This window comes from Camellia sinensis, chromosome 12 (genome assembly GCF_055761805.1).
Source record: "Camellia sinensis isolate YWXY chromosome 12, ASM5576180v1, whole genome shotgun sequence".
In the NCBI taxonomy this organism is placed as follows: Eukaryota; Viridiplantae; Streptophyta; class Magnoliopsida; order Ericales; family Theaceae; genus Camellia; species Camellia sinensis.
This window is the reverse complement of record NC_138972.1, coordinates 105,853,971-105,926,059: the sequence shown is the minus strand read 5'-3', so window position 1 is coordinate 105,926,059 and position 72,089 is coordinate 105,853,971. Positions and strand designations below refer to the sequence as shown.

General features: G+C 33.5%; 5 protein-coding genes across 13 annotated transcripts in view; 2 read left to right on the top strand and 3 right to left on the bottom strand.

Annotated features, from left to right (window-relative positions):
• The window catches only part of LOC114322719 (photosystem II reaction center W protein, chloroplastic), a 2,205-nt gene extending 1,848 nt beyond the window's left edge, over positions 1-357 (bottom strand). The window contains exon 1 of the mRNA XM_028270097.2: positions 146-357. Coding sequence (XP_028125898.1) covers positions 146-236 — 91 coding nt within the window. The 5' untranslated portion in view covers positions 237-357. The remainder of the gene's footprint in view (positions 1-145) is intronic.
• Positions 358-12,609: 12,252 nt separating this feature from the next.
• LOC114322718 (magnesium transporter MRS2-I) lies at positions 12,610-18,151 on the top strand. 6 transcript variants are annotated; one of them, XR_014346953.1, is made up of 11 exons: positions 12,631-13,170; positions 13,277-13,306; positions 13,483-13,624; positions 13,869-13,963; positions 15,295-15,369; positions 16,160-16,384; positions 16,475-16,519; positions 16,691-16,773; positions 17,261-17,290; positions 17,496-17,615; positions 17,696-18,151. XR_014346953.1 is itself a non-coding variant. In XM_028270095.2 (11 exons), the coding sequence occupies exons 1-11, from the start codon at positions 12,928-12,930 to the stop codon at positions 17,780-17,782; spliced, it is 1,137 nt and encodes a 378-aa protein (XP_028125896.2). In that variant the 5' UTR covers positions 12,631-12,927; the 3' UTR covers positions 17,783-18,151. The 6 variants fall into 6 exon arrangements, 3 of the variants coding, with proteins under 3 accessions (XP_028125897.2, XP_028125896.2, XP_028125894.2); XR_003650842.2 differs by having other exon boundaries at positions 13,842-13,963; XM_028270095.2 differs by having other exon boundaries at positions 16,729-16,773.
• Positions 18,152-22,786: 4,635 nt separating this feature from the next.
• LOC114322717 (E3 ubiquitin protein ligase DRIP2) lies at positions 22,787-45,044 on the top strand. Of its 3 annotated transcripts, none has more exons than XM_028270092.2 (9): positions 22,817-23,015; positions 23,143-23,373; positions 24,201-24,300; positions 27,939-28,272; positions 28,662-29,110; positions 29,228-29,278; positions 41,776-41,848; positions 42,473-42,497; positions 44,490-45,044. In XM_028270092.2, exons 2-9 carry the CDS (start codon positions 23,259-23,261, stop codon positions 44,492-44,494), a joined length of 1,152 nt encoding a protein of 383 aa, XP_028125893.2. In that variant the 5' UTR covers positions 22,817-23,015; positions 23,143-23,258; the 3' UTR covers positions 44,495-45,044. The 3 variants fall into 3 exon arrangements, with proteins under 3 accessions (XP_028125891.2, XP_028125893.2, XP_082755619.1); XM_082899493.1 differs by having other exon boundaries at positions 42,473-42,549; XM_028270090.2 differs by lacking the exon at positions 42,473-42,497 and having other exon boundaries at positions 22,787-23,015.
• A 1,305-nt stretch (positions 45,045-46,349) lies between these two features.
• Positions 46,350-61,409, bottom strand: LOC114322716 (uncharacterized). The gene is made up of 12 exons (XM_028270088.2): positions 61,171-61,409; positions 60,986-61,048; positions 59,546-59,716; positions 58,423-58,554; positions 57,527-57,666; positions 51,393-51,479; positions 50,402-50,527; positions 49,061-49,213; positions 48,512-48,613; positions 48,135-48,305; positions 47,936-48,015; positions 46,350-46,590 (listed from the first exon to the last, which is right to left on the bottom strand). The coding sequence occupies exons 1-12, from the start codon at positions 61,187-61,189 to the stop codon at positions 46,527-46,529; spliced, it is 1,308 nt and encodes a 435-aa protein (XP_028125889.2). The 5' UTR covers positions 61,190-61,409; the 3' UTR covers positions 46,350-46,526.
• Positions 61,410-71,407: 9,998 nt separating this feature from the next.
• Positions 71,408-72,089, bottom strand: part of LOC114322715 (GABA transporter 1) — a 6,656-nt gene continuing 5,974 nt past the window's right edge. For both annotated transcript variants that reach the window (XM_028270085.2, XM_028270087.2), the window contains one exon: positions 71,408-71,939. In XM_028270085.2, coding sequence (XP_028125886.2) covers positions 71,544-71,939 — 396 coding nt within the window. In that variant the 3' untranslated portion in view covers positions 71,408-71,543. The remainder of the gene's footprint in view (positions 71,940-72,089) is intronic.

Sequence of the window (72,089 nt, the reverse complement as noted above, 5' to 3'; positions counted from 1 at the left end):
CATGAGAATTTATTGAGAACAAAACAAATTCATCTATCTTTACTCAAGTTATAGCATTGAAGAAGAAGATGAGACAAAAAAATTAACTTCTATTTTCATTCAAACAGTCATGGAATGAAAATCATGAGTGATTGATGATTCTTACCAAGAACAGAGAATGAAGGAGCTGCTACTATGCTCTTCGGCACAAGAGCAACTGAAGAGGTTGGGGTGCAGGCAGTGATGGTAGCAGCCATTTTCAGGTTTGATTGGCAAAGAGAGAAGAGATACAGAGTTTTATATATTATTTCATTGAATAAGGGGGGGTACTCTATAGTCTACAATACTAATGAAATGGAATTTTTGTTAATCCAAACACCCCTGTCCAACGCAACCACACATCATAGATATGATATTCCCTCATCTCTAAGAATCCAACCAATTTCCTCCACGTGGCACACAAAATCCATTTCTAGCCATGAATTCTCCAGCCAAGCCAAGAGGTCTGTTTGTGTTTCTTGGGCCCACCATACCACACAACATATGGAAGATGGAAAATGGTTGGGTTTGTTTGGTTTGTTTTTCAGAAAAAATTTTGAGAAGAATTTTTTACAAATAAATTTTTAAGAGTAATTAAATTAAATAAATTTTTTTTTTAAAAATTTCAAAATTTTGTTTGATTACTTACTTTTCAAAATCACTCTCTCTCTCTCATACATATCAAATCAATCACTTTTTTAAAAATTTTCTCTCCAAAACAATTTTTCAAAATCATTTCTAAAAAAAAGGCAAATTAAACAAGTTTTCGTACTTTTTATCTCAAAAATTACTTTACAAATACAAACCAAACACACCCGCTATGTCCTTGTATTTGGAATTTGGGAGAATTACACGTAACCGTCTTTATAGTTTAAAACTTGTGTTATTTTGATTCTTAATTATAATATATTTGATTTTAAATTTTGAATCTTATTCTAAATAAGGACAATTGAATACCATTACTTAATTTCAAAGGTAAAATCGTCAATTTGATAAAATGACAAATTACACTAACAGTCTCTATAGTTTGGAACTCATGTCACTTTGGTCCCTGACTTTTCAATTATGACACATTTGATCTTGAATTTTAAATCTTGTTCCAAATAAGGACAATTGAAGATACCATTGTTTAATTTCAAGGAAAAATCGTCAATTTAATAAAATATAAACTAATTTGACAAAAATAAATGTTAAAAAAATATTTTTTATTTTTTTAAAATTATTTTTATCCGCCAATGATAAAATTATGTAAAATTGATAAAAATTAATAAAAATTACATGATTAATTTTTGAAAAATTAATTTTACATGATTATCATCCAAGCACATAATAGAAATTAATTTGGTAAAAAAAATAAATAAATGTATAAAATATTTATCAATTTTACATAATTTTATTTTTAGTGGGTAGAAATAATTTTAAAAAATTCAAAAATATTTGTTTGACATTTATTTTTGTCAAATTAGTTTATATTTTTATCAAATTGACGATTTTACCCTTGAAAAATCTAATGATATCTTCAATTGTCCTTATTTGGAACAAGATTCAAAATTCAGGATCAAATGTGTCACAATTGAAAAGTCAGGGACGAAAGTGACACAAGCCCCAAACTATAGGGACTATTGTAATTCACCCTTGATAAAATCTAAACATAACTTGACAAAAATAAATGTCAAAAAACATATTTTTGAATTTTAAAAAATTATTTCTACTCACCAAAGATAAAATTATGTAAATTTGATAAATTTTTTACACATTTATTTATTTTACCAAATTAATTTTTATTATGTGTTTGGATGATGATCCTGTAATGGGTGGTTGTAAGCCTTTTAATGTGTAATCGATATATTTAATATATGAAATGTTTTTAATTTTGGATTTTTTGATTTAATGGATTGGTTTAATAATGATATCAAAGTTATCATTATATTTGACTATTGAAAAAATAGAAACTAATTTACTGAAAATAAAAATAATCACATATTACATAATCATCATCCAAATACATAATAAAAATTAATTTAGTAAAATAAATAAATATGTAAAAGATTTATCAATTTTACATAATTTGATTTTTGGTAAGTAGAAATAATTTTTAAAAATTCAAAAATATTTTTTTTGACTTTTATTTTTGTCAAATTAGTTTATATTTTATCAAATTGACAACTTTACTCTTGAAATTGATCAACGATATCTTTCATTATTCTTATTTGGAACAAAATTTAAAATTTAAGATTAAATATGTCACAATTGAAAAGTTAAATATTAGAGCGACACAAATCCCAAACTATAGAAATCATTAATATAATCAGCCCTTTGAATTTTATTTAAAATTAGTGGGGCATGAGTTATATTTAGAATGATTTTAATTTATAAATACATTCGTTTGAATAATTTTTTGAATTTTTAGTATTCATCACAAGCTGCAAAATTTAATAAGATACAACAGACAATTTTTAGTATTCATCACAAGCTCCAAAATTTAATAAGATACAACAGACTTGACACTAACTAACTCGATAATTACAAATACAAGACAAGTCGAGTTTAACACCCAAGTTCAAGTCTTAAAATACGCACTCTCTATATCTTCCAACATCCTATAAAAATAAATAAATAAAAACTATAAAGAAGAATTCTCTGCACTATATTTTATGCACTTTTTTTTTAGGAGTAGAGATAAATTAATAGTTAATTTGATTATTTACTCAATTATCTTTCTTTATCTCCCTCTTTCTTCTTTTAATTTTTCTTTTTTCTACACTTGGCAATTTTGAAATCCTCTTTATTGAGGCAAAAGAACTGTCAATGCAATTGCTTCATAATTGACTTAAAATTAATCTGTAAGGATTTTTCAATTCTTACTGACACGCTCGCATTTATGATATTTTCTTTCGTAGAAAAACTAAGCCAACAACTATAGATTTACTGTACTAGAGTTAACCTCAAAAGTGAATTATCAATATGAAACGGAGTAAGATTTGTTAGTCATACCAATCCAAAGAGTTGATAGAATTTCAAGATTTGTATATGACTATATATGCACGGTACCAGAGTTGAATTTTATAAATTTAAAATGGTGGAGTTGGTAAAATTTCCTGTCTGGTATCTTCGATTCGAGTTTAAGGAAAAAGGAAAAGATTTCAAAATTTGTTTTGTATGGGTGTAGGGCATTTTGTTTTGTTTTGTGATTCATTATTTATTTATTTATTTATTTTTGAATGGTTAAATGTAAATGTACTTAATCTTATAATGCACAATTTGTTATAGGGTTGAAAATGTATAGAATGATATGTTATTCAAATTTAATTTGATAATTTAACTAATTTAAAATTATATTTAGGTTTAGTTTGTTTACATAATGAATAGATTTCAAGCAAGTTTTTAACGAGTCAAATGTGAGTTGAGTAGTTTAGTTTTTCATAGTACATATAAGCTTGTAATAAATGAGTTTAAAATTATGTTTAAACTTAGATTGTTTACATAACGAGTCAGTTTCAAACAAATTTTTAACAAGTCGAATACGAGTCAAACTCAAATAGCTTTGATTCGTTTCACACCTTACTTTATGATAATTATTTTAAATTAATTGAGAAATTTAGACATTATCTTTATTTCGTACAATTCCTTTTCATGTCTCTTTCTCATGAAAATATAAATTAGTGTTCCACCTGTGTTATGCACGGGTTGAGTTTACAATTATTTGTATATATGTGAATTGTGATTTTTAAATGTCTTCCTTTTTTTTCACACAAAAAAAGGAATATAACAAATGCAACATATCTTCAATCAATTATTTTATGTTTGTTTTTATTCAAAACTTAAAAATAATTTACGGGCAAAATTTATAACTAAATTAAGAAAAAAATTATTCCTAACCACATTTTTTTACTTCTATACAAATACTTAAAAAAATAAACTCGAAAAAGGTAGTCAATATAATATTATACATTAAGTAAAAAAATGTGGTTAGCAATTATGCTTACATAAATTTAATATAGTTTTAATTTCAAATAAATAAATAAACTATTTTAAAAGCATTTTATTTAGCTAATACCAAATAGAATTTTCTTAGCAAAAAGGAAAGTTATAAAATTTTGTTACAAATTTTCTAATATCTATTGTTAAACATTATATTCTACTTGTTTGTTTTGGAAGCTTTGATTTTTGATCTTTGCTCCACATCTTTGCTCTACATTCATTGTATTGTTTTATTTATTTTTCTTATTTTTGCTTGATTTTCGCATGATACTTCTTTCATAGTGCATCTCCGAGTGTATTAGTGAAAACATTATACACTTAAAATGAACAAAATTACAATATATATATATATGTATATATATAAATAAATAAATAAGTAATTGCCCAAAATTAAAACTACTTTAAGAAAAAATAAAAAATAAAAAAAATGAATTTTTTTGAAATAGAAAATGATTTATTTATTTATTTATTATTTTTTAAAAATAAACTTTTAAAGAAAACAAAGAAAATCATATAATAAAAAAAATTACAGAAACCAAACATAAAATATAATACAAAAAATAAATGAATCATAGGATTTTCAAGAAGTGAAACTCACAAACAAAATTTGTAAAATCTTGTCTATTCATATGCTTTTAGTGTATATTTTTTGTCCTTCCAATCCTAAGAATGACATTGAAATAGTATGCACTTCTTGCATTAGGTCCATTTAATAGTTTTAGCAAATACAGATGTAATAAATTTCATAACACAAAACACAAATAATTATGAGACGAAGTATCTAAAAAAATGAAAGCAACGTTAAATGATAATGAAGAAACACACATAACGTTTTAATTGAAGGTATAACCAGATAAATCGCTATAGAAGGAAAAAACAACCTTTCTTTTTCATCATAATAATTCCATAATTTCAATGCCTCTTATTCTTCCATACATCCAATTCTCTATCAATATTAAAACGAATGCATGAATTAAAAATAATAATTTGTATATTAATATATTTGTTTTAGATATTTTTTAATATATATATATATATATATATATATTTTTTGATTCATGCATTCATTCTAATATTGATAAAGAATTGAATACGTGAAAAAATGAGACATTAAAATATCTAAAACAATTTGCATATTAAAAAAATAAAAACAAACAAACAAAAATGATAAATTATTTATTTATGAACATTTGGGTCATAAATCCAGTTTTTAGTTTTTTTCTTTTTTTCCTTTCCTTCTCTTTTACTTTTCTTTCTTTTTTTGCAATTTGTCAATGCATAATTTTTTTAAGTTAGGACAACCTATTTTAATATGATTAAAATACCCACTAAGCTTGAAAGTTGCATAAGTCTCTTTCGCTTCGCACCTAGTCCATGCCCTCATTTGTCGTTCCTAATCCATCATTTAAGATAAGTTTGACAAGTTAAAAAAAAAATTAAAAAATTAAAAAATTATTTAAAAAGTTAAAAAATTATTACTATTTATCAAAAATTAAAAATTACGATTGTACAATTTTTAATCCTAATTTTTCCCTACACACTAATTTATACAATTTTTTAATACACATTTTTTCATAAAAAGTCAAAAAGTTAATCAAAACATCCATATTTTTTTCCTCAATTTTTTAGTTCAAAAAGACAAAATATGTACTTATTTAGGACACCTCAATCTCATTTTCAATTAATAAGAAGGACTATGCTAATGACAGTCAAGTATAAAATAATAAAAAAAAATAAATAAATTTTAATACATTTTTTTATACATTGTCTTACACTAATGAATCATTTAGACTATTACTTTTGAATTAACAATCACCTTGCTTGGTTTCTAGTTTTTCAAAACACTTTTCAGAAAATTTTATTTTCTTATTTTTCATATTTTTTTGTTTTTACTGAATTTTTTTAATATTTTAAGCAATTTTTTTACTTTTTAGACACACCTAACATAAATACACCTAAAAAGTAAAAAAATTGTAAAAAAAATCTTTTAAAAATTCACTAAATACCAAAAATATAAAAAAAATACAAGAATTCAGTATATTTTTTGTATTTTTATGTATTTATTAATTTTTTAAAATATTTTTTCATAAATTTTTTACTTTTTAGATACATCTAAGTAAGGTGTATCTAAAAAAGTAAAAAAAATGTTTAAAATTTTAAAAATATTCACTAAAAATAAAAAAATATAAAAATCAAAAAATCAATTTTTAAAAAACTTAATTCAAAAAACTCAAACCAAACACAGTGAATGATATTGGAAGGACACCATTTATCATTCCAGCTGGTGTACCAAGAAAACCAGGCATGACTTGTGATGATCTCCAGGCTACTGTCTGATGTGCATTGATATATTTAATATTTTTATGTTAAAAATGTTATTTTATTTACCAAAATAAAATATTATATGTAATTATATTGTCCAATGTGATTTAAATGAAAAAAATATATATAATTGTCATAGATTTAATTATTTATTTGCGAAATTATTTATAAAAAAAAACTAAAATTTGACCATTGTAACAAAATAAATCCTATATTTTTAATTTTATTAATTTAAATTCAATTTTTTTATATTTATTTTCAATTTAAACCAATCATATATTTTTATTAAGTAAAATCGATAGAAGAAAAGTTATTTTAAACATTTTATGTACATTAAAATTGAAAAGGGCAAAAGCCAAAAGAATCTACTATTTTTTGCTTATTTTTGTTTTTTTTTTAAGAATTTTCTACTTTTTCGTTTCATCTCGAGTAGAATCTAGTAACCTATAACTTTTTGAAATTGAAATTAAAAAAAAATTACTAAAGAATAAAATAAATCAACAAAAAAACAAGAGAACTACTATTTACCTCTACTTTTTTTACTTTGACCTCCCACTTCTTTGAACCCTCGTCAAAGCAAAATGAGTCCTCTCTATTTTCTCTTTGAACCTCCACTTTAATACCAACTACACCCATGTTATTCGGACCCCCAACTCTTCTTCTTCTTCTAACAACCCGTTCCACTGCCAACAGCCTTTCATTATCGGCAACCTCCCTCTCGACACTTATTGTGAAAACCTTCAAAACCCATCAACCGTCACCCTCACAACCGACATCTAGCACTACCCTCGCCCTTTTCTTTTTCTCTCCCGATCTCAATCTTACCACCAACCAGCAGTCACCATTGTCGGTCACAACGATCTTCTACAACCCATCTCCTCATTTTGCCACCGTTGTGAGACTCCTTTCTCAATTACTCTTCTTCACCACTGCAAAACCTAGTGCGATCTAAAACCCTAGTCGTCGCCGCAGGTGATGTTAAAGAAGAGGAAGATGAAAAGGAAGAGGAAGAATGAGGGGTTTGAAACAGTGATATTGCGGGGTTGAAAAGTGGCGTCTGAGAGTGGTGGTTGCAGTGGGACAAGCTAGGAAATGATAGTTGCGGCGGCGAGGGGCTCTGGATGTGGTGGTAGTCATGATGGTGAGACATCAGAAGAAGTGGTGACTGCGGTGAGTAGGGGCTACTAGATGGTGGTCAGAAATGGTGGTGCCTGCCAATGATGATGGGGATGAGATTAGGGTTAGGATTAAGGATAAAAATAAGGATAAAAATAAAATTTTGAATAATGTTTGAGAGCCACAATTTGTGTGGCTCAAATGGCTCAAAACTGCCAAAACGACGTCGTTTTGGCATGTTTTGTGCTTAAAACAAACGTCGTTTTGGCAGTTTTGAGCCATTTGAGCCACAAAAATTGTAGCCCTCTACCATTGCCCTAAAATTTTATATTTAGAAAAAATTGAAACAAAAAAAAAAATAAAAATGAAGAAAGTGGGTTTCTAAGAAAAAAAAAAAAAGAATAAATAACCGCCCTCAATTACAACACCAAGGATCCTCTAGAGTGAAATTTTCCTAAAGTTTCCTAGAGTGCTACATTGTGTGGTTGAGATTTACTGACAAGTCACATCAGAAAAATTGATGTGACTTGCCAGTAAATCTCAACCACACAGTGTAGCACTCTAGGAAACTTTAGAGAAAAATCACTCTAGAGGATCCTTGCTCCAATTACAAACCCCAAACGCCCAATTTAATAATATAGGATAAATTATACTTTGTCCCATTTATGTTTGGCTATTTTCTCATTGTTGATCTTTAAATTTTTTTCTCCTCTGCTTTGACCTTTTATGTTTCAAATTTTGTTTTCAACTTATTCCAAAAGTTAACTCATGTTTAAAATTAAACACAAAATTATACATTGACAATTACTTGACATACAAATATTTTATATATAACTCACATACTCAAATTGAAATATTAATTGAATAATATATATTTTTATGTCATGTGTCAGCTAAAGTAATATTTTTTCTTAAATATTGAACATTAATTTTAAGAATAAATTTAAAAAATAAAATATGAAAAATTAAAGTAAGAAAAAAGAATTTTAGAGCCAATTTGATGAAATGATCAAATGTAGAAGAAATAGCCTAATTTATCCTAATAAAATATAAAGAAATAATACATTTCTTTAATTTGGGAGTTTTAAAAGAATACTATGATGTGAAAAATAAAATAGAAAAAAATCAAAGTTAAAATATCACATCATATAGAATCTACACATTAATTAAAACTATTAAAACTCTTAATTTAGACCTTTCAATCATTTTTCTAAAAGAATAATTATATATATATCAATTAGTGTACTAACTGATATACCAATTGATGATATAATATAATTTAAAAAAAATTTCAAATTTATAATGTGATTAATAAATAAAATCAATAACAATAACATAACTAATATTAATATACTAACGTTGCACTCCGTTTCTAAAATATATGAATGTATTTATAATGGGATGGTTGTGTCGGTGTGTACGGCTTGTGTACAGTACCTAGGGATGGCAATGGATAACCTACCCTATGGGTATCCATGGAGACCCAACCCATATGTATGGATTTTTCCCTTTTTTCTTATCCGTTAGGTAGGGTAAGTGATATTCTTTAAATATCCACAGGAGATGGGGAGGGGATAGGTACCCACTAATTTCCCCATATGTTTTTTTTTTTTTTTTTTTTTTTTTTTTTTTTTTTTTTTTTTAAGGTTCACAACCAATTTTTATTTATTTTTTAAAGATTCACAACCAAAGTTAAATATGTATTTAATCTTATTTTATTTTATTTTATTTAGATGAACAACAAAATCAAATACACATTAACTAATATTGTCACATTATTCTTGTCAAATTTTATGTATATCTAAATTTTTTAAAATTTATTTAAAAAAATTCTATTTCTATAAAAAAAATTGATTCGAATCGTGAATCGAAATTGTCTCGAATCGAATCAAATTATGAATCATAAAAATTTGATTCGATCACTTTTCAGCATTAATCAAAAGATGCAAAGGTAGTAAAGACGATAATTTTTTTCTTTTAAATACAAGACCCATCATGCAATTCACTAGTGTATGCATCATTGCCAAGCACGGTTTTATGAAGTCAGGTAAGAACAAAAGCAGAGAAACAGTGTGACTGTTATCCATTGGTTGTGAATCTTTTTTTAAAAAAAAAAATATGGTTGTGAATCTTAAAAAAAATAAAAATAAAAGATAAAAAGAGATTGAATGTATATTTAGTTTTAGTTATGAATCTTTAAAAAAAATAAAATAAAATAAAATAAATTGTGAACCTTAAAAAAAAAATTAAAAAAAAAAGAAAAAGATTGAATGTTTATTTAGTTTTGGTTATGAATCTTAAAAAAAAAAAAATGGTCAAGTTGGATTGGGGAATATCCAAACCCATTAGGAGATGGGGAGGGTGGTTGGAGAATATCCAAACCCATTAGGAGATGGGTAGGGTAGTACCCATGGAAAATGGGGAATGAAAAACGGAGAAAAATAATTATAAAAAAATGGAGATGGAGAATTAATACCCACCCCATTAACCCCATTGCCATCACTAACAGTACCTCGTAATAAAAGAATTTACAACTCAGATATGGAGAGCAGACTCTAGAAAGATTATCTACGCGCATCATCGCCGCGCGTAAGAACGGCTCGCCAATAATGAACTAACAATTGCGCTTTTACAAAGCCACTTGATTTGAATAACCTAAAAGAGTCAAAATATATATATATATATATATTAAAAAATTAAAAAAAATCATATTATTTAAAAAAAGCTTGTGAAAAAAGTTTAAAGGACAAAATTATTATTTTATCATTTAAATTTAATTATTCAAAAGTCAATAAGGACAAAATGATCATTTTATTATAATATTTTATTACACATATTTTTATAAAAAGTCAAAAAATTATTCCAAACATACATATTTTTTCTCTACTTTTTTAGTTACAAAGTTAAAAGTATACTTATATAGCACATTAGGCACTATGTGACCATGCCCTATGTCAATCACAAATTTTTTATGTCTTTTTGTATTTTCTAATCACTTAATATAAAATTATAGATTTTATTCTCTCTACCAATCACATTGTAGATGGAGCACTATGTGACGCTAGTGCTGCAAATGAGTCAAGTTTTGCTGAGTTTGAGCTCGGTTTATTTGCTTATCAAGCTCGTTCATTAAGCTCAAACTCAGCTTGATAATTAGCTGGCCTTGAGCTCAGCTCGACTCGACTCGACTCGACTCTATAAGATTTTTTAAATATTATTTAAATAAAAAATATTTATTTATATTATTTAATATATAAATGATATATTTATTATATAATTTAAATAAAGATAAACATGCTGAGTTTATTCGAATTCAAACTCGACTCGTTTACTAAATAAACTTAATATTCGAACTCGAGTACAACTCGTTTACTAAACGAGTCGAGCCGAACCGAACGTAACCTATTCGTAAACAGTTTGGTTTATTTGTAACCTTACGTGGTGCTAGCCCTGAATTAATCAATACCTTTTCCATGATTTACATTTTGGGAAATTACTTGTCATTCTATGGGTTAAAAAATATTTTCAAATAAGTGACATTCTTTATAAATATTAATATGTAAAATTATAATTTTTTTATGATTTTATAATTAAGTTTTGAAAATATCACTGACAAGTAATTTGAGAAAATTACAATTTAGGTTGTACGACCATAAAAGATTAATAAATTATGAGTTGCAACTTCTTTTGTTATAGGATGTAACCTAGGACCATAAAAGATTAATAAATTATGGGTTACAACTTGTTTTGTTATGGGATGTAACTCAAACATTATGGGGTTGTAATTTATAATTTTAGCATTAGTAAAGTAATATTATTAAAATTTGTCATTTTTGTATTGTATTATGTCAAATTATAACTTTTGCATTGTCAAAATATCAATTAAAAATGTCAAATATTGTTTGTTTTTTAATTATCAACTAAAATTTAACATGATTGGAGATATCTTAGAAGGGAAAAAAAAGAAGCAATTTAGGAAATAGAATATTTAAAATAAATAAAACTGTTTTGTTTCTTGAAAGTGATTGAGGTAAAAAAAGGGGGCTAGAGGTGGGCAAAATGATTAGGGGAAGGAATGTAAAGGTAGTAGAAGGGGTTAAAAAAGGGCATGAAATGATAGAGAAAGAAGTTGGTAGAATGAGAGGTGTAGAGTTGGAGAAGAGGTGGCTAGTGTCTGGTGGTGAGATAGAGAAAGATAAGACATTTTAACAATTGTAACAGAAGATTCCACCTATTTGTAATTATTGTTGAGGTAATTAGTGATAAGTCTATTTTTAAGGGATATACTTTCAGTCTAAGGATTAATTTTTATGAAAATAAAAATATACTTAATAAAATTATTTAATGAGAAGGATAAATTATTATATATATATATATTTTAAAATTTTATTTCATTTTTGCTAAATCACTGTTGAATAGTAGTAAAAAAAGTTGTTAGTTGTGGCCAAAGACTGCGACTAGTGGTGGTGGTGATATGAATTATGTGAGCAAATATATGACACGTGAATAAATATAAAGATGACGTATTAATAAATAAGTGATGTGAACAGATAGATAGGTGAATAGAATAGTAGCGATAATATGATGTTTTAAAATTATTTTGTTCTTTTAACAAGTGGTGTTTTGGAAAATTAGTAAAAAAATTAACTTTTTTGACTTTTTGTAATTTTTTTAGTTTTTTTATATAAAAAAATAAAGAGATGATAGATTTAAAAAAATTAAAAAGTCAAAAAATTAACTTTTTATCAACGTGTCAAAACGCCTCTAAAATTTTTGATATGACTTGCCCTTATTTTTAATTACCCATTATTTTGTAATGATTACCCCATTTTCCATTTTTAAGTAATACTCCGACCTGTCTTATTTTTGAAAGAATATTTAAAAAAGTAAAGAGCAAAAAAATAATTACAAAATAATAAAGGTACAAGTGATTTATTCATTAGAAAATATTGATGTGCATCATATGTATTTTATAATGGTATGTCATATGTACTCTTAATTATGTCATATGTATATAAGACATTTGGTGATTCATTTAATAAAAAATTTGGAATCTATAATATTTTTCTTTTTTAAATTATCTTTTTCTTTTTTTTCTCTACAAACGTGCAAACACGCGCTCATAATCGAGGGTGGTGGAGATAAATAAGATTATTTGTCTTTATTTGAAACATCTTTTTGCCCTCCAATATTTGTAACTTCACTCCAAAACCATGTAATGTAACCAATGCAAGCAACTTGTCACAGACAAGAGCTCGTAAAGTTCCCCATCAATGGCCCCCTCCTCTCCAAACCCTAATCCCTCTTCCCCCCTCAATATTCACCTCCCCTGAATTCAACCCCAAACCCATCTCATTCCTTGCTTTTTTCACCATAATCCACCAAATACTCTGTTTTTCTCTCCCATATATATATAAACTTGCATGCACAATTGTCTATGCATAGACGATTCAATTTCTTGATTTGAGATGTGATTTTGTGCGCTCTGTAATGGCTCGAGAAGGGTTCATTGTGCCTGTGGAGACTCAAGCTTCTCTGAAGAAGAAAACTGCTGTTTCATGGAGATGGATGTTGCTAGACCACACTGGGCAAGGCACGATTTTGGATTTGGACAAGTATGAGATCATGCAACGCGTACCTATTCATGCCAGAGACCTTCGAATTCTCGATCCTCTTCTTTCTTATCCTTCCATCATTCTCGGCCGAGAAAGAGCCATCGTTCTCAATTTGGAGGTAGCTTAATTTAATTGATTTCAATTCTGTTCTGATTCAATTTTTTTTCTTTTCTTAGTCATGTTCACTTAAATTCGTTCTGATTTTGCTTGATTTTGTTTTTCAGCACATCAAAGCAATCGTCACGAGTGAAGAGGTAATGCAGTCTCTGTGTTTGTGTGTTTGTTCAATTTTCATGTTTTGCAAATTGATTTTTTTTTTTTTTTTTTTTTCTGGTAATGAAATGAAATTTGAGGTTGGAGTCAATTGTATGTACTGAGGGCTGGTTTTTTTTTTTTTTGCTGCAAATTTGTGATTTTTGTGTTTGGGAAGGTATTGCTTCGAGACCCCCTAGATGATAATGTAATCCCTGTTGTGGAAGAACTACAAAGAAGATTGCCTCCGGTGATTGCTATCAGTCAAGACCAAGGAGAGGATGAAGAGCAGCAGGGGGCAAAAGACGATGTTGAATCCGGTGAGCAAAATGGGAAATCCATTATCAACAAGAGAGTGTTTCTAATAATTTTTTCTGGTGACCTTAAGAATGAAAAAGTTACTGAAAATGAGTGAAAGCCTTGCTAGCATATTCTAATCAATTTGTTCTATATTTTTATACACATTAATTGTTGGTTGTTTCTGGTTTTGGGCTGTGGTTTGATATTCTGATTGACGGTTTGAGCAATATAATGTAGAATTCCCATTTGAATTCCGGGCTCTAGAGGTAGCTCTAGAAGGCATTTGTAGTTTTCTTGACGCACGTACAGGAGAATTGGAGACAGCTGCATACCCAGCTTTAGATGAGCTGACCTCAAAGGTAAGGCTTCTTTCACAAATTGTTAGTTTTCATTTTCTTTTGTTAAATACTTTGAAGAAGGAAAAAAAAGAAGATGTTTTGCTGACATAACAGTGCTATTTCTTTGTATCTAGTGCAGCCGAGCTTCTTCTTCACATAGGCTTGCAAACAATAAACTGGAACTTGCATGTTTTCTTCATTGCTTTTGTTGATTAGAATTTACATATGTTATGTTGTCTGGGCCCATGGGGCCCACTACGGCTCTCGTTTTGATAATTTGAACCGTTCATTTTGTAGGGTCCTTTGTGTATATCATCTACACAAAAAATTAGGTTGATCCAATAATCGATTGTGTTTGTCACAAAAAAATAAATAAATAAATTGGATGGTTTATTTTTAAGAACACATTTGTTGTCCATTTTTTTGGAGACAAATGCGATAAATTGAATAGGCTGCGATTATTGAATTGATCAAATTTTTTGTTTGCATGATATACATAAAGTGTCTAACAAAATGAATGGTTTTGATCATTGAAACCGGACCCGTGGTGAGCCCCATGGGCCCGGACAGCACCTCCCAGTCCAGGTCAGCTTCGATACACATCATGCCTAACAGTTGGATGTTCTTCTGCAAAACTTGAGTTATATTTTAATTTGATGCTGTTTTGGTAAAACAAAATATTTCTAGAGTTCATTATTGATATTAGTACAGTTCTTAAGCAGAATGGCTGCTCAGTGTTCTGAATTTGTCAATTATATTGACATCGTCAAAGATATATGATAAATATTGATGTTATGTTGACAGACATTTGGACATTCAATATTCACCATATCTTTAATAGTACTTGTATTGTAGGGTTGCTATTGAAGATTTAAATAGAGAAACAACATTTAATCATATTTAATGTGTTCTAATTACATCCCAAGAAAGAGGAGTATCAGGGTATCATCTATCTATTTTCCTTGTAACTGTTACCTTGTGGTGTGACCTGTGCATTTCCGATAAAGTGTAAACACACATGAAAATGAAAAGTAACATTTGTTAGAAAAAGGCTCTATTTTATATTGGAATGGAATTCATTTGCTGTGCGGGGTGGTTGCAACATAATTTAACAGTTTTAGCTTCAATAAACTCCTTTTTATTCTCAAATTGGAACATATATAACTTTCAGGACTGGGCTTCCTAGTCTTCTGCAGTATAAAAGTTTATAAATTATCATCTTCAAATAATCTCTAGGGTTCTTGTATCATTGTTACATTTGTAATAATCTCTAGGACATTTGTCTTTTCCTTTTCCTTATTAATTTGTTTAATTATATATTTTGAATTTGATGCAATTACAATTATGTGCAGATTAGCAGCCGTAATTTGGATCGGGTGCGTAAATTGAAGAGTGCAATGACAAGGCTGACTAGTCGGGTTCAGAAAGTATGTCTCTGGTTCCACTTCTTGCCATTTACTCATCTACCCTAAATAAAAAAGATTGTAAAAGCATATGGTGGTCTATCCACATTCGATTATCCCTGAAGATGAAGATGGCCTATAGGCCCTCTAGACAGAAGACAACAGAGGGTCCCATTATGTCCCTTCTTAATATTTGCAACTTAATTGAAAATTTGATATTTGGGTGATTTTCAATGTCATATTCTGGCCTACCCTGCCAATGCTAATTAATGTGCTATCCTGTAACTGCAATTTTGAGCCCACAAAGGCATTTTCTATGATTATATTGCATCAAAGCATTTATGATATCTTTTTCTAGAGGATACAGAGCATCACCATTTAATGGTTTTCTCTTATGCAGAATTGATGCATTCCCCAACTTATACTGCTTCCATAATATAGCTTATAGATGACATTTCTATTTAAACCTTTTCATTTAATAACTAGAACAAGTATGAAAAGTATAACAAGTATGCAGAATTGACATTGAAAGTTACCACATGCACTATAATGCTTCTATTGAAACTACAAGTTTTCATTAATTAAATTTGATCTTCTTTAGTGAATTTTCCTTTGTCCAATTAATGACACGAGATCTGGGACAAAAATTTTGAGCCAACCCATTAACACTGCATATTTTAGGCCTGCAAATACAGCTTGCCTACAGAATTCAATTTCAGTTGTAGCATTATCAGCCATCTCAATATTCCCAAAATTTTCGAACTAGTCCCCTGTTTATTTAGACTTACTGTCTAAAAAGAATGATAATTTCCAGGTAAGGGATGAACTTGAACAACTTCTCGACGACGATGATGACATGGCAGACCTTTACTTATCAAGGAAAATGGCCGGTGCTGCTTCCCCTTTGAGTGGTTTTGGCAATCCTATTTGGTTCCCTGCATCTCCTACTATAAACTCAAAGATATCCCGAACAAGCAGGGCAAGTTTGGCAGCTAGCCATGTGGAAAATGATGTAGACGAACTTGAAATGTTGCTCGAGGTTGTGATGTGATTTTGGTGGTAATTGATTTTTTTCTTTGGATTAAACTAAATTCTAAGCTGAAGTGCAGAACTGTAAAATATTTTGCAGGCATATTTTATGCAAATTGAAGGTACCTTGAACAAACTGACCACGGTATGCACTACCATGCTGATCTAGTCCAGAATTTTCTGCTCTTACGTTGTTTAATAATATGCAAGCATGAGAACGAAGAATCCATGCTAGGAAGTTCAATTACCCAGTATAATTCAGAATTAGGTGGATTGTTGGAATATATTATTTATCTCTCATATTATCTTGTGCCAGAATATTGATGTGTATATTGAAAATTCTTTTCGCTCTAGTTGCGTGAATACATTGATGACACGGAGGATTACATCAATATCCAGGTAAGCTGCTGGATAACCTCATATTGAACTGAGAATGAATGGAATGTGACAATATTGTTGAAAGTGAAATTTGATAATTTTAAGATATCCTTCACCTGTCAAGGGAATGTTTGGTTTTCACTAGCTTTCCCTTGAATGCTTCATTTCTTTTGGTGGAAAATATTTTCCTCGGGCAATGATGGTGTTGGTGTTAAGACTGGTATGTCTCATTAAGTTCAGAAAATGTTTTCCGCCTTAAAAAACAGAAAACATTTTTTGCCCAAATCAGCTCATTTTGGGTTGATCATGGAAAATGTGTTCTGTTGACTATCATTTTTTTCCGTATTAAAAGTCAAAAAATAGAGAACTTTTTCCGCTGAAACAAATGGAGCAACAATGTCGAAGTTTATTTGCTTGGTTATCATCTTTTTAACCAATAAAGTAGCTATCAAGTATTTAGATGTAATACTTAAACTAGTTTCTTGTGATCATTCTTCCCCTGCTGCAGCTGGACAATCACCGAAATCAGCTGATTCAGGTGCTGCACTTAAGATCTAAATAAATCAACTTTTTACCCATTAGTTTCAGCTTGCATTTCTTTATTATGCCTCTGAGTTTAAATTCTCTTGGCAAGAATATTTCTTTTCTATAAAAGTTATGCACGTCCAACCCCTTTTCTGAGCTTACCATCCATATTTTTCCTTTTTCTTTTTTCTTTTTTTTGTGTGTTATTGTATATGCAGCTGGAGCTCTTCCTAAGTTCTGGGACTGTCTGTGTGTCGATATATTCTTTGGTGGCTGCTATATTTGGCATGAATATCCCTTATACATGGAAGGAAGGCCATGGCTACATGTTTAAATGGGTACGTAGATCACCCAATACACTTTGTTTCCGCATTTGGCAAGGTCTTCCCTATAGCTTCATAATTTTCACTCTCTCTAGGTGGTCATCCTCACGGGAATTCTCTGTGGATCCATTTTCTTGTCAATAATGACCTATGCTAGGCACAAAGGTCTTGTCGGCTCTTGATTTCATGGAATTAGTTTGGAGGAAGATCCATGATAAAAGCTCTGATTACAAGAAAAGCCGGTACATTTCTCTCTCTCTCTCTCTGGATTTCATTCTTGGAGTATGTATGAAGCAGCGATGATTGCTTGAAGCATCGGTTGGCTTTAGAAGATGGTGAATGACTTGATTGGTAAAACCAATTCAGATGTCAAGATCTTTTGAACTAATAAAATGTTTGTAGGTATTGTGTATTATACAATCATGTTATTTGGGTGATTTGTACCACGGCTTGTGCTCTTGTATGATGGACTGTTGGAGGATTTTACATGTAAGAAGGCAATGAAATCTTTGGCTTCTGCTTTTAATAAAATGTAAGAAATTTTGGTGTCATTGTCACTGCCGGTTTTCCTTCACACTGTGTTTGGATTGAGTGATTTGGAGAGAAAAGAAAAGAAATAGAGAGAAATATATTTCTCTTTCTTGTTTGGTTATCTTAAGTGGAGAGAAATGGGGAGAAATAGAGAGAAATTGAGAGAAACTCATTTCTCTCATAACCCTTATTTTCAATCTTTCCAAAAGTGGAGAGATTGGGAGAGAAAAGAAATCCACAAATGTTTATATTTTCATAATACCAATTTTACCCCTATAAAAATAAAAGAAATAAAATGATTGAAAATATAAAAAGGTTATTTTGGTAATATAACATAAAATAATTTCTTTTCTTTTCTCTTAATGAAATCTAACCAAACAAGAAGGAGAGAAATCACAATCATTTCTTTTCTTTTATTTCTTACTTATCCAAACAAAAATGAGAGAAATTACAATCATGTCTTTTCTTTTCTTTTCTCTTATTACTTAAGTAATCATTTCTTTTCTTTTCTCTCCTAAGTTACCAAACATATGTCTAATTGTAATTTCAAGAGAGACATGTTCAAACCACAAACAAATAGTATGTCAAGGAATCACGGAGAACATAGATAGATAGTACTATGCTTAAACTGACAAAAGTGGATTCCACAAACACAGTTTGTCACACATGTATAGCATGAGTCCAATTTTGTTGACCTATTTTTTTCTTTCATTCAATTGTTTTGGAAAAATCAATTAATGAGGACTATTTCACCCAACCATTGATACAATAAGTAAACAAAATTATTTTTGTATTGACATTGCTTTTATATGAGATCTTTGGTCTTACCTTCCTATCTACTTGCCATTTGGCATGCCCCCTCCCTTTTCACTTTCCCAAAGAGTAATAGATTATTTGAACATAATCTTTTTAATAATAATTTTTTGCAACTTAAAATTATTTTTGTATCATCTGTTATAAAAAAAAACTGCATCAAATAAACTAATACAAATTCAAATTCTATATATATATAAATCTATTTAACAAAGTCTCTTGCAACTTTAATTCTAGTAATAAATTTAGTTTAGGTTTGTGACTTTGTGGTATATGGGAAAAACTGTGTACCATATGTACCTTATAACTATAGAAGAAAATTACATAGCTTCATCATTTCTGAGTCATAACTATAAAAAAAAAAAAGAAGGTTACAACCAAACACAAAAAAGTCATAATCAAATATCTAAAAATAATGTCATAACTAAAGAAGAAAATTGGTCATAACTTTTAAAAAAAAATGGTGTAACTAATGGTTCATATGGTATGGAGTATGTATAATAGAATTTTCCGTGATATATATATATATATATATATATATAATATCAATCAATAAGAGTGTTTAGAATATCCAGATAATTACAGTTAAATAATCGTAGTCCAACACATGTATAAGCCTAACAACCCTTTAAACAAATAATCTTATATGGAAAAAAAAATTAATCAGCCCACCAACCAACAATCAATCTAAGAAGAAGTCCCAAAATAGAAGAACATGAATGATTTATTTATTTTAAATGAAATGTTTGGTATCGTATAAGATTTCATTTAAATACTTATCCATAATTATATAAGATATACTACTATTTATATAGTTGATTTAACATATTTTTGAGAGATAATAATTCGAGGAGGAGGTGTGCAGTTCATAAATAGTTTTGGAGAGTTTCGAGAATGGGGTTATGGAGTAGACATGCAATGTACCTTTATAATATTTGTAAATCTACTTTGTACAAGTTTAACTCCATTTTGTAAACATTGCCTATTTGGTTAATGTTATATATATATATATATATAAATAGAAGCTCAAACGCATATTTTGGTGCATTTAAATAATTACTTATTTTTGTGTTTATTAATTTGTTTAGTCTTAAAGTCAACCTTGAGTAACAAATATTATTGATCGGTCACGACACTTGACCTTTTGCTACCAGGAGCTGGTAGTGATAGTTAAAGCTACAATTTGACCGAATTCAATCAAGCTAATTGTCTTTCCAAGTAAAATTCAAATTTTAAAGAGTTTTTTCTAAACTTGACGAGAGTCTAATCTCCTCTGAACTTGTTTGCATTAGCCCAAGCTTGAGTTTATCTAAAAAATTGTAGTTGAGTTGAGTTGTCAAAATTCAATATAAAAAATTATATCCAATTGTCTTAAATCAATGAATTGCACTTTTTTTACAATATATATATATATATATATATATATATATATATATATAAATTACCACATAAAAGAAAATTGATTTGAATTATATGTTCCAAAAGAATACAGTAATAAATATACTACTTTGCAATATTATTTATACTATTGAAATTGTAATATTAAAAAATTTGAATTTGTTTTCTACGGCTTACCCAAGTATTACTTTGACTACATATATGTTTATCTCTCAAGGCAAATATAGTGGGCACCCATATGTTAAGCCAAACTAGTTCAAACAAATACTATGAGCATGACTTCATGATGGTCACCCTAATTCTACTTCTACTTATCCATCCTTCCTTCCTTCCTTCCTTCTCTCATATTTTTTTTTTTTTAAATCAAAAAATTACGAGACTTAATAAATTATAAATTTGACAATAAATCAACTAATAAAATATATTGAAATACAAAATGAATCCTAAAAAAAAAAAATTAAAGAGAGCCTTTATGTAGAGAGAAAAACAAACATACATATAAAGAGAGAAAAAAAAAATCTAAAGACATTGGGAGTATTTAGTGCAGCTGCTAAAACAGATTATAAATTATAACTTAACAAATTATAAATTAAAACTTTAGCCTTCGTTTGGTAAATACATTGGGACTATATATAAGCACATAAGGACAAAAAAGAAAGTCATATACAAACAAAAAGTAAAAAAAACATCATTTCCAAGTGGAGGGCATATTCGTCATTATAATGCAAAAAAAGTCAAACAAGAAAACCAGACGAACAAAAAAGTCCCAGGCTAAAAAAAGTCAAAAAAATCAAAAAGTCAAGTTTACCAAACGACACCTTAATCAGAAGTTGCAACTATTGGATTATAGATTTAAGTTGCTGACTAGTATTTGGTAAATAAGTTGTGAAATAATTTTTTGATGTGTAAATGTCATTTTTACCCCTATCGTTTGGTAATAGGCTATTTCAATAACTTTTTAGTTTTTTACGAAAAGATGTACAGAAAAGTAGAGAGAGTGATGTGACAATTTATAATGACTTTTTGACTTTTTAACTAAATACTTAGTCCGTAAATGAATTAACTTTTATTTTTTTTATTCACTATTAGTTCACATTTTCCATAAAAAAAAATTAATTCACAGTTTATTTGAGTCTTTTTCTATTTTCACAAAAAAAAAATAATGTTTAAGGTTATAATTATAAATTAATATGCACATAGCAGAAGTTGATAATCAGAAACAAGAACGGACAGCTTCTCAAAATTAGTTTTTTTTTTATATTAAAATAAGTTACAATCAGAAACTGTTTGAAATAAGTTTAATCAAACAGTCCAAAATAATTTTTCAAAAACTAAAATCTTTAAGTTGGTCAAAAAAAGCCACACCAAACACATTATTACAATACCAAAAAAAAATCAAAAAACACTTTCACAATAACCATCGGGGTGGTGATAACTTGGATAACGCACTTGCTATTCACATGGAATAGTAGGGTTCGACACTTGGAGGGTGCACTCTTCAAAGCTAACACTATACTCCTGTCGCTATACTCTGCTTTTAGTTATGGGGAGGGTGAGATCCATTGTTGTTGGGTGGTGAGTCTCTTTCTATAAGTTGAGTTAAATTTGACCATCAATCGACTATCCCAAGGTTAGAGTTTACGAATGCTATGATACCCCTATGGTACTAATGCTATAATACCAGACGGAACGTTCATTTTCATCGTTCAAAAAACAAAAAACACTTTCACGATATATCCATACAGTAATTCCTATCTCACCCTACTTATATAGCACATTTTTGTAATTTTATCGGGAAATTCTAATATACACTTCTTTAAAAATGACAAATCATATGCACCTCTAATTATACTGTTTTTTTAATTATAACTAATTTTATTTTTTAGTTATGCCATTATTTTAATTATGTCTTATATAATGTTTAGTTATGACTAATTTTTTTTTTAGTTATGACTCAAAAAATTAAAATTGTATTATTTTTTTAATTATAAAATGCATATGATGCATCATTTGAAGAGTATGCATCATAGTGTTTTCCAATTTTGTAAAGAGTAATGATTCATAACTCTAAATTTGGAGCTCTAACAATGGCTCTAATGATGTGACATAAAGTTAAAAAAAAAACAAAAAATATACATCAAAGCATTCATAAGTAAGACCTACTGCCATATAAATAGAACTCTACTTTTAATACTCTTAAACATTTTTGTTTTGTAAATATAAATTTAGTACAATATGTGTAACACACAAACATATACAAATTACAATTGCTAATATTCCAAAAAAAAGAAAAAAAAAGGAATCTCGCGTGCAGCTACGGCTAATATGCGCCAGAAGACGCGATAAATTCCCAATGTCCCAAAAACACGCCATCGCACACGAACGCACGGTGCGCAGGCTCTTCCCCAGTACACTACCGGCGCAGTTTATCACAGCTCATTATTATTATTATTATTTGTGTATTTATTTGGAATTGAAAATAATATAAAAACAACTGTTTGGTTCATGCTATTTCTGAAAGCCTCTCTCGATTTCGTCTCCCAAACAGATCATCGACGAAGCAAAACCTCTCTCTCCAAATCCATCACCAACCCACGTCGGTTCTTCACAAATCACCCTTACCCATCTCTCAATCTCACCCCATATCTCAATCTTTCTTTCTCAGATTCACAGGTCTCTCTCTCTATCTCTCTCTCACAGCTCTACACACACATACAATTATATGAATATATATTAATTCTATGTTGTTGGTGTAGTTTTCTCTGTGATTGTTGTAGAGTTTGTGTTGTGTTGAATGCAGGTAAATACAGGGGAATGAACGTAAATTTCACGTGTTGCGGAGTGTTGCTAACATGCACCATGTGGGTACGTGTGTAAAGGTTTGGACAAGGGTTGGGAGGTGAGAGAGTGAGTGGGATGTCGAATCAGGTGGTGAATGTGAGGAGAGAGACGATTGCGGCATGCATGACATGCCCACTCTGCAACAAGCTCTTCAGAGACGCAACGACTATCTCTGAATGTCTTCATACGTGTGAGTCTCTCTCTCTCTCTCTCTCTCTCAACTCTCAAAAAACTCATCCCTCATCGCACGAATTTTCGTCATTCGAATTTTGTTTCAATGTCAATTCTTCAAATTCTGAAACTTGTTCCATTTTTGTGATCTGGGTTCGTTTTAGTTTGGCTTGTGTTGATCTGGGTATGTTTACATTTGTGCCCATATGAATGTTTAGATAATCTTGGGAATTGTGTTTCTCTCTTTCCAAAGAGAAGAAAATTAGCTGACATTTTGAATGGATGAGATATCATTCGTGTGAGTTCAGGTGACTATAATTAGAACGAGCTTCGTATTTCACTGTTCACTTGTTGGATCATACAAGACTTTGATGTCGTTTAGTAGAAATATAGCTATGTCATCAACAAAATCAAGTATTTCAGCCATTCTTCATTTGTTTTTAGTAGAATTTTGAAACATAGCGATAATTAAGCGCGGATTGTGGGAGAATATTTAGAAATTTAGCTTACTATTGTACCCTATTACTCCCATTATAGTCGCTTAAGTTTTGTTAGTATAGTCTTTACCTACAAACTGCTAGTGGGTAGTGTTGGTATGTGTTGATCTTTAGTTTGTGCCTAAAAAATGTAATTGTTTTTGTAAACATCTAATTTACCCTCCATTGCTTAATTGTCAAAAAAATACCCTTCTTGTTTTGTTGTCTCTTTCTATTTCAGTTTCTTATTATGTTCACCTAGATTTGCTACACATGGATATAGTTTTATTATAATCTTTTACATTGAGGGCTCTCAACTCGATGGTTGTTTGATTTTGATAGTATTTTGTCTTTTGAACTTTACATCCAGTTTGCAGGAAATGCATATATAAGAAGATTTCGGATGAGGAATTAGAATGCTGTCCAATATGCAATGTTGATTTAGGTTCTGTCCCATTGGAGAAGCTAAGGTCAGATATTCTTCCAACTTGTTAGTTTTCCCCCTCTTTTCCTCCTTTCTGATTGTTATAAGTAGTTTATCATGCAAAGGCGGGCTTTATACTTTAAAATTAGTTACTGCCCAAGGCGAAACCTTCAATTAGAAGTTTTTTAAATTTAAATAACATTTATAATTTTTTTATATTGTAAATTATTTTATGTGAAATTCACTTTCCTCTTTGATTCTTGTAGCTAAAAATCTGGGGGTTTATAACAGGCTTTATTATTAGAAGCCTTTAGTTAATGGGTTTTTTTAGCTGGGCATTTGAATAAATATTTTTAAATTTTTTTTTTTTTTTTGTGTTTTTTTGTGTTTTAAAGGCCTCGTTTGGGAACAGGCTAATTTAGTAACTTTTTGGCTATTTGGCTAAAAAGGTAAGTAAAAAAAACTTGTATGTTTAGGATGACTTTTTGGCTAATTACGAAAAGATATGCAAAAAGTAGAGAGAAAAGAGAATCTTTGACTTTTTGGTATGGGTTGTTGGCTTTTTGGCTAATTTAGTAACTTTTTGGCTAATTGGCTAAAATAGCCTCTTGCCAAACGAGGCCTTTGTAGAGGTTTTCTTTGGTTGGGTCTTGGCATAAGGTATTTTTTGTAGGCCTTTGGACAATAAATTATTTTTTGGCTCAGCCTATTAAAAAGGAGTTTTTTTTTTTTGTGTGTGCGTGCGTGTGTTGGTTATTAGGCTTTATTTTTAGATAGAATTGTACTGTGCATTTGGACAAAGGAAAGTATGGGGCCTCTTTCAAATTGGGGCCTAAAGCCATTGCTTCAATGGCTTAGGCCTTGAGGCCTAAAGTTTTTTAGCATTGTCATTCATGATGAGAGCGTGTAATGAAGTAAATACATTATAAATCCGATAGTTCTTAAATCACCAACCATAGTTTCATTGCTTCCAATGGATTAATAGTTTCTAAATACTTGATCTTCAAGCAAGAATTTACTCATGTGCACAGTATAGGATTATGGAATGGGATTGTAATGGTATAATTTTGTGTGATGGATCACACCATGACAACCAATCTAATTAGTCTTTGTGAAACCATGGATATCAGATCCATGTGCTCTCATATGCACATGAATTTTTAAATTTTTTTTTGGTTTTAAGGATTTCCTGAAAAATAGGGATACATTAAATTCTTATTTATATATGGTAAGGATTAAGTAAATGTTTTTTGTGATGTCGGAATCCTAATATTAATAACTTTTTAATGAATCTTTTGATTAAGGTAAATTAGGAGACAGTGAGTTCAAAATTTAAGATGTACCAGCCAAACACATTGGTTTTCTGAGAAATTGTAGCACTATTTTACTTATTTATTTACATTTTAGCCTTCCCTTGACTGCATAACATGGATTTTTTGCCTTGGATGATGTTTGAGTGATCAACCACTTTTGATAATATCCTGGAGAGTTTGGTATATTATCTTTTTCAAGTTGGTTTTTTTTGTTTTATTAATATATATATATATATATATATATATATATATATTTGGTTAAAAAAAGGGTTGACCATTGGTTTACTGGTTAAGACTTGGCCTAATAACCTTGAGGTTATGGATTCAAGTCTTGGGGCCACTACTTTTTACATTATGCTAAAGGTTAAGTGTGTACTTAATCTTTCCCCTCCCAAACACACGTTAATGTGTACTAATTGGGCATTGTTTTTTTATATATATTTGGTTCCTCTCTTCTCTCTGTCTTAGTCAAAATGCCATAATTTATGCCACCAATACTCTCATATTAGTTTCATTGACAAAGCACCATGCAAATGAGTTAGGTTTATAATAGTATCATTCTTAAAATTAGTAGGGTTGGCTTTTTAAGAACTGGCTGATGGATGATGTATTTAATTCATTATTTGCATTTTGGTGAGTGAGGTTGTTGATTTGTCGTGTCTGTCATAAAATTTAGTATTTTCTCATTGGTGTTCAATGTTTTCTTGACCTGGAGACTCTAAATTGTTTAATTTTTCCTAATGACTAGTTGGCCTATTAGGTAGTGGAATTATCATAATATCCAGCTTGAAGATTTTGTTTTGCTTTCTATCAAAATATTTTCATTACTAGTCTAGGTTTACTGCTTTAAAGTGGCATATAAAGGAGTTTGTAAGGCTCCTTTCTTATGCTTTGAGCTGTTAAGTGATGACTTATTTTGATTGTTGGTCACGGTCATCATTGAATCCTCTTATACTATCTCCTGTGCATCTGTGTGCTACTGATAGAATATTAGGATGGTGAAACCCGTAACTTTTTATTTGGCCAAATTGATGCTATTAGTTTGTTTTAAGCTATTTTCTTGGTTTGCAATGTTATAATAGCCAGTGGTTATACTTGATTAAAACAAGGGTAAATTACACCATCCGAATTTCATTTTGATTCCTCATCGTTTAATTGCAACAATTAAGTCTATAGATTTCAACTTGTGTTTCAATATGGTCCTCCCGTCACTTATTGTTAAAAAATTAGATGGAAAGTGCTCACGCGAGCACATTTTAGGGGCATTTTGTATGAAAAATTACACTTTTCACCCTCCAACTTTCACTAAATTCCATTTTGGTTCCTTATGTTTCAATTTTTACTCAAATTTCAAATGATGGAGTGATGGGAGCACCACATTGAAACACGGGTTGAAGTCTAAGGACTTAATTGTTGCAATTAAAAGATGCGGGGATCAAAGTGAAATTTGGGTGAAAATTGTAATTTACCCTTAAAAGAAAAAAAAAAAAAAAAAAAATTGAAAAAGTTAGCGGCTGTTGGTTATAAGCTATGTTAGGTGGATTTGGGTATAGGTGTGTGTGGGACCTGTTTGATCCAATTCCCATGTCTAAATACACAACAAGTGAGACATGGCAAAATATTCTTATTTTTTCTATTATAATTTAATTTTTTTTGGGTAAGATGGTGTTTAGAAGATGTCATAGAACATTTCATGCATAAGATGTGGTTTTATGCATAATTTTAAAATAATAATATAGTGATACTGTTATTTCAACAAAAGAATATATTAGATACATGGAATTTTACAATTGCTTTTGACAAGTCATACAACTCATATCTAGAATTGATGGAGCTTGAAGTCATATGTATTACCTATTCTTATACAAAGAAGAAAAAATTAGGGTATTCATTTGAATACCTTGTCTTACAAGTGCTGCCACCCCTGCCTTTACGCAAGTGTAGAGTGACCAACACGGGTACTTCATAAATTTAGAAGAGTTCATGTAACATAGGTTATAAGATTTTGAGGGCTCATCTCTGTCGCACTTCAAATTTTTTGAACTTAGCTTTTCCTTTTTGTTTTTCCCTTCTTCTTTTCAATTTCTTGCGGTGATCACTGTAGAACTTTGAAGAATATCGTTTCCCAAGTCTGTGCACATCTGCCCTTATGTGTGTGTGCATATGTATGGGCCTTCAGTCATCTCTAAACTCTGCAATCCACCTCCCTTTGGAGTTCATTCATTTGAAAATCTTTATGTGGCATGTGCTACAATTCCTTCCTTAGTTTACTGCTCAATTTGTTTACACACCACTAGTGCATATATACCATGGATCTGGAAATACATGGAACTCTGTTCTTGAATCACATCCATTGAATTTTGTTTATCAGGCCAGACCACAACTTGCAAGATGTAAGAGCCAAGATCTTCCCTTTCAAAAGAAGAAACATGAAGGCACCTGAAGCTGCACCTTCTGTTACATTACCAGTGAGAAGAAAGGAGAGATCACTATCATCATTAGTGGTCAGTACTCCGAGAGTATCAACACAGACTGCTATGACAGGAAGAAGATCTAAAGCTGTATCAAGAAAGGCATCTGCTTTACGAGGTTCCAGTTTTCCAATTGAGAAACCTGTTAAGAAAGAGGAAGATTCCGTGGAAGATCGCCCAGAAAGCTCTAGCTCACCTGAGACTCTAAACAAATTTACTCAGAATATAAGGCAGGTAAAGAGGCCACGTGTGTTCTGGATGCCTGCAGTGAGCACTCTTTATTTATGCTACCAGTTCTTTTTGTTAGCAACTGGCCTTAGGATAGTGGAGCATATGATTACATTTATGTTATGTTTGGTTCATTGGAATGCATTGAAATGGAATGATCATTACATCAAAATGTCCATTCTGATGTTTGGTTCAATATAAAAGACTCACGTTTGGTTCAATAAACAAATTATGAAAAAATACATTGCAAATGGAATCATCATTATCATTGTAAGGGAATAATCATTTTATAAGAAGCCCAAACAATGACCCTTCCATTCTAATCTACTTTCATTCCAGTGAACCAAACACTACCTTACAACTTCTTTTGATGATAAAGTGTATAATTATTGCAGAATTCTTCTAATGCTGAGACGTCCAGCCGCCCTAAGCCTGAAAAAGAAGCAGAAAATGGTGCTGAAACATGGGAAGGGAAAGTTGATCTCTGGAAACCTTTAAATTTTTTGGTGGAAGTTGCAAATAGGAGTAAGTCTTCAAAGTATACTTCACAAGGGTCTGCTGCTAAATTGGAGCCTCTACATGCCCCTGACAGTGAAGGTCACATTCGCAAAACAAAAGTTAAGGAACATGGAACCAAACATAGAGTACAAGACAAAAAGGATAGCACTGATCCTGTCCCTCTGGATTCAGTCAAACCTAAAAAGTTGCGGAGGTTTCGTCCTAAAAAGGCAGCCACTTCTGGGGAATTAGGTGTTTCACCCCAAGCTGTGCTAGATGCTCCTAGTGCTAGAAGCGAAAAAAGAATTGGTCCAATTTGGTTCTCACTAGTGGCTTCTGAAGAGCAGTAAGAATCTACTTGTGCTCTAGATTATGTGATTTGGCTTATTTAGGAAGACTAAATTTTTTTTGTTTTTTTGTTTTTTTGGCCTTCTTCATTTTGTGATTTCTATACTTGGTTCAGGGAAGGCCATGCACCCCTGCCTCAAATATCTGCAAGTTACTTGAGAATAAAGTGAGTTCCTTTTAGCTCATTCACTTTTTTATTTATATTTATATATTTTTATTATTATTAATATTATTATTTTTAATTATTTAGTAGCTACTCTTCATTATTTTGCTTAGCAAGTTTATTTTCCTTCTCATTTTTTGGTTGAAATGATATATGACACCTAGCGTTATAATAAATTCGTGCTTGAATTTATATGTTTAAGGTTGATTAGTATTTTTTTATGACTCCTGGTCTGTTACTAAGCTGTGCTTAGTTGTTAGCTATATACTACCTTTGTCTAAATAAGATTTTGTATGTAGACTTAGACTTGAGGGGAACGATTGACACACCATTTTATGCATGCATCTGTTCAATAAGTTGCAATGCTACTTCTCAAAAGAATGTTTGTTATTTATCTGTATTTATTAGGGGTGGGCGTGGGTCAGTTGCGGCTACGGAACCTCCAATCCGCCATCAGTCTGCCAGATTGGCGGTGATGGCGGATTGAGAAAAATCAATCCGCATCCGTCTGCCAATCCGGCGGATGTGGATTAGGCAGATTAGCGGTTTGGCGGATGGATGCGAATCGATTTAGCGGTTTAAAAGTTATAAATTTTCAACATAATTCAACTTGTGCACTTCTTCAAAAAAAAAAAGAAGAAGAAAGTATTACAGTCAATGACTTAAAAAAATATTACAATCACTGCATGCCTCTTCCAAAGTAAGAAAGTTTGAAACTTTAGAATATCACAATCACAGCATGCCTCATCCACATAAAATATTACAATATGTGGTTCTTAAAACATAAAAATAATTCAAACCACCAAAACCATAAACAGAGCAATAGTAGAGATTGTATGGCTCTGTGTTGTTACATCTACATCTGTTTTTGAAAACAAAAACTAACCAACATATATCATATTTTCTATTTATTATTTTTAGAGATAGATTTAAAAACAAAAAAATATAGATAAATAATACGTTCATTTTTTTCAATTCAAAAAAGATATTCAAGTTGAAAACTTTTTTTCAGCAGAATATTTCGACTCTTTTTTAATTGAAAACACAAACAAAATATTTAAACAAACTGAAAACAAAAAATCTTATAAATTATTAGAGGTGCTCGCGGTTTGGCGGTTCGGTTGTGGCCAAAGGAATCTCAAATCCGCCATCAGTCCGCCAGATTGGCGGATTGGAGAAAATCAATCCGCAACCGTTCGCTCGTCATCACGCATCCGTCCAAAATGCGGCGGATCGGTTTGGTTTTGTCGGTTTTGGCGGATCGGTATATCCGCTGGTCACCCCTAGTATTTATCATGTCCTCGTAATTGATAAATGATCATTTATTTGACAATACACAATAGTTACTGGTTGTTATGGTTCATTGATGGCATGATTGACACTTTGGAGGAAATATTGTAGAAGAAATGATGTGCTGTCCTTGATATCTTTTGGCTGTGCTATTGCTGCCTCTTTGGATTTGTGATAAGGGACCAAATCTTAATGAATCATTGTGGCATTTGAAACATGCTAAGCATTGTTGGACAAATTCGGGGTTAATTTCTCTCTCCTCAAGTCCATAAATCGTTTAGTTCATGTATTCAGTATGATATACTCTATCAAGATGTGTCATGTGTATATTACCTGCCTCTATCATAACGTTGTAGAGGACACTGTATGGTGGTGTCATAACGGTGTAGAGGACACTGGATGGCAGTGTCAGACCGATGTAGAAGACAGTTTATGGGGTCATGTCGGACCGTTGTAGAAGACAGTTTATGGGGTCATGTCGGACCGTTGTAGAAGACAGTTTACGGAGTCTTGTCGGACCCTTGTAGAAACTAACCGGAATCTATGTCGGGACAGTTTACAGAGTCTTGTCGGACCCATAAAGGAGCTAACCGGAATCAATGTCGGGACAGTTTACAGAGTCTTGTCGGACCCTTGTAAAAGCTAACCGGAATCAACGTCGGGACAGTTTACAGAGTCTTGTCGGACCCAGAAAGGAGCTAACCGGAATCAATGTCGGGACAGTTTACAGAGTCTTGTCGGACCCTTGTAAAAGTCGCACCCTCAAAAGGTGTGCCCAATTTTTCAAAAGGCGTGCCATCAAAAAGCGCGCCCACTTCATCAAAAAACGTGCCCGACAGAAAGCGTCGAGCCATCAAAAGGGGCGCCTGACACGCGGCGATGCACGTGATTGACAGAGCGCGTGTCGGCCTCGTCGTCTCTGTCTTTATAAACCAAAGCGAAGTCTGAGGCTTGGAAGCATAACAAACCAGTTGAAACCTCTTCGTTCTCTGTAACATTCTGTAACCAACCCTGCTCTGAAACACTCAGCAACCCAAAAAACATGGCTTCTTCTTCCCGTTCAGCTACCCAGAACATAGCCTCTTCTTCCCGTGGTCTGCTCACTCTCTTTCCCGACCTCAACGAGTCAACAAGAGAGATAACTGGTGCGGTGGCCTGTGAACCTCAACCAAACACCTCTGGTTTTGCTCCGTTGAACTTTCCGATGCGGTCGGTGGAGCAAAAAATGGCAGTACAAACGGATATTGAAGCTAATCAGTATACATTGAAGTCCTGTGTTGAAACCATGACTGCGGTCACAAACTTGTCGAACCGGCTGCAGAGTAGGACAAATGAGGTGCAGCATGTAAATGCCCAACTGGCTCTGCTCCAACGCATGTATAAGGATGCGCGAGCAGAGATAAGTGTGCTGAAAGCAGAAAATAAGGAGCTGAAGCGGAAGGCCACTGTGATGTTCCGATTTGGAGGTCCGCCATATGCTGCAGTGGAGGAGTATGGGGGAGTGATCGTGCCCAGTGGAATGGGAAACACGGAGGCAACACCGGCAAGGACCGCCCAGGACGGAGGTAAGAAGAAAAGACCGGCGGCAGAGTAGAGAAGAAAAATCCCACTGTGGGTGTGGTTGTTGTGTTTGTGGTTTTTTTTTTTTTTTTTTTTTTTTTTTTTTTTTTTTATGTAAAATGGTGAATGGGGTGTGCCCCGATATGAATAAAAGAAGTTTGGTGTGCAAATTTGTAAAGTTTTTTTATTTTTTTTATTTTTTTTTTATTTAATTTTTTTTTTTATTTTTATTTTGATGTGATGTTATTTTAGTATTTTTGGTAGAAAGAGGGGAACACTCCCATGTGATAATAATAAAAATAAGAAAGAGAATGTGCACATTAGTGAGCATGGATGGTGTGACAACAATATTATCCTCCTGACCAGAGCCATTCCTTGTGAGGTCAGATGGGCTAGGATAGTGGAGGTTAAAATATTAAAATAGGAGGTTAAAATATTAAAAGAGGTTGGTACAGTGCAAGTGTCTTCGGGTTTTTTTTTTTTTTTTTTTTTTTTTGTTTTAACTAATCAATTATCAGTCCAAAAAAAAAAAAAACACAGAGCCGACCAAAACAAAAAAGCACTGAGCAATCACCACGTGAGAGAGAGAAAGCCTCTGAGTAGTGGAATACTCAAACAATTCACAATGGGGTGGTATGGCATAGGATAATATATTATAATGGTGCTACAGCTGAGTTTGCATAAAGGGGAAGGAAAAGGTGGGAAAGTTGACAAAGAGAAGAGAGAGATGGAAAGAGAGTGAGAAGTGTGACCTTCTTGGCGATGAAGTCTCAGCGGTTCGAGAGAGTGCCTGATCATTAATTTGTTGGCTCACAGCGCACCAGTGCCTGATCATTAATTTGTTGGCTCCTATTTTGGACCTCTCTAGGACCATACACAGCAGCAATGACCTTGGTGTTACCCATCTCAAACACAGCAGAACCATCAGCATTGGCAACGGCACCGATTTCAGCTCGAATCTGTCTCATCTCCATGGGACGACGACCATCTAAGCGAAACCCTTCGGGGCTCACGAACTCCATCTCTGTGAGACTCTAGAGAGAGAGAGAGACCACGGTTTGGTGTGGTGTCGTGGCCGTGGACAACGGCGAGATCGATGGCTGATGAATCAGACAAGAACAGCCGATTAGGCGACGATTTATCGGCTTTGAACATCAACAAGAACAAAGAGGAGGCGGAGGAGCAGCCGGACAAATTGCCGCCGCAGCCGGAGAAGCCGTTGCTGGGGGACTGTTGCGGCAGCGGATGCGTCCGATGCGTGTGGGATGTGTATTACGCAGAGCTCGAAGATTACAACAAATTAGTTTCTGAAAACGAAAGCAAAAGCAAAAAACAAAGACCAATCCTGATTGTGTATTTACGAGAGCCATTACAACTTAGTGAAGGTATGTATAGAAAATAAACGGAATAGATGGAGGTCCGGCGGACGGCTAAGGTGAGGTTGCCGCCCGCCGGTGAAGCGAAAAATAGTAGGTTTTAAACCTGCTCTGATACCAAGTTAAAAATCATGTATTATTGATTGATTAATTTTGATGTGTTATATTACAAATCAGAGTGGCTCATTATATAGGAGAGGGTTTGGGTAGTAGGTGAGGAGTAGGTGAGGGTAAATTGGTGGTAGGTGTAGTAGGTGTGGTAGTAGGTGGTGGTAGGTGTAGGTAAATTCTAACAAAACGCAACATAAGATTTATTCCTAAAGTCTAAAAGGACGAGGGATTAATAAGAGCTGCATCAACATGATGCACAGATCATATAACACATTTGAACTTGGTGCACCAATCATGCCACATGACAAACAGTGCCAACATACATTTTATGGTCATCGTAGAGTTTGACAATAACAAAACTATTCTGGCCTGCGGGACCTCGACCTAATAAACGTCAACAAGTGCTATATGTCTGTGTATAGATTGAGTATCATAAAATTTTAGCCAAAATTTGAGCTGCACCGCAACAAATGCATGACGAAAGAGGAAAGCAATGCCTGCGAATGCGAGCATGATGTCGCATGAGGAGCACACTCCAATGGGAGGAGATTGCATGCTAGGTTGCGAATAAGACTAAAACGTACTTCTCATGATGGGCTGGGTTGTGTGCTTATGCAGGAGGGCAGGGTAGTCGCTTATGGGTCTAAACAGTTAAGGTTCAGCAGCAGAATTACTTGACACGTGACTTAGTGTTTGACATAGACATGTTTAGAAGTGTCTATACTTCTTAGTCATCATCAACTCATCCTTATGGTGATTACTTGCAAACATGTTTTTCGCAATTTATAAAGGATCATATTTTATTTGGTAACGATTATGTTCATAATTTTCAATTTATATTTACAAAAAAATTGAAAACTGTAAACAAAAACTCGTTTGGTATTTATTTTTGTTTTCAAAAACTTGTAAACAATTTATCAAATTCTTGTAACCTCAAAAAAGTTGGTTTCACTTGTTCAGAAAAAATAGTCATTCGTTCCTCCTCCCACCCCCTCCCACCACTCATCACCACCATCGGCCACCACATCTAACCACCCCCACATTCAGTAACACCGCCGACAACCATCTACGGCTGCCGCCAACCACCTTCGATCAGTGGCAACCACCTTCAACGACCACCTCTTGTCGTAAACCATCTTCGGCCACCACCTCCCGCAGCCAACAACCACCTCTAACTACCACCAACCACTCCCATTGGCGGCAACCACCTCTTACCGAAAACCACCTCCAACCATCACCTACAGCGATTGCCAACCACCTCCGGCCATCATCTCGTCCCTTTGACAACCACCTTCTGCCAGTCATCCCTATCACTTGTTTTTAAAACTACTATTTAAAATACATGTGTACCAAATATGTTTTTTGTGTTCTTTTTTACCAAAAATGAACATAATCATGTTCAATGTTTATTGCAACAAAAATAGTAAATTGCAAACATTACCAAACGGCACCAATTTTTATTTTTTTTTTTAATTTTGTGTAAATCATCCAAGTGTCTGAGCCTTCAAGCTGGGAAAGAAAACTTAAAATTTATGAGTATGTTGTGCATAAAATTCATTCATGGAGGCAATGACTGTTGGAGGAACAGTTGGAGAAGTGATAGTTGTTAGCTAGTTCAACATGGACATAGCCTCTTCATGATTTTGTTTTTGTTATTGTACAGACATAGCTTCTTCATGAAAATGGTTGCGCTGCTTAAGTTTTATTTATTTTTCTATTTGTGATAACTTTTTTTCTTGGATTTATTATGCATTGCTTTTGTGCATCACAACACGCCCACTTGCGCAAACTAAAGTTAATTCTTAATTCTATTATTTCATGTATTGCAACACATCCATCTGAAAATCAGTAGTATGGTGACATTCATTTCATGGACATAATGTTCTATAATTGGCAAGCGTTATTTCCTACATAGCATGGATGGTTTGACACTTTATAGCTGCCTTACATAGATCCTCTTTAATTTTATAGTAATGTACATTGATCTCAAAACATTGCAAAAGCATTCCTTCACTGCATCATGCTTAAATTTCGTAGCCTAAATCCTCTGTGGTATGTCTCCCCTCATGGATTATCGGAAGATTAGTTGCAGAATATGACCACTCTTTGGTATGTTTTGGCTTTTTTTTTTTTTTTTTTTTTTTGGGATAAATAAACACACTTTATTAGAAACGCATCTAGGCGATGCAAAGAATACAAAAAGACAAATCCACAAAGGGAATAAAAACTAACAAATCTTGGTGTCTTTTGGCTTTCAATCTTTGTGCTTTCTCATTTTTACTTTTATTTTTGTGGAAGTCAAATTCTTTTGCATTTTATATAAATATACTTTCTATATATTCACTCTTAGTTTTATTTTAGTTTCAAGGGCCAAGACATTAGGTAGAACAAAATTCAGGTCAAACTCATGCTTTCCCATGCCCTGGCAATTATACTTCATGGAAAAATTACAAGAAAATATATTCATTCTTAGCCTTATGTTAGTTGCCTTGCCTTTGTTCTTTTCTATTGCTTGGGTGATTTGGGATAATAGGAATAACAAGGTAGCACATGCTTTGGAAGTACATGTTCTTACAATAGATGAGTTCTTGGTATGGATGGAAGAAGTTCCTGATTTTACCCATCGTTCAACAAGACTAATATTTCTATATCAAATATAATTTTATCACCTATGTTGGGTGAGTGTATGTCCTATGCAAGGTTTCCTGTTTTAGTATCCCTCCTCCATTGACCTTTACAGATGCCTTTATTAGTGTGCTATGATGGCATTTGCTAAGAAGAGCAGCAAATAATACCACAGCCCATTGTGTTCATACCCATTGTGCTCACAGTAATTTGGGACATTTTGGGAAGTAATTTTTACTTGGTGTGAGCCTAAGAAGCACAAGAATGGACACGGGACACAGTGATTTTGAAAAAATTAGGATACGGACATGGCGAGAATACGACAAAGAATTTTATATATATATATATATATATTTTTATTTGTTATTGTAGAAATTTAATGTATAAAGAGAAATAGAGAATTATATTATTGATTGATATATTGATATATATTACGATGATTCATGATTCCTATATATAGAAGAGGGTGAGTGTGAGTAGGTGAGGAGTAGGTGAGGAGTTGGTGGAGAGTAGGTGAGTGTGTAGTAGGTGGTAGTGGTAGGTGTGTAGTAGGTGAATTTTAACAGCCCCCCGCAAACTCAAGGGGGATAGAAACTAACCAACTTGAGTTTGGAGAGTGTAACAAAACAGGAAAGTAAACTGATAAATAAAATAAAACAGGATATGAGACACTGTATGGTCGTGTCAGACCGTTGTAGAAGACTGTATGGTTATGGCAGACCGATGTAGACGACAGTTTATGGGGTCATGTCGGACCGTTGTAGCAGACAATGTTGTGACAGGTGTTGTGACAGTTTAAGGAGTCTTGCTGGACCCTTGTAGAAACTAACCGGAATCAATGTCGGGACAGTTTACAGAGTCTTGTCGGACCCATAAAGGAGCTAACCGGAATCAATGTCGGGACAGTTTACAGAGTCTTGTCGGACCCATGAAGGAGCTAACCGGAATCAATGTCGGGACAGTTTACAGAGTCTTGTCGGACCCTTAAAAAGTCACACCCTCAAAAGGTGTGCCCAATCTTTCAAAAGGCGTGCCATCAAAATGCGTGCCCAATCCATAAAAAGGCGTGCCATCAAAAGTTGCGCCCTCAAAAGGCGCGCCCACTTCATCAAAAGTCGTGCCCGACAGAAAGCGTCGAGCCATCAAAAGGTGAGCCGGAGACGCGGCGAGGCACGTGAGCGACAGAGCGGCGTGTCGGCCGCGTCGTCAGTGTCAATATAAACCAATGCGGAGGCGGAGGAAACCAAACCAGACTGAAACCTCTGAACTGGTCATTCTGAAACAATCTGTAAATACTCTGTATCCAACCCTTCTCGGAAACACTCAGCAACCCAAAAAACATGGCCTCTTCTTCCCGTTCAGCTACCCAGAACATGGCCTCATCTTCCCGTGGTCTGCTCACTCTCTTTCCCGACCTCAATGAGTCAACAGGAGAGATAACAGGTGCGGTGGCCCGTGAACCTCAACCAAACACCTCTGGTTTTGCTCCGTTGAACTTTCCGATGCGGTCGGTGGAGCAAAAAATGGCAGTGCAAACGGATATTGAGGCCAATCAGTATACATTGAAGTCATGTGTGAAAACCATGACTGCGGTCACAAACTTGTCGCACCGGCTGCAAAGTAGAACAAATGAGGTGCAGCAGCTAAACGCCCAACTGGCTCTGCTCCAACGCATGTATAAGGATGCGCGAGCAGAGATAAGTGTGCTAAAGGCAGAAAACAAGGAGCTGAAGCGGAAGGCCACCGTGATGTTCCGATTTGGAGGTCCGCCATATGCTGCAGTGGAGGAGCAGGGAGTAGTGATCGTGCCCAGTGGAGTGGGAAACACGGAGGCAACACCGTCAAGGACCGCCCAGGACGGAGGCAAGAAGAAGAGACCTGCAATAGAGTAGAGAAGAAAAATCCCACTGTGGGTGTGGTTGGTTTTGGTGTGTTTTGTTTTTTTTTTTTTTTTTTTGGTGTAAAATGCTGATCGGGGTTGATCCCCGGCATGAAGAAATGATAAGATTGTAGAATGTTTGTGGTGTTATTTTGATGATGTTGTTTTGTTGAATAATAAAAAGAAAAGAAAAAAAAAAAAAAGAGATAAAAAAACAAATATTTTTTTTTTTTAAATAGATATATATTCTAGAATGGGTGCTAGCAACAACACATGGTGGGGGGAGAGGAGTCTGACAAAAGAAAGAGTGAGAATCAAGAGTGAGGCAACAGCACATGGAGAGGAATAAAGTGAGTCTAGTGGAGAGAAAGGGACCAGAGAGAGAGAAATCGGTCAAATGATGGAATCGAAGAGAGAGATTGGTTAAAAATGGCAGTTCTTTTGGATAATCCTGTATTCAGATCAGTAGTCATCCTTTCGGTGTCAAAATACCTCTCTGAGACACAATTGACAAGAACAGCCTTTAGATGCCAGATCTCACAAAACCCATTACCATACCCTCTCTACAGACATTGAAGAAGCCATCAATCAGATCTCTGAAAACAAGATCACATATCAAGACACCCAAATCAACCCAAGTTCAGAAAACCAGTTATATATCCAATTTGGTTGGATTTACTATCTGGGTCTCTCTGTAGGAGCAAATGTGAGTCTAAATCTAAGTTGAAAATGTACTTTCGGCTTAAAAGCCCTAACCCAGAAACAAGAACCAGAAATGCTGTACTGGCAGAGAGAGATCAGAGGCTTTAGGGTTAGGGTTTGACAATGGAGGGTTGGTATCCTAACACCAAGTCGACTCTAACGCAGATACCTCTTCTATCAACGAAAGCCGGCCCACACGATGGTGCTGCATGGACGCAGAGGCTGAAGGAGGAGTACAAGTCATTGATCGCCTATACTTCCATGAACAAGTCCAAAGATAACGACTGGTTTCGCATCTCCGCTGCAAATCCCGAGGGCACCAGGTGGATCGGCAAGTGCTGGTACATCCACAACCTTCTCAAGTACGAAGTCGATCTCCAAGTCGACATTCCCGTCAAGCTAGAGGCGGAGTGGTCGGGTGACTGAGACATTGCGGCGGTTTGAAATGGTGGAGGTGCTTAACGGCGGTGTTACGGCGGCGACGGCATTGATAGAACCGGGAATCGGGTGTGGCGAGGTAGTGAAGAAGAGTGAAGGTATGTGTAGAAATAAGCGGAATAGATTGAGGTCCGGCGGGCGGCTAAGGTGAGGTTGCCGCCCGCCGGGGAAGCGAAAATATTAGGCTCTAAACCTGCTCTGATACCATGTAGAAATTTAATGTATAAAGAGAAATAGAGAATTATATTATTGATTGATATATTGATATATATTACAATGATTCATGATTCCTATATATAGAAGAGGGTGAGTGTGAGTAGGTGAGGAGTAGGTGGAGAGTAGGTGAGTGTGTAGTAGGTGGTAGTGGTAGGTGTGTAGTAGGTGAATTTTAACAGTTATGTATATGATTATAAATTTAGAGCACAAAGATATATGAGGCATCAATGCATATGTGGGTGTATTTTTTTATTTTTTTTTCCCTTCTCTATTTTTTATATATTTTAGTTGGACTCCAAATCAGTTTTCTAAAATTATAGGGGAAAAAAACTTATAAAGGCGTCTTGAGGCATGTCCAAACACATGACACGCATGTCCGTGAAGTGTCCCCAAAGTGTTCTACAAAAAAAATTAAAAGTTAAAAATATTGACACATCACGTGATGTGGCGGACACGCATGTCTCCGGTATGTTGGTGTCCCATATGTGTCCGACACGGACACGACATCCATTTTGAAGTGTTGGTGCTTCATAGGCGTGAGCTTTAGTCTTCTGCTTGTCGCTACAGAACAGTATGTAATCTTTTCTACTACCAGGTCTTCCATGCAGGACTAGTTATTCTGGGTATGCTTGTCTTAGGTGCATTTTATAAGCATTCTGGTTGCATCATTAGTGGTGGATTATGGAGAATGAAATTATGGAAGTTGAATACTGATGTTGTTACACTGCTTCATTGTATTTTGTTTGACATAATATGAAATCAATTTGATGTATTAAGTTTTTTGGTCTGGCCTGTCTGTCTGTGAAATGCTAGAAGAGGAATGCAATTATGATGTTCAATGGTGCCATTAGTTCCCTAACATCAGAACATTGTGTTATTGTATTACATGGATATGAGTTTCTTGCTTACACACTCTAGTTTTTAGTATTCACATTATTACCAGTTAGTGCATGATGTGATACTGTCTGGGACTGGCAGATCATTTGTTTTGATGGATGAAAGAAGTCAGTTACTAAATTACCTTTGACCCAAACTGAACAATCCCTATGATCATGGAATTGGGTCTTTCCCTCTGATTGGCAATAGCATGTATTGTATGCTGGGGATTCACTATTTCCCCCTCAATACATGCCCTCATCATTCAAATTACAATTTCCTGTTGGTGTGGTCATCCATCAGAAGCTAAACCATTCCTGTCAAGTCTCTTTCTAAATAGTTACCTCCTCAAAAGTCTCTCCCCGTTCGCTTGTCCGGATTGGATATAAGAGTTTGAGGAGGATATGTAATACCTAAGGAAAAAAATGGGATTTAATATATTGTAGGATATGAGATGAATTATATATACTGTGGGATCACTTATACTATGTTTGGTTAAGATAGAATATAGGATGAGATGAAGGGAAAGTGATTATTTTTTACCTTTGGATAAAAGATTCCCTATATCCAATGGTGGGGGATATACAATACCATTTGGGAGTATTGCATATCCCTCTTTTGCATCATATACTATCTGGACTCCCTATATCCGGAGCAAACAAACACGGGATATAGGGAGACAAGAAAATATGTGGGACCCACCTCGTATTATATCCGGCCCCACCCTCATGTCCGCCCCTTATTGATTTTCTTTCTGGGAATCATACATTCTAGATCAGCTTAATGTGAGACCATTTAGTCAGAAGAGAAAGAGCTGTTTCACCTTGCTTACTGGTATTTAGGAGTTTTGACAGGCATTCTGAACTTTACTTGTATACTATAAGCAAGAAGCTAGGAAACAATTTCATGAAGAGTAAAAAATCAGTTGGCTTGATTTTTCAATTTCTCAAACCTTACTTATCATTTTATGTTTGCTTGCACTATTTGATCACTTTGCTTTGGAGGTAAAACAGTTACAGGAGCACTAAATATGTCAAATGCAACTAAGGCCTCATTTGGGAACTTGGCTTTTAGGCTAAAAAAGGCAAAAAGCTATTAAAAAATTTATAAAAAAAAAAAGTCACTAAAAAGCAAGTCATACACACCAGTCATTCATGTTTTCCTATACATCTAAAAAAAAAAAAAAATCATTCCCTAACATGTTAACTTTTTTCACTTCATAAAAAGTCAAAAAGTCACTAAAAAAAGGCCAAACCCCAAATGGGGTGTAATAGTTGCAATAAATGTCAAACTAGTTGGCCTGAAACTAAGTGTTTCTGCCAGTACTTTTACAAAAATTATCTATTCAAGAACTTTAACGGGTCGCTTTTGTTACCGAGGTTGGACACTAATTAGCTGAAGATATTCATGCATTTGTTCTGTAACAGGGATGGGAATGTACCTGTTTCTTTTATCCAAAAGTACCTGATGAGGAAACTAGATCTTACAAGCGAAGATGAGGTAAGTGAATCATCTTACCTATTTTGCAAATATTATAATTTTGTTTATTAATCTAGTAAGATCTTGTACAAAAGAAAATGAATCAGAGTCGGAGGTTGTAGAGTTCTGTTTAATTGCTGAGATGTGTAAAAATCTTTCTTTACCTTAGAAGCATTTGGTTTGGCTATTGTGAATGGCAAGCAGATTATATTTTAATGTGAATAGTTAGTTTGTGTTTGTGTTTGTGTGCGTGTGTAAACAACATAAAGAATTAGAGACAAAGGAAAATTTACGGTTAGAAAACATAATTTACATTATTCTACTTTAGATCTTAAATTACGATTATTATAATTGTTTGACATATACAATCTTAATATTAATAACTGGATTCAGACAGATTTAGACTTGTCAATTTAGCTAGAAGACAATCTTTTTTTTCTTCTTTTTTCAAGTGACTAGAGGGCATTGCTATTTGCGTGGAGGCAATTCTAGCACTCAGACAATAGGGTGTTGTTTCGTTTTCTCCCAATGTAGCAAACTTTACATATGTGTTTATTTTTTTGTCCCAGATGGTTTCTGAGTAAATAAGTTATGGCACTTAGGCCTGTTTATCATAGTTTTCTGACACCAACATTTTTTCTGCAGCAACAGTACTTACCATCGATGCACAGTTATGACACTCTTGTTTTGCTCCTAGTTCAAGCGTCTTAGATCACAAGATAGTAATGAAGCCTTCAACTATATATACCATGATGTGCTAAGCAAGGATTTGGACACGTGACACGATACGACACAAACATGCCGACACGCCAATTTAATAAAAATGCAAGACACGACAAATGGGGGACACACAGAATTTATAGGGTTTTATATATTTGTTATATATATCATATGCATTAATATTTCATTCAAAGACAATAAAAAATGCAATATAAAACTAATTCCTAAAATTTAGAGGATGATTAGGTATAAATCTATATTGTTTCTTCTTTTACCGTTGTATCTTTTAATTATTTTGTTTAAACTTGTAATATGTTCTCATATGTGCCTAAGCGATGGACGTGTCCCCCAAGTGTCCAAAGTGTGTCTGTCTAGAATATTTTTAAAAAAAAAATAGTATAACACATTTGGATGTGTGTCCAACAATTGTTCGGAAGTGTCTAATGAGTGTCAGTGTCAAACATTGACGCGGACATGTTTCTTAGAATTGTCCGTGCTTCTTAGATGATGTGGAAAACTTATTCCATGTCAACTAAGATATTTCCCTCCTTCCCATGCCCTGTTAAAACTAACTTTTTGGCAACTGGTGTTGAAATTGCTAGTTCTCTTTAGAATAGCATTGTGCTAGCTGTATCCTTGTTACTTAATAATTTCTCACTTGTTGCTTACTCAAGGCTCCTGTGGTGGGAGAGTAGTAATAGTAAATGGTATTGGTGATTAGCTAGTTACGCTTATTTGGTGCTTTGGACAACAATTAAATCCTAGAACTTGTTCCACTCATTGCTCTTTGGTGCTGAAATGATGACAATGTGGTTAGAATTTTAGACAGTAACTTATATGAGCTCACCTGATAGAGCTTTGTGATTAGTTATTTTGGTTCTCTTGAAATCCATTTTCTCACAAGGTAAATAAGGCCAGTATGGATGGTACCTCTCTTTACTTCATATATTAATCTTTAGTAGCTGTCAGTATTTTGAACTTTCGTATGTCTCTCACTAGGATTTGAATGGATCCACACCCCCAGTTTGGAGTTGTTTTCACTAACAGAGTTTATCAACATAAATCACTTATATTGTTATTTGTTAGATGTTAGCTTAGACTTCATACTTTGATATGCTAACTAGGGGATCAATCAAATAAGCTCTTCAAAGTTCAAGGAGTTTATGTGTGCCTTTATATATCTCTAATTGAAGTCCAAAACCTTCTTTCCATTATTATTCGGCAGTGGAAGCTTTATATTTCAAGCTACTTGCATTCCTTATATACCTCTTATCACTGTTCCTTTTGAGCCTTTCTAAAACCCTTCCACTGAAATTTTTAATTTGATCTTGTGAGAACACATTGCACCCTTCTCTCTGGTAGGTAAAATTCCATCCTCTTAAGACTTATTTATCTTTGTTCAACTGTTTTAATTGCACTCGAGAGGTGGCACTTACAACGTGTGTGTGTGTGTGTGTATGTGAGAGAGAGAGAGAGAGAATAACTATCTAGTTTATGGGCTTGTGTGAACAATTAAGTCAAGTTCATGGCCTTATGCGTGATAAGAGAAAAGATTAATTACGTAGCTCAATATAGAAGCTCAAGTTGGACTGAAAAACCTTTCTGAGTTAGAATCATTGTATAGTTAACGAGTAAGCTTTGAACAAACTACAATTTTCAGTTGACAATAATGGCAAAGATAATGTGGAAGACCCTAGAAACCTAGAATTCTTCCCAAAGAGAAATATGTCTTGCTGGAAAAAAATGACATCCAAACTTGCAAAACAACTCTGGCCTTCCACAAATTGAAAATAAAAAATATCCAAACCAAAAAAGGACACCGATTCTTTTAACTGAATTTTTTGGGAACACTTTAAGAACAACAAACCAAATGAACTTGATCCCTGTTTTCTATAACTATGATTCCTCATTTACCTGATTGTACAGTTGATTTTTGTTGCAGGTTGAGATCAAATGTATGGGTCAATCAGTACTCCCCACATTGCAACTGAATAATTTGGTCGATTTGTGGATACAAACTAATTCAACATCACAAAGGGTGCCAGCATCAATTGGCTCCTCTGCAAAGGATTTTGTGATGGTGTTGGCTTATGCTCGCAAAGTTCCAGCTTCATAAAACATGCTTTCCTCCATTCTTTTATGCTTCAAATTCCTCAATAACCCATATCGTATGATCTCATGAGCATGCATTTGCATTGTGCAACAGTTTCTTACTACTGTTGCGATCACCTACAGTAGGGTACGTTTATGAACTACCAGTGTACCCTCCTGATGAATTGAAATGACAGCAAGTGTTTTCAATACCTTATTGCGATGTGCTAGGATTGGCAATTGATTGGTTGTTACAATTATTGTCGAGATGTCAAAGCTCTTGTATCTATAGATGTGTTTGGTAGTTCATCTGTAAGTGAATTTTGACAATGTTTCACTTCTTTTTTTTATGTCACCTTCAACTTGTAACAATGTATTTTTATTGAAACAAATAGGATTTTATTTCTGTGGTTCTGTGCTTATTAATCTTACACAAATGAGTACATTTTTTTCCCCCTTCACTTTAGGCATTTTTTGTGCCTCGTGATGTCTCCCATTGATTATCTTATTATTTTTTTTATACAACATTGAAGTACCAATCTAAATGCTCTAAATGCATTGGAACAATTGTGGTCAAGCTGCTCTGGGGAACTTGTTGCCCATCATTGATGCCTAAGCTTTAGATGGTCTGGGCAGATCACAAAACATCTGTATCTTGGGACAAAACATTATGTTGAAATTACACACTCCAATAATATATTTATTTTTTCATTTTGATGATGGAGAACTTTAATTGGTTCTACAAATTGTGCAGATTGGTAGCTGGGTATTATGTGTTGCATTAGAGTAGTGGTAACGGTTTGTCTTCTCTTTTTTCTTTTTCCCCCGTTATATGCCCTCTTAAATTATTGATTCAAACACAAACACAATCTATATATATATATTAGTAAACATATATCGCATTGCATTTGCCCTTTTCTTATATGAAATATTCTTATTTGCCCTTTTTCCCCCTACGCAATGTATGGCCCCGTTTGGTTTGTTTCTTGAGGTAAAAATATTCAAAAATTTGTTTGGTTAAAAAATTTTAAAAAACAAATCCAAAATCACTTTTTTCTGTATTACACATTAATCAATCACTTTTTCCTTCGTATCCATCTATTCAATTACAAAATATATATATATATATATATATATATATATATATATTAAATCATTCAAAATTTTAAAACTATTTTTAAAATATACAATCAAATAAAATTTTAAATTTTACTCTTTTTAAAAAATTATTTTTCAAAATTATTTCACAAATGTACAATTTATCCAACTGCACAGTGTTAGTCCCCAAACCTCAAATGCCATCCAAATTATCTTCACCAAGCTCATGCAAACCGAGAAATTATAATTTGCTCTACAAGTAAAATCCAAATGCAGCTCCAACATGCATTTCACTGGTTAAAATAGTATATCTTATTATTTTTGGTCTCTTATGAGGAAATAACACGACAAGTGTCATAATTTGTGTGATGTGAAATGTGAAACCAAAGACTTCTTACCACATCCAACGCACACCTCCCATTGGGAGTTGTATTCATGGAAGGAATATATATAATTTTCCTCACCACAATGTGTTCTAGTATGAGATAAAGAATAACCCACAGCCCCTCAATTTTGCCTTGGCATAAATTCATAAATTATCCTATTTTGATTGCAAATTTCCTCTTTCTTGTTTTTTCAGGTGCAATTTAATGCCAAATATTGTAAGAACTAGTAGTCTCAAAAAACATAAGATTTACTAATAAATATGTCTTCGTTCCTATAGCGTGGCAAGGAGAGCAACCAAAAAACCAAAAAAAAAATACACTACTACACTACTATTGACAAAAGGAAAAGAAACTAGGCTGGTCAAAAACTAGCTTCCCATACACCAAACCATGATATATTGTCACTAGATGCGCATGATTTTAACATCCTTTCCCACTGGAATTCCAAACTCAGCTCCAACAGCTTCCCTGGCATAACAATAGCCGACAAATCACCAACAGAACCATATAAATATTACAGTTGTTTGTACTTGAAGAGGCAGAAATGGGGCACAAGATTAACTAGTAAATAAATTCACACAAGATAAATGACATGTCCACAACAAAAGTGCATTAAAAGCATGGTTTCGAGCACCATAAAACAGTAGCCCCATCCACGGTTTTTGTAGTGTAAAAAAAAATAGAAAATATTTTGAAATTCATAAAAAGTACATTAAAAATTTAAGTGCCTTGGAATTTATGTACTTTTTGTCATTTTCTTGTGCATAGGGGCACTTGTTAGCAATACTAATAAAAATATTCCACATTTTATAGTGCACACTGAGAGGGTAATTTATGTGAATACACTGGGCCGAGCTAAGTCAAATCATTTTAATCATTGGACCGGGCTGTAGGCCGAGGTACGAGCATGGGTAGCTTGGTCTTGGGCCAAGCAAACATTGAGCCAGTCAGATATGTCGCTAGGGCCTGGACCAAGCTGTCTAGACGTAGCGGACCGAGGTATCACTGGTGCAAAGGGCCAAACTAAGCTTAGCTCGGTAGAGTGTCATCTTGGTTCGGTCAAGCGCAAAACAGAGCCAAGTTAGCTTGGTTGACCGTATTGACAGCCGAGATAAAGGATTTGAACCATCTCATTTGGTTGGCAATGAGTAGGGTGTTATCATAATAGGCATTATCCTTGGAAATGTGATTTCTAGGAGTACGAAGAGTTAAGAGTCCTATTAGGATTGTGCCAGACGGAATTTATAAAAGCTCATGACAAGACCTATGCACAGATATTGCAATTCTTACTCTTGAATACACAAAACTTTTGTGTCTATTGTCTATTTTGCTAACTTCGGCATCAGAGAAGTTTCCGACACACACCCGCCAGCTGACTCACGTTTGTGTTTCAAATAGCAAAGCGACAATGTTTGGAGGTACGCAAACTTAGTCAACAAGATTATATGAGAAGATTTTTCTGTGCTTGTACACACACGAACAATAAAAATAGGGGAAACTCTACATAAAAGTCTTGCAAAAACAAACACACAACTTCTTTAAATAAACTCATCTCCATGGATTTATGTTTTCAAGTGAAAGATCTACATTGAACCACAAAATTCTGCATGAAAATTAATTATGTTCGTATATCGTACTCTAAAAATAAAATGTACATAATTTCTGTGCAATTTCTGGTATCATTCAACCAACATGAAGCACACAACCAAACTGATTTCCACCATGGTCAACAAGAGTGCAACTGAATACCAAATACTGCAAATTATATCTTGAATAAGCCCATTGTTAACTAAGATTTGCAAAAGGAGCTAACCTGAAAGCAATTTGAAGCTCCTCGTTGTCAGGATCCAGCTTCAAAGCATCACAAAATGCCTCCGCCGCTCTAGGAAAATTCTGAACCAACATAAAACGACACCACTATCAGAATAGAAAAATTTTAAAAGTTTTAATGACTGAACAAAACTAAGATTTAAAAAAACAAGCAAACAAATAACAAATTACAATTTGCATACTTTGAGCAGTCTCCATGCTACACCTTCCCGGTAGTGTGCCTTCGCCCAATCAGGCCTCAGCATAATGCAGGCCTCAGCATCAGATAAAGCAGGACTTCCCTCATTCAAGCGAGCCCAGCACAAGCTCCTGTTGGATAATACAGTTGCATCCAATGGATCTACAGTGATTGCCTATACCCTCATCCAAAAATGTAAATTAAATGTGGGCAACCAAAAAACCTATGTAAAACTAAAACACTTGGAAGTGACGAGATTAACAAAAACAAGCATCATTAGAACATACCAAAAGTAAAGCACAAATCACTACTCATGCAAATTTAATAGAAATAGCAAGACAACCAATAAAGCCAGTACAGAATACACAACAATCAGCTTACCTGTGTGTACCAAAATATTGCATCCATATAATCCTTTCTCTTGAATGCTTCTTCTCCCTTAGATTTTGACAACAGAAAACTCTCTTTCCTATTTTGTTCCCTCTGCGAGAATGTTTTGAACAACAAAAGTTTGAGATGAGAAAAACTGCTGTGCTGGTACTTTATCAAATGAATGAACAGGTTTCGAACGATTAATGATATCAAGTAGAACAAATCAAACTAAGCCAAAAAAAAAAAAAAATTGAGTACAAAATAAAAACTTACTACAAAAAGAATGGTGATGAGAACTTAAGAATGTCATAAATGAAACTATCCAGGATACAACCATAGAAACTTAACAAAAGAAGAGAATTAGCAAAATCAATATCATTTAATTTATTACTAAAAGTTGAATCAGAATGTGTAGGAAACTTATCAGCTTCATAAATGCAAATTTCAAGGATACACCCATATGAACTCACAGTATAAAAAAACTAAAAATTAAAAAAAAAAAACACATACAAACTACCAAACAAAAGATGCGAAAATCATCAAAATCACCATCATCACCTGTCTTCTAAATTCTTCCGAGTGGACATACTTTATTATCCCAGCAAAGCTCCAATCCAGAATAGTTGGAATTTGAGAAGTCCTTGGTAAGAGCATCATCACTAATTCGTGATTACCATGCAAGGCCGCAAGTTCCAATGCTGTCAAACCATCCTGTCATAAACAATAACAATGATTAAAATTCAAAAAAACTAAATAAAAAGTTACAAAAATGATTTTGAATAAAAACACAGGAGAGGCGTAGAATCACATTATGAATGAATGATTACATACAACTCCCTTTAATGATAATTTTATTTTATTTTATTTTTAAAACTCCACTTCAAACAATTTCTTCGTCATTTCAAAAGATAGAGTTTGTTCTTAGATAAAAAGTTTTTATCCTGTTCATTTCACCAAATTGAAGAGTGTTTTTATTGATCCAAGTGAGATGAGTGCCAAATGAGAAATGATAAATTGAATCCAAATAAGTTGTAATACAGCTCATTTTGCTAAATTGAATCACATGTTTTTATTTATCCAAGATGCAGAAATTTATTTTGAATTTATTTGGATTTCTTTGGTATTTCAATAATTCAAAAAAAGGGTTATTACATAATGTAGATTGGGAACAAACAGAAAATTTGGCAAGCAGCTCCTTTGTGCTTGGTACGGGTGCTCAAAGGTCAGGATCAGGGTTGGGGTCAAGGTGCATGTCACCCCGAAGAGGATAGTGTTGCCAAAATCCCATATGCTTTTCACTACACATGGTTTTGAAATCAACTGAGCAAGTTGGGTAGATTGGAATATAGATGCAGACAGGGTTGGCAGATTGGACCTTACTGTTTGGTTCTTTTTGGACATTTTTTTTCAATTATTTTCCATTCTAGTTGGGCTTTCTTTGCCCTTTTTCTCAGTAACTTTATTATTTTTGTTTAAAAAAAATAAAATAGGGCTTATGTTTGGGTCTAATTTGTCGTCCTTTTCAATACTTCAACAAATAAATATTAAAATAGATATATCAATATTTTAATTGGAAGTCTAATTGCATGCTGTGGTACTGGGTTCCGCAGATGGAATCCTGTATATCCCAAAACCCAACTTTTTGAGAATTCAACAGCCCGTCCATCTCGGGTTGGGAGAGTCAGTTGGATGTCTGCTCAGCGCTAGTGCTGAGTGTCGTACAGAGGTAAAAAGGCAGTCTTTCCTTTGAAGATACTCAAAATTCAGTGTAAATAACAGGCTTTTGAACCCACTTACATAGTTGGGTGGTGTGCTAAGGTAAAACCATAACTTAATGGTTTTCTGAATTTTGTGAACGTTGTAGAATATTAACAATGTGAAAAAAAGTCAAAAACTCACTAAGTTAGTGACATTAAGATTTGCTCCTGCCTTCAACAAGCATTTAATAACTTCTGTTTCCCCTTCACAAACTGCAATTGTTAATGGCGTCTGTCCACGCGAACCAAGGTTTGGATTAGCTCCTGCCTACACATAGTAGTTAAGTTCAGGAGATTTAAAAAACCCACCTAACTGCATGCATTAATGTAAAAACACAAATTCCTACACATCAGAGCTAAATCGGGAAAAATTAACAGATCAAGCAATTTTTTTTCTGAGGCATTGATATGTGCGAGTATACTTCAGTGGAATGGTTCAGTGCTGTAGCATCCCCATGGGTGACATTACTGACAATAATAACAGTAATGCAATTTGTTTCCAAGGCAAGGACAGCAGTCATTCTATTATAAAATAATAAAATAAGGAGGCAATAGGCAACGTAGTACACAAGGCTCCAGCCAATGCAGGACCTACAAACACATGAATAAGCTCTTGCTGCCACAAAGATAAATGGGTTAATTACATAGATACCCCATCAACTATCACTTTATCCCTCCACTTCAAAACCTATATTCAAACCCCTCAACCATAAAAAATTATACAAGTGCCTCAATTTCTGGAGAGATAAAAGTGATGCAATTATATAGTTGGGAGTCCAAATGTATTTTGAAGTTGGAGGGTGAAGTGATATTCTGTGATAGTTGAAGGGATGTCTATATAAACAACCCAAGATGAAAACTAAAAAGGTAGGAAAAAATACCAGCAGCCCTTACAAAGTTCCACACTAACCAAATTTCATAGATTGACCCCTTCATATTGTTTGAAAGAAAACAAAAATAAAAAAGACAAACATTTATTATGTTATTATTGTAAAATTGTAAATCAGAATGGGAAGCTAAACCACACCCAACAAAAAATCATTAATCAGTATGCCCAACCTCTTGCATAAATGTAAAAGTAGAAATAATATCATTCAAGAAAAAAAAAATATCACAACATTGAAACACAGTACCTTGAGCAATAAACTTGTGCATTCGAATGACCCAGCAAGGATGGATACCACCAACGGTGTAAAAATATGATGACAAACCGAATTGGGCTGGATAACAGTAATGCAAATAATAGATTCAGACTTCATTATATAATAATTACTAAACGTAACAACAAATAGATGAAAACAGTGGAAATCCCGAGGTTGCTCATTAGATTCCAGATGTCTCTTCCCGAACAATTAATTCATAATAATAATCCATGTCTTTAAGGAAAGATACTATTTAATGAACAAACTATGACGGGCTAGCAAATATGACAGATATTTTTAAAAAGCAAAAATGAAAGCACAACAACCAAAAAATACACACAATAATACAGATGTGGCCATGCCATTTTGGTAAATAAATGCAATCTTTGTGGGTGTGTTGTCTTAAAGTAAATGGTTTATATTGAGCCACATCATTATGTATAGAAATTATGTATGAATTTTTTGTTTGTATATCATTACTCATATATATATATATATATATAGAATAAGGTGAATAGAACAACAAGAACCAGAACATCACGTATAAATCATGTTGTTTCCTGCCAACACAAGTTCTCAACAGAGTACCTTCATAAATTTATTTATTTCTCATTTTTCACAAACTAGAATAAAATTGATAAAATCGAAAATAACATCTGATTTCAGTGAAATACTTGCCTATTTAAGAGTTAATTCCCAAGTATGGAGATATGTGATCCAAAACATGTGCATACCAATTTTGGCATAAAGATTCAACATACAAGTCACAACTTTACAATTTTATATCTTTAATATTGATATTAATTTGTTCTTAATTATAGATTTATGAAGAGTCTCATTAAAATTTGATTTCAATTTACTAGTGATTCTAGTTTCCTTTTTTTATTAGGGTTTAATTTTCTATTTTAATTAGGATTGACGACCTATAAATTTTGTGCCATCCCTCCTCAGGAGAAGACAAGAAGCAAAGAAAACTGGTAATGAAGCAAGGGAATATGGGTACTGTAAGATTTCTGAATAGCTTTCTGTATCTCGTATATTAAATGTGTATCAATACAATGTGTACATCTGATATATATAGCAATTCCAGACCTAATCCTAAATAGGAAACAAGAATAAATCCTAAACCAATCCTAAATAGGAAACAATATTCACAATATTAATATTATTCTCACACCCCCGCTCAAACTCAAGGTGTTTGGGCAGGAAACACTGAGAGTTTGCCAAGAAGAAACTGAAATCGAACAGTAGTGTGAGTCTTGGTAAAGAAGTCAGCAAGCTGTAGAGCTAAAGAGACAAAAGGAAGCGAGATAGAACCAGACTGCAGATGTTAACAAACAAAATGACAATCAATCTCAATGTGCTTGGTCTGCTCATGGAAGACGGTGTTATGTGCAATCTGAATAGCACTGCGGTTGTCACAATAGAGGGAGGTTGGAGAAAACTGAAGGACGCCCAAGTCAGAGAGAAGACAACGAAGCCAGACAACTTCAACAGTAGCATGAGCCATAGCACGACACTCAGCTTCAGCAGTAGAGCGAGCAACAACGGTTTGTTTCTTGCTTTTCCAAGAGATCAAGAAATCGCCAACAAACAGACAGAAACCAGACGTGGACTTGCGATGAATAACATCACCAGCCCAATCAGAATCAACATAGGCCATCAAATCCAGAGAGGAAGTGGAGGACAATAGTAAACCCTGAAATATAGTACCTCAAAGATAGTGAAAAACCCGAACTAGTGCCGCCCAATGTGTGGAGCGAAGAGCATAGACAAATTGGCTAACCATATGAACAGCATAGACAAAATCAGGATGAGTAACCGTCAAATAGATTAAGGAACCTACGAGCTCTCGATATAAAGTAGGATCATCCAGAAGAATACTATCAGTAGTGTTGAGCTTTACATTAAACTCAATGGAGGTATCAGAAATCTTAGTGTTAGTAAGACCAGCACGATGAATAATCTCATTGGCATACTTAGCCTGAGAGAGAAAGTAGCCCTTGGGAGAAGAAGTTACCTCAATACCAAGAAAATACCGCAACGGGCCCAGATCCTTCATTTCAAAAGTGCATAAAAAATGCTGCTTGACCTCAGATATAGCAGAAGAGTCAAAAACAGTGATGATCATATACATACAATAATAGCACAACAAATCCAGCAGAGGTGTGGAGAAGAAACAAAGTAGAGTCCTGGGCACAAGAATTGAACCCAAGCTCAGTAATAACAGTTTGAAAGCAATCATTCCAAAGACGAAGAGACTGCTTCAGACCATACAAATTACACTGAAGGCGACAAACCTGTCCAGAGAAATGGTGAAGGTCAGGAGGAGGACGTATATAAACCTCCTCAGTGAGCTGGCCATTAAGAAAAGCATTCTTAGGGGTGGTTTGAGATTGTTATAAATAAGTGCACTTTTTGACTTTTTATAAAATATAGGTTGGATATGAATTGGGTTTGAAGTAATATGGTAGAGAGGTGATTAACTTAGGCCAAGTTTGGCATGTCTTGAAAAAGACAAAAAGTCAAAAAGTCACTATCATATTTAAGTCACATCATCTTATTTAAGTCACATCACCTCTCTAACACAACACTTCAAACCCAACCCATATTTTATAAAAAGTCAAAAAGTGCACTTATTTAGATTATCCCAAACAACTCCTTAAATAAGATGATGTGACTTAAATAGGATAGTAACTTTTTGACTTTTTTGGTATATGCCTAACAAGACCTTAACATCCATCTGGTAAAGAGGCTAAGAACGAACAGCAGCAATGGAGATCAAAGTACGGACAGTAGTCATCTTGACAACAGGAGCAAAGGTCTCCTCATAATCAATACCATATTCCTGTGAGAAACCTTTGACAACCAGACGAGCTTTGTAGCGCTCAAGAGAACTATCAGAATGAGTCTTGACTTTGTAAATCCATTTGCAACCAACGAGATTCTTACCAGCAGGCAAAGGAACCAACTCCCAAATACTAGTTTTCTGTAAAGCAGACAACTCATCCTCCATAGCTTGAATCCAATGAGGATCCTGACAGGCCTCTTTGTAAGACTGAGGTTATGGAAAAGAGTGAATAGCAGACAAAAAAGTACGATATGAAGCAGAAAAACATATATTAGACCAACCTAACCTATTTGGAGGATGACGCGCTTGAGTAGGATATCTATGTGGAGTAAGATCAGAGTCGCAGAAGCAGAGGGATCAACAGTAGGGGTAGAGACAACTGGTGGAGGAGGAGCCTTACGACGAGAATAAACTAACAACGGAGGAAGAAAAGAAACTGAAGGAGGAGAAGCAGCCAGAGATGAAACAGGAGGAGAAGCAGAAACAAGCTCAAGAGGAACTGTGGAGATGTACTCATCACACGGTACCTCAAAAGGAAATGGGTCAATGTGTCAAATCCTCTTTAGAAACTGGAGCAGTGACAAGAAGAAGCTGAAAGTAAGGCAGACGTTCGAGAAAAGAAACACGACGGGAGACATAAAGACGACGGGAAACAGGGTCATAACACCGATAGCCTTTGTGAGTAGGACTATAACCCAAAAAGACATAGAGGACAGACCGGACACTAAGTTTGGTCCTATCTTTGCAGGGAAGAAGGACAAAACAGGCAGACCCAAACACACGAAGGGGAAAGTAGTTAGGAAGTTGGGAGAACAAAGCCTCATAAGGAGACCGACCAGAAAGAATGAGAGTAGGCATGCGGTTGAGAAGAAAGGCAACAATAAGAACTGCCTCCCCCTAGAATGGAGTCGAAACTAAGGCAGTGAGAAGAAGAGACTTAGCTGTCTCAAGGAGATGACGGTGTTTACGCTCAGCTTAACCATTTTTGGTAGGTGTATTCGTACAAGAAGTTTGGTGAATGGTACCCAAATTGGCTAAATACTCACAAAACTCAGTTTTAAAGTATTTCCCACCCAAGTCAACACTTTAATTGTTGGCCAAAATTGTGTAGTAATCATAGATTGAAAGCTACAATATATCTTATAGAAATCCGACTTATGAGTCATAAGATAAACCCAAGTGTAACGGATGCAGTCATCAACAAATGACACATAATATGCAGAACCCCCTTTGGTGAGAACAGGAGAAGAGCCCCAAACAAGGGTTGTTTAGGATGACCTAAATAAGTGCACTTTTTATCTTTTTACGAAAAGATGTGCAGAAAAGTAGAGGTGATGTGATGGAAAAAAGATAAAAAGATGGATTATTTGAGGTATGCCAAACTTGGCCTAAGTTCACTAGGAGAAACTTTACCCAAGATACCTGATTGAGCTAAAGACCATAAACGGTCAGCAGACAAATGCCCTAATCTAGAATGCCACAAGTAGAAAGGATTGGAGAGAGAATCTAACTGAAAAGAGGAAAAGACAGTCGGAGAGGTAGTCAAAGGCAAATGCAAACTCTCTACTACATAGAGGTCCCTAACACTATGACCAGTCTCAATCTGCTGCTTAGACATCCGATCCTGCACAGAACAAATAGAAGAGAAAAAGATAACATCAAAACCAAAGGCGTCAAGCTAACTGATAGATAATAAACTGACAGATAACTGAGAAACATAAAGAACAGATAGAATAGAGACAACAGCTATAGCAGACGGTAAGACAGAACCAACAGATATAACAAATATACCAGACCCAGTAGCATCATTGACAGTAATAGGAAAAGGAGAAAGAGTACAATTTTGAAGTAAGAAGAGATGGGGAGTCATATGTTGAGAGACACCAGAGTCAAAAAGCCAAACAGACAAAGAAATACATGAAGAAGACCCAAGCAAATCTGAATGAAGAGAGGAAACAATAGAGGCAGACAGGGTTGGCTAGGAGGTAGACAATGTATGTTAAAGCTAACTAATCTAAGCAGTCAAGGAAGCTAAGTCAGGATCAAGAGCCAAAGCAGATGCAGTAGAATCGGCGGGAGACCGAATGGTACTTAGAGGAGGAGCACAGAACTTAATCGACAATTGCTGAGAAGGCGAGGCAAACACAGACAAAGCAGACAAACATCCCTTCTTGGGACAATGATACTTCCAATGACCCCTCTGATGGCAAAAGGTGCACTCATCTGAAGCCAATGGCCCTTTCTTGGGATTTGTAAAAGATTGAAGCTTATGGGTATCCAACATCAAAGTGAACCAAAGTTAGAGAATTTTGGGGTCAAATTATAATAACGAGAAATATACCACTATCTCAGTACTTAGAACACACAAGGGAGAGAGCTAGTCCAAGTGTAATAATCAATGAAATTTTGGGGTCAAAGTGTAAATACCAACAAATCAATTATATGTATCAATACCAGGACTGATTGCGAACCAAAAAAGCTTCAAAAGACAGGACGGAGTCGTAATGGCTGAAAACAATCGCGAGGTGAGTCGCGATGGCTGTGGACGACGACGGAGGACAATCGCGACCTGAATCATAAGCACGATGATGACGTTTGTGAACCAAAGGGACTGAGTTCGCGAACCAGAAGTACTAGAACTGAGTCGCAACCAAGCAGGGAGCTGAAGCTGATCGCGAGTTGCTGATGATGACTGAAGATGATCGCAACCCATGAACCAGAGAGACCCACAAACCCTAAGTCACGACAGTGAAGAAGACCAGAGAATAGAGACTACTTCAAACAACAGGCGACAACTTCAAACAACAGGCATGGACGCCGGCCAGACTTAGGGTTTCGAACATGGCTCTGATACCATGTAAGATTTCTGAATAGCTTTCTGTATCTCATATATTCAATGTGTATCAATACAATGTGTAAATCTGATATATATAGCAATTCTAGACCTAATCCTAAATAAGATACAAGAATTAACCCTAAATCAATCATAAATAGGAAACAATATTCACAATACTAATGAACTTGTTGTGCGGTAGATTATTAAGTTTTTTCAATCCATTACTACATTTTATTAATCGATTTGAGTTTATAAGTTTGTGTAATTAGGGTTAAAGCCCTAGCGTTCTTCCTCTCTCCCTTCTCTTTTTTTTCTCCCTTATGGCTCTACATCACGTTCCTTCCCTTCCCCACTTTACTTGTAATTGCTGACCACTCCAAAGTGAAAATATTTGAAGGGAAAACACTTTCCATATAAAGTGACTATATAATAGCTTACATTAGCATTTCTATCTAACAAGATTTTCACAGCTTCTTTCCTTCCCTTAGCTGCAGCACACTGTAGTGGTGTCCCAGAATCAGATTTTGCATCTACTTCAGCTCCTTTTGATATCAATAGCCGCAAAAATTCTTTATGACCTGCAAAATACAACCAATGCATAACCAAATGCATGTTCATAGTTGATGGACAAATATCTAAGATGCAGAAACATCTAGGTAAGCCATTACATAGAATCATATAGCAGCACAAAGCAACTGAGAGAGTTAAAGCACCATGTGGAACAACTATTGCATTGGAAAGAATAAAAAAATCAAACAAAAAATCCAAACAGAGTGGTAGCACCAGAACTATCAATAAACATCCGAACAGAGTGGGTATAACATTCTCCATGTTTTCTCCAAACAAAAAATTTAACATAAAAATTCTAGTGCCACCATTTCAATCCCCATCATGGAAAAGTGGGATGGCCAAAAAAGTAACATATCAAACAAGGAAGTAACATTTTTTAAACATCCTTGATCATGCAACATCAAGAGTCTTCATAAAAAAGTTCTCCATTAACCTACCAATGGAAAATGATAAAACAAGAGAGAGATGCAATCCAAATTCACACAAGTTAATTCCCAAGACACTTGAATATTATTTTACCCATCAATTTCAAAACCATACATTTGGACCAACTAAAATTATATCACATTCACACCCACCACAAGAGTGCTGCTTTTGTGAGTTATTAAAAATTGAGAGTTCTAAATTTATGGTTTTAAAATTGAAAGGTTGAAGTGATATCCATGATAGCTGACAGGATGACCATGTTAATTAACCCAATTGTCAATCTTGAACAACAAAAAAAATATGAAATGCCCAATTTTTAACAAGGAGATGCAACAGACCTTTTTCGGCGGCATAGTGCAAGGCAATAAATCCTTTATCATTTGCCATATTGGGATTTGCACCATTTTCAACAAGAAACACAGCAGTTTGATAATGCTGCCCTATAGTAGCATGATTTAAAGGAGTGTCACCTGCAAAAGACCATAATATATGCACTGACCTCAACAATGTTACCATTATAAAGCCATATTGCACCCACAAACACACACACCAAAAAACACAAAACAAAACAAACGAAGGGGAAAAAACAAGTGAAAATGGGGTTACAAAAAATACATATTGGATAGGAGTAAAAGCTCACACAACTGCTTCGAATGGAATCCACAGCCATTAATAAATCAGGCAAGAGAAGATGGCAATAATCATACACTGGCGATCCTTTTGGAACAATTTTACACTTTTACATTTCCCATGGATCCTTTGTGACCAACAGATTTAATTTTGAACAAATTTACAAGATACATAAACCAAAGCATGGAATATAGATCAATAGCTCAGCTCGGAACGTCTGTGCAGAATATACAAATCCTTTCCTCGCATTCAATGCCATTAGCTAAGTATAAAAACAATCCAACCTCCACCACGTTCAAATAGACATCACTACCCTATCCTGAAGTTTCTAGGTTGCATAAATTAGTATCACTCTCAAATTGTATGTATGGTGAAAATAAGTCCCTCTAAATTAGATGCTGTTTTGCATTAAATGCCTGCAATTGCGAGAGAAAACATATTTACCAAAACTTAGGAGATTAAACAAATCAATGCATTGAGACAACATTACAAGGAAAAAGTGATAGTAATTCATCCTCCACTAGTGCACAGGTTCATTGTATATGTATAGCATTCATCATGTTCGCAATGAACTAGCTGACAAAACGTGAATATTAAATTAAACCTAAACCCAAGACAAAGGCCTATAAAAGGCACAGACCAACACCAAGCAAGCAATCAGAAAATTAAAAACAATAAGTCCATATCTACGTGAGATCCAATTCTTCATATCAATCAAGAAAACTTCCCTACAATCCTATAATTTTTTTTTGGATGACAAGATTATTTTGCGTTCTTTAGCAAATTGTTTTGTTAACAAACTGCAACACAGCTAATTTTATAGTAAAATACCTATCCCATCTTTCAGATTAACATTGAGTTTCAGTTCTTGCACCAAATACTTGCAGACATGAGTCTTTCCACCTGCAGCAGCAAAATGGAGCGCTGACTGGCCTCCAGAGTCCTTAACATCCATAAATGTCTTTGCCAACCCATCCCCATAGTCGAGTTCCTCTGCCAACTCTGATCAAGCATTTCAATATACACCAAATGGAATAAAATAAGATTGTTTTACTAAAAACATATCATTTTAAAACCAATAAAACTATATGTGCACATAATTAAATCTAGAAAGATAATGTGTATTTAAATAAATCCAAATCATGCAATCTAAAACAAAATTTCAAAATCAAGTAATTTTGAACTTATTTTTGAATCTCATGTTATTTTGTATACATTAAAAATTCTGAATATTTTTCTGAATACATACTATTTCTCTTTTAAAACAAAAATTTCAAATCAATGTGTTTTAAACTTATTTCTCAATCTCATCTTATTTTGTAAAATCTAGTCTTCGATTAAAACTTGCAACTGAGAAACAAGTTTTGGGTCCGTTTGCTATCCAAGATAGAGCTCCGGACTGGATTGTTAGTCCGGTCATCAACACAACACCAATATCGTGTTTGTTTGCAAAAAGCAGGTCCAGATTGAGAGTCCATTCGGACTATGAATGGACCTTGGACAAGCGGATTAGAAGTATTGGAAGAGCGGATTAGTAGTCTGGTCGAGGAGATAGTATTGAGAAATAGTCTGTCTGTTTGGATTAGAGTGTAACCGGTTATCCACATGTTGTCCGGCCAAGTGCAAATATATATATATATATATATATATTTTACCATGTGTGGCCACACATCTCTAAAAAAAAAAAAATTATATTTGTTTGGGTAAATCACATTGACACCCCGTTGAAGTTTGGTCCAATTACTACCCACTCCCCACTCCCTCACGTTTTGAAAATTATATTCGAGCTGTGATTAATAGTCTCATTTCACAAAACTCTGCTTATGTAAAAGGTAACAACTTGTAAAAAAATAGAAGAAATTACATTAAACAAAAATAAAATAAAATAAAGGAAATGGAAAAAAAAATAAAAAAAAATAAAGCAAAACAAAAAAAGAGTGTGCACGAGTTTAATGTGTTCATTCCGTCTAAATAATTACAATGACAGGATTAGTGTAATTTTCCAACTGTCATGATTGATATGTATTAAACTCAAATCTCTGGAGTGTAAGTGTAATTTGTCCTATTTGTTTTATATTTATTTTATATAAAAATAATTTAACAATCTTCACACTAACTAACTGTTATCATTAAAATAAATATAATTTTATCTAATTCTCTCACTAATTTCGTATAAAAAAACTCGAACAAAAATGATGAAAAAAATAGGGCATTAAACTCCAGAGACTCAAAAATAACGCAAAACAAAACCCTTAAACCAACGATTCTTACTGGTGAGGAGTTTAAGATTTCCGGTTAAGGCAGCGTTGAGAAGACAAGAAGTCCGACTTTCACCTGCAAATAATGCATACTCAAAAACATACCCACATACATATATATATATATATATACAAAATACAGAGATAAATGAGCAAAAAGAGAGGAAGAACTAGGGTATGTGAGAGAGACAGAGAGACCTGAAGGAGAAGAAGCCATTGCGGTTCGAAATACTACTACTGTGAACGCGGAGGCGGTTCAGTGAGGGTGCGACAGTATTATAGTAGTAGTACAATATGTTTAGGCTGTGTTTGTTTGGAGTTTGGAGGGGAATAGATTTTTATTGAGCCAGTTGAAGAAACTTTACGGTGAGCACAAACAGAGCCGTTAAATGGAGGGGTTTTTGCACATCGTAAAGGGCGCCAAGAAATGAAAGGACGTAGAGAGAAATGGGGGGAAGTAGAGTGGAGGTTGTACGATTAACGTGCGAGTGGAAAGTGCCACGTCGCGTTGATTTTATGGGGGGACGTCTTTTCGGTTCCTTTTTCAATAAAAGGTTGTGTCTTAATTTGGTTAGCTTGCCATGCAAGCTTTTGGCCCATTCGGTTGGGTTAGATCACCTCTAATGGTTCATCAAATCTGATATCAAAAGTAAAATTTGATGAAAAAGTTATTTTTTTGAGCTTCAACGATTTCACCAAATCGATATCAAATCCAGAATTCAACAAATCTTTTACCAAAATGAGAACAGGCGAAACATTTTACCAAATTACTGTTCCTAACCTTTAGGAGAGACCAACCGGTCAACCAGCCGGTTGCCCGGCCGGTTGACCAACCGGTCGACCGCCTAATGGTTTAAACGGTTCAAAGAAAAGGTTCAAATAGTAACAAAAAAAAAAAAAAAAATTTTGCCTAACCGGTCGACCAGCCAGTCGACCACTAAAAGGTTCAAAAAGTTCAAAAAAAAAATCAAAAAAAAAATTTCGCTTAACCGGTCGACCAACCGGTTGTCCCCGGCACAAATTTGATGAAAGTGCACCGTTGGAGCGAATGGTATCAAATTGGTAAAATGGGTCATTTTTTACTCAAATTTGGTAAAAAATCTGATTCACCGTTAGAGATACTCTTACAGCATCTGAAACGTTTACTCACAATTTTTCATTAAAGCTTGGTTTGGGGTACATTAAATAATATAAAAAATTATTATTTTATTTAAATTATATTATTTTTTTAGTACATCAATTCAAACTTAACCCATATAAGTCAATAAATTAAAAAGTATACTTTTTTAGAACATCTCAAACTAACCCTAAATTTGAAGAAAATTTTAAAATTGATATATTGTGTTTTAATTGTTTTATTAAGGAATTGTTTGGATGTCTTAAATAAATATATTTTTTGATTTTTTAGATTAAATAGTTGAGGAAAAAAATATGGTTGTTTAGATTAACTTTTTGAGTTTTTACGAAAAAAATGTTAATTAAAAAATTGTATAAATTAGTGTGTAAGAGAAGATAAGGACAGTATGTAGTAGGCTATACCGTTTGGGTAAGTGAATTGATGATAAGAAATGGTTGCCTACTTTTCGAACATTGCATTGGACAGTATTGTTTGGTCCATAAGGGCCATCACGAATCCCGTTTTGATAATCTGAGCCGTCAATGTGTAGAACTCGTCAAGTACTATATGCCTGTAAAAAATCACGTTAATCAAATATCGATAGCTATTTGATCGGATTAGTTTTTTTTCAACCGTTAATTATAACACTATCCATTCTTTCATACAAAACTGATTTAATCATATAGTTAGCGATATCCGATCAATGTGATTTTTTTACAAACATATAGCACTCGACGAATTTTATATATTGAACAATTCAGATTATCAAAACGGGGCCCGTAATGGGCCCCCATGGCCGAACAGCACTGTGTTGTTTGTGGGACGGTTCAGCAAATCAAATTTGGGACGGTTCAGCAATTTTCCCAAATCATTTAAGCAACTCAACAACAGTTTGTGGGACGGTTCAGATTGTGTTGTAATAATTTGTGTGTATTTTTTTTTTTTATAAATAATGATAACTTCTTAACTTTTTAAATAATTTTTTATTTTATTTTATTTTTAAATATCCAAAATCAGCCCTAAATTTGACCAATCATTTGATCGGTCGTTTAGTTAAAGTAAATTTTTACACCAAGGATCCTCTAGAGTGAAATTTTTCTAAAGTTTCCTAGAGTGCTATATTGTGTGGTTGAGATTTACTGGCAAGTCACATCAAAAAAATTGATGTGACTTGTCAGTAAATCTCAATCACACAATGTAACACTCTAAAAAACTTTAAAGAAAAATCACTCTAGAGGATCCTTACTCAAATTTTTAACATAATTTTTTTTAAGTTATCCATTTACCCGATTGACAGGTCATCCGTCCACTCAAGCATCCATGAGCGATCATTTGCGAAAATTGAGAAAAAGTTAAATACTCTTCGATTTTAATGAAAAATATGATCTCACCTTGATTTGGTATGGTTTTAATTCCAACCAGTAGAAAAAATGAACATGTGTTTATCAAATTAAAATTTGAAAAAACATCTTAAGCCACATTTCTTTTGCGGGCTAGGTTAAATAAGATTATTAGTGAGGGGATGATTAATGAAGAAGTTGTTAATGTTTAAATTGATAGTGATGAGATTAAGGGCTATTTAAAAAAGATGGTTAAAAGTTATCTTCCAACTTTTAATTCAATTTTGATTACATCATCTCTCACATTTTTTACACGCTTTTTTTTTAAAAAAAGACTGAAAAAGTAAAAACAAATTAACTTTTAATTATCTTTCCAAAACAACCCTAAGTGAAAGTGTATTTATTTTAACTAGTGGGTGGCACACACAATGTGTGTGCAATTTAAATAAGTAGGAATAAAAAAAAATAATAATGAAATTAATATTATAATGTGTACTTAGCTTAAGTGGTATGAGTCCTCGTACTTAAACCCATGGTCATGGGTTCAAGCCTTGCCCATCTCTTTGTTTAACTTTTTTTTTTTTAAATAAAAATTACTGCCACATGGCATGAGGAGAGTAAAGCAAGCTTCAGGACACCATATTCTCTTTGTTTAACTTTTTTTTTAAAAATAAAAATTACTGCCACATGGCATGAGGAGAGTAAAGCAAGCTTCAGGACACCATATTATGTGTTCACTTTATAATAATATAGATAGATAGATAGATGATATAGTGCGAGGGATGGTTAGTAATTAGATTATTAAATTATTTTTATAAAAAATCTTTAAAAAATAATTTATGTATTAAAAAAATAAATATTTTCAATTGCAAAAAATAAAAATTTGCATTGTTTTAGGCGTTCAGGCAAACAACCGAATGAACATCCAAGAAGACGACCAAATAGGTCCAATCTGCTCACTATTTTCCTAATCTCCCACTGAAGGAGATTGCCAAGCTACATACACTATCAAGCTAACTTCTTAAATCATCACCAAACATGTTGTTGTGGGTGAAACCCATAGCTATCCTATGCCAATCTGGTCGTTGAAGTGGCCAAACAAACGTGACTTAGCCTCTGTTTGGCAAGTTAGTTCTTGGGTTTTTTTGGCTATTTTAGTCACAAAAGACAAAATAGGCTATTTTAGCCATAACAAACAAAACATCACATCCAACCCATAATCATTACATTCTTCTCTCACAAAAAAACTCAAAAAAGTCAAAAAGTCAAAAAGTCCTTCCCAAACCAAGCTTTTAAGCCCAGGCTAAAATAGCCAAAAAAGCCAAAAAGTCAAAAAGCCAACCCACTTCCCAAACGGAGGCTTAGGGTGCAAGTTTTGGCTAATTTGGTCCTGTGTATATATATTTTTTTTAATGACCTTGTTTGATTTGTATTTTGAGATACATTAATGATTGAGGCCTCAAATTTTTTGGCTCAAATTTGCCTCGAATTTGCTTTTTTTTTTTTTTTTTTTTTTTTTTTTGCTGGGTTGATGATTTGCTTGTTATTATTATTATTATTTTTATTTATTTTTTTCTGCAATGATTTAGCCTAGAAAAAAAGAAAAAAAAAAAAAAAAAATGGCATTCGAGGCAATTTCGCGCCTCAGTTTCGAGGCCTCAATCACGGCTCTTTGAGATATTGTTTTAACAACAATGCTAGGTAGCTCAAAATTTTGTGGCTCAAATGGCTCAAATCACTCAAAACGACGTCGTTTTGACAGATTTGAGCCATTTGAGCCACAAAATTTTGAGCTACCAAACATTTTCCTTGTTTTAAAAATGATTTTTTTGTATAGTTCCGTTTGTTAGTTCGAAAATGTTGGCTCGAATTGGCTCAAAATTCAAAATGCCGTTGTTTTGGTTTTTTTTTTTTTTTTTTTTTTTTCACTTGTTTTTCTGAAGAAGATCCAGAAGAACTTGTTGATTCATTACGAGAATGTGTTTCAGAGGAGAAGAAGAAAATGATCAATTTGTTTGCTAGATTATTCGCCAAATGATCAATATGTGTGCTTTATTCTGGTTTTTTTTTTCTTCTGAAAATGATCAATATGTGTTGCTAGAAGAAAATGATCATTTGCTAGAATCTGAGTCTTCCTCTGAAACAAAAACAAAAACTCAAAAAAGAAAAAAAATAACAAACCCAGCAACAGTGCTCTACAACCCAGAAACAGAGGAATCAAAATCAAAATCAAAAACAAAACCCAAAAAAAAAAAATAACAAACCCAACAATAGGCAGATCAACAAACTCACATGAAAATCAAAACTAAAACCTAAATCAACAAACCCAACAACAAACCCACATGAAAATCTAAATCAAAAACTCACAAAAATCTCACAAAAAAAACCACTTGCATAACTTTATGAACCAAAAAAAAAAAACCATTTCTCTGTAATGAAGACCGAGAAAAAAAAAAGAGAGAGATGGTGATTTTGGATCTGTGATGGTGATCTTGAGGAATTGATTTTGGATCTTGAGGTGATGGTGATCTTGGATTTACGATGTTGTTTGTTGTTTGTCTGTGATGGTGATGGTGATCTTGAGAAAGATGAAGCTGTGTGTTGATTTTGGTCATAAAGATTGCAAACGAAGAATAAGAGAGAGTGAAGCTCTGTGTCTTATTCTTTCTAAAGATAGAAACAACAAACAAAAAAGAGAAAGAGAGTAACAAAGAGAAAGAGAGTAAAAGAATGAAAATGTGTCGTAACTCAAATTTTGTGACTCAAAAGTGATTTAAATGGCCAAAATAACGTTATTTTGGTCATTTTTATGTTGTTCGTTTTAGCCATTTGAGCCACAAAATTTGAGCTACGTAACATTGTCGGTAAAAGAAAGGGAAAACAAAAAAATTTGAAAATGACGTTTTTAATTTCGGGCCAATTGAGCCTTGGATTTTTCGAGCTCTCAATTTTTATTGTTTTTTTTGTAAAGAGTATAAAAATTTTAAAAATTTATTTAGTGATATAGTTTGAAAATAATTTTTGTGTTTTAGAGTTTTGGATGATTTCATTTTTCTTTTTTTTTTTCGTAGTTGAACATAGATGGGAGTGAAAGACAAAATAATTGAGAAAAGAAAGATGAAAGAAAAAAACTGATTTCAATTTTTTTTTTTTTTCAACTAAACATATTTTTGAACTTTTTTTCTCCATAAACAACCAAACATACACAATGATTCCCGGTATAATCATTAGGAGTGTTTGTTTCACTTTAAATGATTTATTTATAATTTATTTTAATTTAAGAGTTTATAACATACTAATTTAAATAAGTGTATTTTTTGACTTTTTATAAAATATAAATTATGTTTGAAGTGATATAGTAAAGAGGTGATGTGACTTAAATAGAATGATATGACTTAAATAGAATAACGATTTTTTGATTTTTTAGCTCTTTTAAGGGATGTCAAACCAAGCCTTAATTTAATTTCTACTTATTATTTATTAGACATAAATAATTTAAATAAATACGTTGAAAAGAAAAGTTGCAGAAAGGTGTTTTTTAACTTTTGCTTTTTTATTATTAAGGGATATTTTGAAAAGTTGGTAAAAAGTTGCCTTTTAACTTTTTACCAAGCTTTTTAACTTTTTGAAAAGTTGGTAAAAAAGGTGACTTTTTGCTTATTAGCTTAATATTTATTTATAATGTCAAATCAAATTAAAATGACCAAAATATCCTTACCCAACATAAGAAATTTTTATTTTTATTTTTATTTTGTCATAGGGCCTAATTTGTAATTTCACACCTGCATTTTTTGCCCTTCCCAAACCAAATTTGTTGCGTTTTTGGCCACTTGCGTTTTTGGAAAATGATAAAAAAAACGTGGTTTTTTATGGCCCTTCCCAAAACGGCAATAAACCTCGTTTAGGAACAAGTTATTTTAGTAATTTTTTTAATTTTTTATTAAAAATTATGTAAAAAAATAGAGAGAATAATGTGACAACTTACAGTGACTTTTAAATTTTTTGACTAAAATAATTACCCTCCAAATGGACTCGTTTATCAACTATACATTTTAACAACAAAAAAAATTAAAATTATTAGAAGCTGTCACATCACTCTCTACTTTTCTACATTTTTTTTAATAAAAAATTTTAAAAAATTATTAAAATAATATGTTTCCAAACAAAGCCATTATAATAAATTGCACTAGACAAAGTCATTGAAAACTAAAAATTAATAATAATAAAGCAAAACTTAAAATGGCCTACTCGTTTTTATAATTATTTTTTTGCAATTTATTTAAGTTATTTTTGTCTAATGACACAAACTTTCAAAATTAAAATAAATTATAAACAAGTCATTTAAGTTGCAATAAAACACCTTTAAACCCAAATAAATTAGGAGTTAGACCTTGTTTATTTTCAGAGATGAAAAGTAGGATTGAACTATTTTAGAAAGTAGATTAAAAGTTAATTTTTTTACTTTTTATAACTTTTTTTTTGAAAAAAAAAAAAAGAAAGTGTTTCAAAAAAAAGTGAAAATATATAGAAATGTAATGTGACCTAAAATAACCAAAAAATCAAAAACTGAATTTTAATTGTTTTGCCAAAATAGGCCCCCACAAATATCAAATTTTGAATTGTTTTTAGTGTATTTATACTTATTACAAAAAAACGCATAGAAAAGTATAAAAAAAAAAAAGAAGAGAAATATTGTGATCAAAATAAATTAATAAACTGATATTTTTGGATATTACAAAATATATATATATATATATATATATATATAAAATACCACGAGATACGAATGAAATCCATCAAATGTGGGGATTAACAATCCCATGGTTTTCTTATTCACCAAAAAAAAAAAAAAAAAAAAAACAATCCCATGGTACCCGAGGTGAAGAGACATTATTGACCCTCATTTTATAAAAATAATAAAGTTACTTTTTTATATATTAAGAGGATGTTTAGAATAATCTAAATAAATATATTTTTATTTTTTTATGAAAAGATGTAAAAAAGATAGAGATATAATCAGTGTGTTTGGTTTCAATTTTTTAAATTTAATTTTCTGGAAATTGAGTTTTTTATTTTTTGTATTTTTTTATTATTAGTGAATTTTTTTTAAATTCTAAGCAATTTTTTTACTTTTTATATGTACCTTACTTAGATATATCTAAATAGTAAAATATTTGTAAAAAAATATTTTTAAAAAATACTAAATACACAAAAATATAAAAAATGTACTAAATTTTCGTATTTTTTTTTTGTATTTTTTGGTATTTAGTGTATTTTTTAGAATTTTTTTCACAAATATTACTTTTTTTAAGTGTATTTATGTTAAGCCTGCCTAAAAAATTTTAAAAAAATTACTTAAAATATTTAAAAAATTCATTGAAAATATTAAAATACATAAAATAAAAATATAGAAGTTTTTGAAAACTGTTTTAAGAAAACTATAACCAACCCAAAAAAAATAAAAAAGATAAAAAAAAAAGTGCACTTTTGTAAGGGATGCCAAATAATGCTTAATTAAAAATTTCAAGTGGTTTCATAGATTTATTAATCTCAACCTTGAACAATTAATATCATCGCACTAGTGCATAAACAAACATAATTTAATTTACATTTTTAACATAATACCATTATATTAGTAATTCTCTCAATCAATCTTACAGTACTATTGATAAAAACAAAAAATGAAATCTACATTAATATTTACCTATTGTTGTAAAAAGTAATAATAAAACTATATCTTAACCATGAGCTTATAGTTATTCTATCTACCGTTGGGTAAAGCTTTGGAATTCGACTAGATTTGCTCCCCAATTTGAGTCCCGATAGCTACAACACCTCGTGGCCAGTGATAGGCTCCCATTGTGCGAGCAAGGATTAGTAAAGGCACGCTAAGCTGACCCGAACACTCTGTGGACTACCAAAAAAGTAATAATAATAATAATAACAAAAGAAAATAATATTTATGCTCTAGCTTCTTTTGTTTTTCATATTTAAATCTCATAAAGAGAGAGTTAAAGGCTAAAAAGAAAATGTAAATATCATTTATCATGATAAAATTGGAAACAAAAAATATCAAAACTGCTATTTAAGGGTGTGTTTGGTAATGTTTACGTTTTCAGTTTATATTTACAAAAATTTTATAAACTGATTTTTGTTTATTTTTTGTTTATTTTTAGAAAAACATAAACTACAAACGCGTTTGGTAATTGACAAAATGTTTAAAAAAATTTAAAAATATAAAAAAGAGTGAGAAATGGCAAGTGGTGGGAAGTGGCGGCGGAAGACGGTGGTGGAATGTGGTGACGATGGGTGGTGGGTAGCTGGTGGTAGTGGTGGGTAGTGGGTGGTGGTGGTGGGTGGGTGGGTGACGGTGGCAGGTGGTAGCGAGTGGGTGGTGGTGGTGGTGGCGGTGGCGGGTGGGTGGGTGACGGTGGCGGGTGGTGGTGGCAAGTGGGTGGCGGATAGCAGGTGGTGGTGGGTGGTGATGGTGGGTGACGGTGGCGGGTGGTAACGAGTGGGTAATGGTAATGGCGGCGGCGGCGGCGGTGGTGGGTGGCGGGTGGTGGTGGCAGTGGCGGTGGTAGGTGGTGGTGGGTGGCGGGTGGGTGGTGGGTGACGGTGGTGGTGGTGGCGGGTGGGTGGCAAGTGGCTGGTGGTGGTGGGTGGGTGGGTGGGTGGTTGGTGGCGGCCGGTGGTGGATGGTGGTGGCAGGTGGGTGGTGAGTGGTGGTAGCAAGTAAGTGGCTGGTAGTGGTGGCGGGTGGTGGATGGTAGTGGCGGGTGGCGGATGGTAGTGGCGGGTGGTGGATGGTAGTGGCGGGTGGCGGATGGTAGTGGCGGGTGGATGGCAGGTGGGTGGTGGTGGTGGTGACGGCGGCGGCGAGGGGTGGGTAGTGGTGGCGAGTGGGTGGTAGGTGGGTGGTGGCTAGTGGTGGCTGGTGGGTGGCTGGTGGATGGTGGTGGCGGGTGGTGGCTGGTGGTGGCAGGTGGGTGGTGAGTGGTGGTGGCGGAAGACGGTGGTGGAAAATGGTGGCGGGTGGTGGCTAGTGTTGGGTGGTAAAAAAAAAAAAAACTGAAAACTCAAAATGGAAACACATTTTTTGTGTTTTCATTTTTTAGCTAAATTTATAAACTGAGACCACTGATTTATAAATCAAAAATTTTACCAAACAAGTTTTTATTTGAGTTTTTTAAATTTTTGTAAATATAAACAGAAAACTGAAAACGTAAGTGTTACCAAACAGCACCTAAACATTTCAGACTTTAATTTTTGCCTTTCAATTTATCATAAGAGAAATGCAGAGTATAAAATATCCGTGTTTCTAACGAGTCAGTGTGATTTCACAATATTTAGAAAGAATGTGAGTGTAATTTACTCTTAAATTATTTAATTCTTCCACTTTTCAATTGCCAAAAAAACAAGAAGAAATTATTCAATGCTCTAAAGGAAAATGGGGGAGACCCCCTAGCCCCCAGTGGGTGCTGATTGGCTCAATTTTTTTTTTATTTTTTTTTATTTTCATCCTCTCTTGGACCCCATGTGTATGTGGGGGCGGTGGAGTCGTCCCCAACTGGGTATGCAGCATGATTGTACTCTAAAAATATCTTATCTTTTTGTCTTTTTCTTTTTTTTAATCTATCTTGGCAGAATACTATTCCATTGAGCAATCACTTACTAGAGAAATAGCAAATAGTAGATGAGAATACAAAAAACTTCTAACTAGGTCTCGTTTGGGAACAGGAACAGATTAATTTAGTAACTTTTTGATTATTTGACTAAACTATAAGCTAAAAAAAATTAATATGTTTAAGATAACTTTTTAATTTTTTACGAAAAGATGTACAAAAAATAGAAAGAAAATATAATCTTTGACTTTTTGGTATGAGTTGTTGACTTTTTGAGTAATTTAATAACTTTTTGACTTTTTGGTTAAAAGGGAGTATTTCCAAACGTGGCCTAAATGTTAAATGCACAGAAATGGCACAAAAAAATATATTATGTGGTTGAAATTCAGTCTTAATATAATGTGAGTCATTCTTAAAAAAAATCTCAGATATACAATATGTTTTATGTGTTCTATTTCTATACACCTAACACTGTCATCACTTGGGGTGTTACAAATCATGGAAGAACTTGTAAGTTTTAATATCTCGTACAATGAACCTAACTGCACCAATGCAACCCAAAACTGCAACAACCGAGAACCAAGCAACAATGGCCAGGTTAAGAAACAGCAACAAATGTCGAAGTCTTGTATTTTTTAGGGTTAGGCCTGCTTTCAGATATGCCAAAACGGGGAAGACGAAGTCCAGTGGAGTAAACCCCACGGCTCCACAGATGGAAACAAAATCTCCAAAGAAAGGCATGGCTGCAGCAACAAGCGTTATAAGAACCATGTAGATCGAGGTGTAAATAAGTCTGATGAGATGGTTTTGAAAAGGGACTCGGCTAGTTGTTTTGCTGGACAGCATTCTTTCCTCGAAGTATGCATATGTTGGCCTGCAATATATCTAATCGAAGAAAGGATGTAATAAATAAGAAATTTTATTCGATGAATATGGGTAAAAATGACACATCTAGAACCCACAAAAATTATTCTAGGAGAGAAAATATTGCTAACAAGTGGCAGTAACAGTGAATTTTTAAGTGAAATTTGGGCC

What these genes read in the sequence shown, in the direction of transcription:
- LOC114322717 (XM_028270090.2), top strand. Translation starts at nt 23,259, where the DNA reads ATGTCGAATCAGGTGGTGAATGTGAGGAGAGAGACGATTGCGGCATGC. An exon ending in CTCTGAATGTCTTCATACGT is followed by an intron (nt 23,374 to 24,200) that starts GTGAGTCTCTCT and finishes CTTTACATCCAG; the next exon opens with TTTGCAGGAAATGCATATAT. An exon ending in GTCCCATTGGAGAAGCTAAG is followed by an intron (nt 24,301 to 27,938) that starts GTCAGATATTCT and finishes TTTGTTTATCAG; the next exon opens with GCCAGACCACAACTTGCAAG.
- LOC114322718 (XM_028270093.2), top strand. Translation starts at nt 12,928, where the DNA reads ATGGCTCGAGAAGGGTTCATTGTGCCTGTGGAGACTCAAGCTTCTCTG. An exon ending in TAGATGAGCTGACCTCAAAG is followed by an intron (nt 13,964 to 15,294) that starts GTAAGGCTTCTT and finishes AATTATGTGCAG; the next exon opens with ATTAGCAGCCGTAATTTGGA. An exon ending in ACCGAAATCAGCTGATTCAG is followed by an intron (nt 17,291 to 17,495) that starts GTGCTGCACTTA and finishes TTGTATATGCAG; the next exon opens with CTGGAGCTCTTCCTAAGTTC.
- LOC114322716 (XM_028270088.2), bottom strand. An exon ending in GCACTATGCCGCCGAAAAAG is followed by an intron (nt 57,667 to 58,422) that starts GTCTGTTGCATC and finishes TGTATTTTGCAG; the next exon opens with GTCATAAAGAATTTTTGCGG. An exon ending in GAGCTTCAAATTGCTTTCAG is followed by an intron (nt 46,591 to 47,935) that starts GTTAGCTCCTTT and finishes TTGTTATGCCAG; the next exon opens with GGAAGCTGTTGGAGCTGAGT.